General features: G+C 42.1%; 2 protein-coding genes across 2 annotated transcripts in view; one reads left to right on the top strand and one right to left on the bottom strand.

Annotated features, from left to right (window-relative positions):
* Positions 1-11850, top strand: part of pola1 (polymerase (DNA directed), alpha 1) — a 293912-nt gene extending 282062 nt beyond the window's left edge. Inside the window, exon 37 of the mRNA XM_078232528.1 lies at positions 10897-11850. Coding sequence (XP_078088654.1) covers positions 10897-11048 — 152 coding nt within the window. The 3' untranslated portion in view covers positions 11049-11850. The remainder of the gene's footprint in view (positions 1-10896) is intronic.
* Positions 11851-33256: 21406 nt separating this feature from the next.
* arxa (aristaless related homeobox a) lies at positions 33257-42596 on the bottom strand. Its single transcript, XM_078231992.1, has 5 exons — positions 42410-42596; positions 40464-41019; positions 39443-39488; positions 37624-37955; positions 33257-33962 (listed from the first exon to the last, which is right to left on the bottom strand). The coding sequence occupies exons 1-5, from the start codon at positions 42594-42596 to the stop codon at positions 33725-33727; spliced, it is 1359 nt and encodes a 452-aa protein (XP_078088118.1). The 3' UTR covers positions 33257-33724.
* Between the last annotated feature and the right edge of the window lie 29493 nt (positions 42597-72089).

The raw sequence follows: 72089 nt of genomic DNA, 5'->3' as shown, positions 1-72089 counted from the left end.
CAGCCCTGGAACACTTAGATAACAAAGACGCCTATGTCAGACTCCTATTTATTGACTACAGCTCAGCCTTCAACACCATTATTCCTACGAAACTCATCTCCAAACTCCGTGGCCTGGGGCTCGGCTCCTTCCTCTGCGACTGAATCCTAGACTTCCTAACCCACAGACCGCAATCAGTAAGGATAAGTAACAACACCTCCTCCTCGATCATCCTCAATGCCGGTGCCCCACAAGGCTGTGTCCTCAGCCCCCTACTTACACTCCTTATACACCTATGACTGTGTGGCCAAATTCCCCTCCAATTCGATTGCCAAGTTTGCTGATGATACCACAGTAGAGGGTCGGATCTCAAAGAATGCTGAGACGGAGCACAGAAATGAGAGAGAGAATCTGGTGAACTGGTGTGATGACAATAATCTCTCCCTCGATGTCAACAAAATGAAGGAGATAGTCATCAATTTGAGGAAGCAAGTGGAGGACATGTCCCTGTCTACATCAACAGGGATGAAGTAGAAATGGTCAAGAGCTTCAAGTTTTTACATGTCCAGATCACCATCAACTTGTCCTGGTCCCTCTGTGCCGATGCTATAGTTAAGAAAGTCCACCCAAACTTCTACTTTCTCAGGAGACTAAGGAAATTTGGCATGTTTGCTACGACTCTCAGCGACTTTTACAGATGCACCACAGAAAGCATTCTTTCTGGTTTTATCACAGTTTGGTATGACTCCTGCTCTGTCCAAGACTGCAATAAACTACAAAGGGTCGTGAACGAAGCCCAGTCCATCATTCAAACCAGCCTCCCAGCCATTGTCACTGTCTACACTTCCCGCTGCCTCAGAAAAACAGCCAGCAGAATCAAGGACCCCAAGCACCCGGACATTCTCTCTTCCACCTTCTGTCAGGAAAAAGATACAAAAGTCTGAGGTCACTCGCGTACCAGCCGACTCAAGAACAGCTTCTTCCCTGCTGCCATCAGACTTTTGAATGGATCCACCTCATATTAGGTTGATCCTTCTCTGCACTCTCTCCTTTCCTTCTCTATGAACGGTATGCTTTGTCTGTATAGCGCGCAAGAAACAATACTTTTCACTGCATGTTATTATGTGACAACAAATCAAATCAATCCTCTGCCGTTCCAGAAACAACAACCCGAGTTTGTTCAGCCTCTCCTTATAGCTCATACCCTCTAATCCAGGCAGCATCCTGGTTAACTTCTTCTGCACCCTCTCCAAAGTCTCTACATCCTTCCTTTAATGTGGCAAAATTCCCCGAAATCAAAGCGAAAAAGCAATTAAACTGTGTTTTAATGCATTTGTTTGTCAAACAAGTCAAACTGTGTCACAGCTGTAAAATATCAGATCAGTAGTTATATTGAAACGAACATTAGTGAGAAACCCTTTCATTCCTATTCGCACCATGCAATGTCTGGGAGCAATAGGAAAGTAGATATTTATCTTTGTTCAAATTCATTTGCCAATTCTACATCCATTCTGTAAGCTTATTTTAATGTGTTCCTGAAATCTATCTTTCCCTCTCTTTATTTTGCTTTTTGTGCATGATTTTACACTGGAATTAAATATTTTAACTTACATTTTCTGATTTCGACTTTGCATACCTCAGTAAGGATTTTTCAATCTGATTGGCTGAAGAAGCACACTGTTACTTGGCCTGTTCACACCGCCCCCAGATGCCCTGACACTTGTATAGCGCCCTAATTAAAAGAGAAATAGGAGCTGGAGTAGGCCATTTGACCCTTCAAGTCTGCTGTGAGACTCAACAAGATCATGGCTGATCTCTCTCAACCCCACCTTTCTGCACTGTTCCCTTATCCCTCAATTCCCTTCATACCCCAAAAAACTACCAATCTCTGGCTTCAAAATGCTCAGCAACTGAGCATGCACGGCTGTCTCGGGTGGAGATCCACAACCCTTTCAGTGAAGAAATTCCTCCTCATCTCAGTCCAGAACAGCCGACCCGTCTTCTGACACTGTGACCCAGTGTTCTAGATGCCCAAGTCGAGGGAAATTATTGTCAGATGCCGTGTGAAAGTCCCCAGAAGGTCTATGAGCAGCTGAAGCTTCATAAAGGAAAGCACCATTTGTTTGTCATTGACTGCAAAATGTAGACCAATGTGTTGGCTTGTAAGAGTTAATCATGAAAGATCTTAAATACACTGCACTGAATTTTAGTTCAATATGGTTGGGACGAGTTCTTGAGTTTAAATGCTTTCAAGTAGTGTCATGACAAGCAAGAAGATACTGAAAGCCTGGGTTTTAGGTGTTGATTGCACTATGATAGCTTTGTAGTGCAAGTATGCTTTATTTGTGATTCCATTAAATGGACACAATTGCTATGGTTACAGCTTGAACCTATTGGTTGTGAACATGAACAAAGTTATTCATTGTAACTTTTGTTGGTTCCAAGGAAAATAGTTCTGTTGTGTGGGACAGATGTTTCCAAAGATATTATTCAAAAGATAATGGTGACTATAGATGTGGTCCAAATTTAACCTTTGATCAATCGTTTATTGCATTGGTTTGTATTCACCTGAATATCAAACATTTTGGGGCAATCTCATTAAGGTGTTGTAGATTAAAGGAATTGATCAGCCCTATGTTGCGAAGTTCAGTACCAGGGTGGATAACCATTAAAATGAGGGCTGGATTGTTCAAGGGTAATGGCAGATTGCACTTCTTCACTTGGAAGGTGGTGAACATCTGGAACACATTTTTTTCCAAAAGCTGTTGGGGTGAGGTCAATTCAAAATTTCAAAAGCTGTGACAGTGTTTTGTTAGGCAAAGATATTGATGGTTACAAAACCAAGGCAGGTAGGTGGAGCTGAGATACGAATAAACAAAGAAGTTAACTAGCACTACTGTACTGTAGTGACACCTTGCTTGTGCACTCAAATTGATACAGATGCATGTAGATTACAGAAATGAAGGTTTGTCATTTTATATGAGTTTAACGTGAACATTATTTAAGTTATTGTCTGAATTATATTAAATGTTAAATATTTTAGTCCATTGTACTTGAGTTGTCACAGATAAACAAATAATCTAATTAATTGGATGGTTCAACAGGGTCCAGGGGCCGAATGGCCTACTCCATTTAGCTAATGTAACAGAATTTGTACACACTTCATAAGCAGCCCGAATAATTTCAGTAACCAACGCAGCGTCCTCTGCGGTTGAATTAGGGTATCATCTATTATCAGCAGGTTGCAAATCCACACAAGTCATTGCAACAGAACACAGATCGAAAGAACTTGCATTTATCGTTGCACCTTTCACTTCTTCGGGACTTCCTGAAGCATTTCACAATGATTGGATTATTTTTGAATTGCAGTCAGTACTGTTCTATTGGGAGACATAGCACCCCCCCCCCCCCCCCCCCCCACCCCAGATACGTCCAAGATCCTGCAAAGAACAGCTGAAAGAATGAGGACTAGATATTTTGTTTTTATTGGTGTTAATTAAGGGAAGCATGTTGGTCAGGACACCATGTGGTTGGTCAAGAAACCAGGAGAAAGCCCAAGTTCCACCTCATTGAAGTAAATGAAACTTCAGATTAGTGTCTATGCCAACAGATAATGGCCGGAATTCTCTGGTCATTCACGCCAGCAGGATTCCCTCGTCCCACTGGCGGCGCATCCCCTTCTGCGGGTTTCCTGCTGGCGTGTGGTGTACATCAATGGGAATTCCCATTGACAGCAGCAGGACCAGAGAATCCTGCCGCTAGCAAACAAGGCGCCACTCTCACTGGTGGGAAATACGTGTCTGGGAAGCCAGAGAATCTCGCCTAATACCTCTGATAGTGCAGCACTTCTGAGTACTGTACTGTAGTGACAGCCTTGCTTGTGCACTCAAATCGATACAGACGCATGTAGATTACATAAATGAAGGTTTGTCATTTTATATTAGTTTAACATGAACATTATTCAAGTTACTGTCTGAATTATATTAAAGTTAAATATTTTAGTCCATTGTACTTGAGTTGTCATAAAAACAAAGTGCTGGGAAAACTCGAGGTCTGGCAGCATCTGTGGAGAGAGAAACAGAGTTAACATTTATATATTTAACTGGTTGCGTGATTGCTTTAAGAGCAGTCATATGATTTGATGGTGATGTAATTGGGGTGTTTCATGAGCTCCTGCTTTTAGTTTCAGTTTCTACTCTGTACGGGCAATTCCTGCAGTAAATCTGTTGTTATTTTGAATCTACGTGTGAAAACCACATATTTTTCTTGTATAAAACCCGCAGCCCCTAAGATAGGTAGAACATTACATATATGAACTCTTTCTCAGAATTCTTTGTCGTCTTGTTTTTATTCCTCATTCCAGCATCTGTGGTATTTTTGCTTTTATTTTAGTACTTGGGTTGTTTCCTGGCATTGGCCATTACAATAAAGGTAATGGGGTAATTTTGCAGTAGCCAGTGGCTAAGCACGAGTAAATCAATAAAAGACTGGGTTCATTTGGCTGCCTTACCCTTTCAGGGATCTTGCTGATGGCAATGCATTTCAACATGGATGGAAATGGAGGCAGTTTACCAAAGTAAAGAATGCAGTTCCCTCAGCAATAAAATTCAGATCTTCATGTTAAGGATGAGTGTCTGTCAGAATCTGATTGTCAAAATGGTAGCACCTCAGTGATCTTGACAATCCGAAAGTACTTTAATCATTGGCCTCTTTTTTTTTTTCCTCTCTTTAATTTATTAATTCTCAGGAATAAGTATGTAGCTTAGCAATTAGATAATTTTGGAAAGCTTTTTAGAGATGGGACAGGCTTTCATTGTATTATTGGAAGGAAGGTCGGCCATCCTTCATTCACTTCAATTTTGTGCATATTTTATCCTGATATTGACAAGTAGATGATCGTACAAACAGGGTTTCCAGTTCTGTACTCAGTGTTCAGCAGCATTTTGGTAGAGAAGTTATTAACTGACATCTGTTTACGGTAGATGGAAGAACAATTTTAGAAAGTTCAAGTTGCTTTGCAAAATATGCACTCAACGTTTTGCATTTTCTTTATCCTGCTAACTCAATAGGAATATTACTTGAGTAGTGATTGAAGCGTTCATTCCATTACCTGCAGTGATATTTTTTCTTTGTACAAGATCATTAAGATTATCAGGAGGAGACAGCTATGCAATAAATCCAGAGTAACTGGTGCACAATTTAATAATTACATGCAGGCTGCAGTTGTGATGTTCAGTGACTAGAATCTACCATGTGGTAGATATTCATTTCTATTGACTGGTAGCTCTAGCTAAAAAAAATCTTTCATGGCAGCAACACTGGAATCACTTTCCTGGGACACTGGTATACTGATGTGCTTGCAATTTTATATGATTGTAATACTTGCTGATGAACAAGTGGAAAATTATAGCTTACAGGCCAAATAAAAAGTGTTTTGATTTTCTTTCTTAAAGAATTGATCTGAAAAGTCCAATAATACAATACCATGAGCTAGAATATACAATCACTGTTGGCTCTTGAGCCAATAAGCCTGTGCTGTTGGCCGCAATAGCACCACCTACAGGATATTATCGGTTTAATTCCTTTTCCAAATCAACGCAGGCCGTAGAATGTGCAGAAGATGCCCATTGCTACTGTACTGTTTCTGGGAACGGGAACTATCTACCAGTCTTATTTCCCCGGTCCGTTTTACTTTAATACTCCTTCTTTTCAAATACTCATGGATCATAGAATCCCTACAGTGCAGAAGGAGGCTATTCGGCCCATCCAGCCTGCACCAATAACAATCCCACCCAGGTCCTATCCCGGTAATTACCATGTAAATCCCCATGTATATACCTGCTAATTCCCCTGACAATAAGGGACAATTTAGCATGGCCAATCCACCTAACCTGCACATCTTTGGACTGTGGGTGGAAACCGGAGCACCCGGAGGAAACCCACGCCAACACGGGAAGAATGTTCAAACTGCACACAGACAGTGACCCAAGGTGGGAATCGAATCCAGATCCCTGGCGCTGTGAGGCAGCAGTGCTAACCACTGTGCCACCATGCCGCCCTAACAATGCATCCAATCCTCTGTTAAATTATGTTATAGTCTGTACTTGAATATCCACTTGTAGTAAAGCATAAACTCCAGTCTGCAAAATCTTTCACTTTTTGTTCTTTTACTGTTAATTCTCCATCTGTGTCCTCTTGTTACCAATTCAACAACCAGTGCAAACAGTCTCATTATTTATCCCCCGAAAACCTTTTGTAATTTAAAAAAATCTTAGATTTCCACTTTAACTTCTGCCTTGGCAAAAAGCCCCTCTTTGAACTTTATTAATAATCTGATCCCCTGTCTCATTTTTAACACCCTACCCATCATTCTAACATATTTCCAGCAATGAAACTTCATCAACCTGCCCAGCTGTGGTCTAACCCATGATTTGTATAAACTCAATGTACCTGAAGATGAAATCTAGAATTTCAAATGTTGATTTTAATGATCCTTTCTATCTGCATCCTGCTGCATTTTCTACCTGCACTTAAAGATCACCATCTCCCTAGATTTCTATTCCTCCATATTTAGGAATTTTACTGCTTATGGTACTCTTCCAATCACTGCTCTTCCCCATAACACATGACCATTACTCTGCCTTGATCTGTAACTGCCACCTATCTGCCCAGTCCATGAAACTAAACTGTCTATTTTTGGCATCACAGTAAAGGAGTTCTTGATTTGCCGCGTTGCTGAAGATGATACATAAATAGAGTCAATGACCAGTCAACATTTGTTGTCCCAAAATAAAACACCTTGCGACTATAGTTTGAGACCCAAAGTGCAATCCCAGACTTTAATGTGAATGTGGTACTTGACACCTGAGGATCCAAAGGCTGTTCTTTCGAATAATGCGGTCAGAGATTTGGCATCCCCCGAGAGCCTTAAGTTTCAGTCTCATCTGAAAGTCCGAAGTCCCTAATGCTATAAATTAGAGGATGGGCCATTAAATAAAAGAGGTTTATAACACAGAAGGAAGCCACCAGCCAATCTTGTCTGTTGTCTCTTTGCCAGAATAATTCATATCTTTTCCAATTGTTCCTTTCTATTATTGCAACAAAATATTTGATGCTCCAAAAGGATTCAATAAAAGCATTTCTTCGCAGCTACTTGCATTTATGTAGTATCTTCAATGTAGGAAAAAATAACCCAAGCTACTTCATTGGAACAAATCAAACAAAATTTGACACCAACCGAATATGGGAATATTAGGCCATATGATGGAAAGCTTGATCAATGAAGTAACTTTAATGATTGACTTAAAGATGGAGCGAGGGGGAGATTTAAGGTGGAAATTCCAGAGCCTTGGGCCTAGGCAGCTGAAGACACAGCCACAATCAAAGAGGTCATATTTGGCAGAGCACAGATATCTCAGAGTGTTACAAGGTTGTGAAGGGTGAAGCAAAGGAAACATCTGGAAACAAAGATGAGAGTTTTAAATTGTGGCAGTGGTGCAGTGGTATCGTCTCTAGACTAGCAATCCAAAGACCCAGGGTAATGCTCTGGGGACCTGGGTTCGAATCCCACCACGGCAGATAGTAAAATTTGAATTCAATTTTAAAAATCTGGAATTAGAAGTCTAAGGATGACTATGAAACCATTGTCGATTGTCAGAAAAGCTCACCTGGTTCATTAATGCCCTTTAAGGAAGGAAATCTGCAGTCCTTACCGGGTTTGGCCTACATGTGACTCCAGACCCGACTCCAGACCCACCTCCAGGCAACTAGGAATGGGCAATAAATGCCCATGTCTCATGAACAAATAAAAAAAAGAGGAGCCACTATAGGTCAGCTACCACAGGACAATGACCGAACTGAAGTTGGTGCAAGTTGGATTATGGACAGCAGAGTTTTGGATGAGCTCATGTTATAGAAGGTGGGAGACCTGCCAGGCAAGCATTGAAATAATCAAGTCTGAAGGTAACAAAAGTGCAGATGAGGGTTTCTGCAGCAGATGAGCTGTATGGAGACGGGTGACATTATGGAGATAGAAGTAGTTAGAACACAATACTGGACCAATCGTTAAGTTTTTTGCCCCCTCCTCTCTGAAGGCAAGATGAGAGTATGAGCATTAGTTGTTTTTTTTCCCTCCCTTAGCTTTGGAGCACTGAGGTCAATTGTAATTACCCAGGCTGAGGTACCATATGTTCTTTGTCATTTGATATCATAGATGGCAGTGCCATTTTCTGTCCTGCAAGAGGATGGGTGGTGAAAGAGGAGGTGAAGCAGGGTCATTGGATTTGAAGTGCCTGCAACAGAGCATATTTGAAATTGGAATCTCAAAACCAATTGACCTTTGATTGTCAGCTTTGATTATAAATAGACACCTGAACCAGGCTGGTCTGCAGTGCCAGGCACTATCAATGATTGACCAGCCAAACCTGGCTTCATAACCACACTGAGGCTTGCAGCAACAGCGAGGAGATGTCTCAATTCGAAGAAAGTTCAATTTATCATCTACTTTATTTCTATCATGATCTGGTTCCCAATTATATTGAACTGAAGCTCATGTATCCCATTAGTAGTCACAGTGAGGATGGTAGTGTGCTTGGCAAATGCCCCCTTCATTGTTATGCAGTTTGGTATCCATTACAGACTTACAGTTTTGTTGGACTCAGCTTGAGTTTGACCTGTCCTCCTTGCTCTAATATCATTTAGTTTAGTCTTGCTGACATCCATATCGCCTCTGATGCCTGAGCCTCTAGCCAAAATGATTTCTGGTAAAAATGTAAAACTTACCATACAAGTGTCTGGGACATATTTTATAATAGATATATTTTAAAAACACTCGGTAAATAAAAATACCAGAAAGAATGCTTTTAATTAATTCACAACAACTACATGTGAGGAATATTCAATAAGATATTTGAGCTGCCAGGGATGACTGCTTACAAGTCTCTGGTTATGGAGAACTCTGTCATAACCAAGATATTTCATCAAATTGATTCTTCAATACAGTACTTAACACTAGTTGGAGTTTTTTCTTGCAATTTTTAATGCCACGATTTTTTATTCATGTTTAACACTGTAGGTTACAATGTGTCACTTGTTTCAGTAATTTGAAAACAGCAATGTAAATCAACTAGATTATGCAACAGTTCCAATGTAAGACAAAAGACACGACTTGGAACATTGGTTATGACTTTGGGGATTTTACCATTTTACTTTTAAAGTGGATTATTGGCAGGTAGAATGTTCCGAACTCTTCCACAAATCCTACTTTCTGTTGATTTAAATGACTTAGAGTATTTAACGTCAAGTACATTCAAATGTTCTCACTTTGAATCTTTTGAATTCCTTCCCTCCCACTCCCCCACCCCACCACGCTTATCCTACACTAACTTTTCTCCTGTAAGCTGCAGTAATAAGCCATTTCTGATAGAAGATCCTACGTGTCTATAAAAGGCACCAAGATCTTTCCAACACTAATACAAATGATTGTCTGATGTATTGTCTATTGGATTAAAATAATCTCACAAGGGAAAACTACAGCTTGTCTTCAGCAATACTCTGTTACCCAACCAGCCTGGTGGGAAAAGTCAATATCCCATCAAAAGGGCAGGTAAACACCGTAGGGGAACTCATTCCACCTGGTTTCATTTCTCAAATGATTTCTGTTCTATCTCCAGTTTTAAATGAACTTTATTCTCCTACTGAGATTTGATGAGTCCATTGTAATGTTTTCTGTGTTGAAGAAAAAAAACTATTAAATCATTTTTTTGTTTGACCTACAAATTTCACAGTTTGTACTGCAATAGAACTAAGTATCTGTATAAATTGATAAAGCAAAGGGTACAGAATGTTCTATTAATGCTATAGTGGGCACAAGTCTGTCATATATCGTGTTTTGCAGAGTTGAAATTGTACTTTTGCAGTTTGGAGGAACTTAGGCAGAAGAAATCTTTTTGTGGTGTTACAAGAACAAATGTTGAAGATACAGGCCTGTCATTTTTCTGTTTCAGATTGTGGGTGTGCTGTAATTGGAATTCCACAATGCACACATTTATCATTAAAATTTACACTTTCATATTCTGACAAAAAAATGCAAGCATTTTAAATGCCAAGTGGGCTAATCTTTACAGTATAAATTTGGAAATATATCTAAAATAATTTTAACCATTTCAATTGTGTAGATGGGAACAAGGAAGGGCACTAGACTCAAACCAGTCTACCCATGTTTTTTCATAAATTAAAGTCATTTTAGCCAACTTCTTAACATATCATGCAATCCCTTTGTGAAGCTTTCAGTCCTACTCTGAACAGAAACTTTCCCAATTATCCATTATATCCATTTGCATGGTTTACGTCTTTTGCCATTTCTGGTCATTAGGCGACTGTTACCATTTCAGAGAGTAGAAATCTCCCTCTTCCCATCCAGTTTGCTAAATATTAACTTTAGTCTTCTAGCATTTGAACCCTTCTTCAAGCGACTCAATTATCTGTGAAATAATTGAGTCGCTTCATAATGAAATAAATTTTGAAGTCTCCTGGTTCGTAAAACAAAAGAATCCTTACCAGTGTTCAGCTTAAATCCCTTGCCCAACTAAAATTTCTGATACCTAGAATAATATCCATGCCGTGGTTAGGTGACCAGAAATGTATGCAGTACTGTCATGGATCTGACCAACAACTGTGGAAATTTATAATTTAGTTATAATGGATCCAGAATGTTCCCAGACATCTTATTTCATTGTTGCGTGTTTCTTTGCATTGGACCAGCATTTTTTTCTATCTGATGGTAGGTAACGTTTTTAAAAGTTGGATGTTGGGCATTGAGAGATCTTCAGTAAATATGGAATGAAATAGATTTTGAAATCTGAAAACAGTACTTTAAAATTTATTCCTGGATGTAATTTCTCTCTCTCCTTTTTCTAGATTTGGTGAAGAAACGCTTTGGTAAAGACCAGGATTACTGTCTTGTGTTTAAGAGCCTCAAGGGAGTTGCAGATGACGCACTGGCTTCCAGCAGCTACTCTGAGGTGAACCTCAGCAAACTCTTCCAGGCATTTAGTACAATCAATAAATGAAAGAGACTCTGTCACCTCTCTTTTATGTTTGCGACTGTATGGGCTATATTGTGGGTGGCAGAACAGGAGCAAAATGGTTATAATTAATGTTTTTTGGGATTTGTGAAGCTGTCTGGAGCGAGATCGCTCCTTGAATCTGGTGCACAACAATGTGAATAGTCTTGGAATTTGACCCAGGCTTCTCGGTGGAGGAAGTTAGGAGAACAAAGATATTAGGAAAGGGCTCAGCGCTGTTATTATGTGGACTCGTTCATGTTTTTGTTGTCATCTACTTTTCTATCAAAACATCAATTAAACCTATAAAGAGATGAAAGCAGTTTATTAGAAGCTGGCTGGGGAGGGAGGGTTAGGATTGATGGTAGTTTTTTTTTAAAAGAGTGATCTGTGGAGCCAGCGGACTCGGAAATGAGAATGGTTGGGATCACTGTGGAGTACCCTTACTGGAGAGTGGAACAATAGGTCTCATTTACCAAAATCTGAACAATCTATTGAAGTGACTGAAGTACATTGGATTGGAGAACTAACAGACAAACACAACCGGTTTATAAATAGGCAGCTGACAATGAATGAAATAAGTACAGCAACGTCTGGCCAAGTCACTTCAAACTTCAGTGCTCTCCAAGATTTCTATACATTCCTGGTATCTTTTTTTTAAAAAAGATGACATCTGTAATTTTTATATAAGAAAGCTTTTTACACATACATTATGAGCATGTTTTGAATAAAATTGACTCTACATTTATTTCTGAAACTGTTGTGCCATATGATTAATGTTTAAATAAATGACAATTATCTCTTGTTTAAAATTATTCTTGTCAAATTTATTCAAAGATTTTCCATTTGTAAATCTATGCATTTTTCCTGAATTCCATAAAGAGCAGCAAAGTTGTTGGTTCTCCTTCCGAGTCTGCACAAATCCTTTTGGCTGGCCACACAAATTCTTCCTATCTGAGTGATTATAAATTGCTTGCATTCTGTAATTTTTTGGAATGGTCCTATTGAAAGCTGTAAGGAAAAAGCTTTCCTTACAGTGAGGATGGTCAGAAAGGCTCTACCACAAACCATTGTTGACACGGAGTCCACTCTTAAAGAGAATTAAGTAGGTATGGGGGAAGAGAAAAAATACTAAAAAGGGACAAGAGGAAGCAGTAAAGCGGAATTTGACTAAGGTCATGTGGAAGAGAAAAAACAAAACAGACAAGTTTCAAATGTCCTTTTCATAGGATGTGAGCATCACTGACCGGCCAACATTAACAGATCTCAAGTTGGTGGTGTGTCATCTTTTTGAACCGCTACATTTTGTGTAGTGAAGGTGTTCCCATTGTATTGTTAGAGAGCTCTAGAGTTTTGACCCAGCAACGTTAAAAGAATAGCAATACATTCCTAATGCATTTAGGATGGTGTGTTCTTGGAGTTGGAAGTGTTTCCATGTTGCCATTATCTTCCCAGCTGCTAAAGGTGAAGGGTTGGGAGGTCGTATTGAATAAGGCTTTGTGAGTTGCTGCAGTGTTTCCTGTAGATTGGATCATGGCTGCAGTCGTGATCCAGTGATGGATGGTGTGCCAATCAAAGAAATGCTTTGTCCAGGATGGTGTTGAGTTTCTTGAGTGTTGTTGAAGCTTCACTCATCCTGGCATGTGAGGAGTATTCCATCGCACTCCTGCTCCTGTCCTGCAGATGGTGAAAAGGCTTTGAGGAGTCGGGAGGTGTGTTACTGACCTCATCTCGCAACCTCCTGACCTCTTGTAGTCACAGTATCTATGGGGCTTCTCCAGTTAAAATATTTGGTCCGTGGTGAACTCCAGGTGTTGATGGTGGGGAATTCCATGATGGTAATGTAATCAAACAACAAGGGCAGATGGTTGGCTATTTTCTTCTTGGAAATGTCATTGTCTGGCACTTCTGTAACACGAATGTTACTTGCAACTCACCTTTACACACCTGAATGTTGACTAGGTCTTTGATGCATGCAGGCACAGATTCTTTCAACATTTGCAACTCTTCAAATGTGCAGTCGTCCCTACTGTGACCTTATGATGGAGGGGAGGCTGAGGATGATAGGCCATAGAGCACAATCCTGAGGAACAAGGCTGAGATGATTGACCCCAACAATCACAGCCATATTCCTTTGTGACTGGTGGACATAATTCTTGCCAGTGGAGGGTTTCCCCTGATTCCCACTGACTTTGTTTATTAGGACTTCTACATGCCAGATTTGGTCAAATGCTCCTTTAGTGTTAAGGGTCATCACAGCCATCTTAACCCTGAATTCAGCTCCATGTTAGGACTAAGACAGTAATGAGGTCTGAAGCCAAGAGGCCTTGGAGGAATTCGTACTGAATGGGTTATTGATGAGTAAGTGCCACTTGATAGCAATGTTAGTGACACCTTCCATCACTCTGCTAATAATTGAGGGTAGTGATGGGTAATTTGAAATAATCTTACTTGCTGGAGACAGGATATACTGGGTGATTTCCCCACTTTGTCAGCTAGGTGCCTGCGCTGTAACTGCATTGGAACAACTTGTCCAGGGACATGGCTGTTCATCACTGCTCCTGGATATTGTCAGGGCCCACAGTCTTTCCTGTTATCCCGTACACTCAGCCGTTTCTTGATATCACACGGAGTGAATCAACTTGACTGAACTGATTTCTGTGATAGTGGAAACTTAGGAAGAGGGAGAAATCCATGCGGTACTTCTGGCTGAAGATGGTTTCATATGCTTCAACTTGTGTTTTGAGCTCATATGCTAGTCTCCACCATTGAGGGTGAACACGTTCATGGAGTCTGGTCCTCCCACTATTTGTTTATTTGTCCACCACCATTCATGACTGGATTTTTCCGGACTCCAGTGCTTTGATCTGGTCCTTTGGTTGTGGGGTCAATTTGTAGTCCTATCGCATGCTGCCTCTGTTGTTTAGCATGCATGTAGCCCTGGTATTGTAGCTTCACCAGGTTGGCATCTCTTTTTTAGGCACACCTGGTGCTACTTTGGGCATGTTCTTTTACGCACCTCATTGTGCCAGGGTTGATCCCCTGGCGTGATGGCAATGATAGAGCAAGGGATAAGCCAAATGGAGGTTGCAAATTGTGGTGCAGTGTATCTCTACTGCTTCTGGTGGATGATCGTGCTTTGTGCATGTCCAGTTTTGAGCTGCTATATCTGTTCTAAATCCATCCCATTTAGGTAGTAGTGCCACACAGCATGAAGGAGTGTGTCCTGAGTGTGGATATACTTTGCCTGCATGCGGACTCTGCAATACTCACTTCCTGTCAATAGAGTTATTGGGCTCTGTGCTCTAACATTGCATGACTCTATAGACAAGCCGCTGGCCACTATGAGATGGTGGGGATTGCCTTTAAAAAAAAATCAAATAATTAGTAGTAGTCACAGTAATTGTGTTAGTTTTCTGTGTGGATTTAAGTGACTCATGGTATTACATGCAAAGGTACCAATTTCACAAATGCATGTTACCAGCAGGGAGCCTCGCCCACATTTGGAAAATCAATCCAAATATATTTGAAATTTGCATAGTGGTAGAATTAACACACAATGAGCATATGCTTGAAAGTCAGAAGTTGAAATCAGTGATATTGCAGTAAAAGACCTCACTAATAGACTGTAATTAAACAACGTTATCTGCAAACTTGTTGTTTTATTAAGCAGTTGAAGTAAAATGATGAACGATGTTAAGCAGCGACAGTAGTGTAGCCTCTGAGTCCCTTTAGTCACCATGAATTTCAGCTGAGTATGTTGCCAATCAATAGGTTATTCAGGTTTTGATTTTTTTTGTTACCATATGAATTAAAGCATGAATTAAAAACTGAAATTAAAATCTGAAAGGTTGGATGTTGCATCTCAAAAAAAATGTCATTGTGACTTCAGAAGGAATTGTGGATCATCATTGAGAGTTTGAGGTCTAAAAGAGCTGTTTATAGAACAGCTTGTCATGTTGACTAAACATTGATTTTACTGTAGACTATGAAATATATTGGAAGCAACAAATTCTCTATTAGTAGCCTAATTAGAGGTTTATTGCAGATTGGTACAGGATGTGGTAATCTTGTTCAGAGCTTACTTTCCCGGTACCTAGTTGCAAGTGTTAGAATTCTAAGAAATGATTGCCATAATCAATCCTAAATTTGTTTTGCAAATCCCACAATCAGAATTAGTACATTTCTGCCTCGAAATCGTGAATCATTTAATTTCTTAACTAAAGGATGTCTTTTCATTCAAGCTTCATATGGAAGGGACACATTATACCTTTAAAGAGTTTTGTTTCTTTGTTCAATAATTTACATCAGCTAGTCTTGCCTGTTAGATAACCACATCTCCAAATCTGAGCAGCAGTCTTGATTTGCTCAAGCAAGCAGCAAAAGGTTCATTTTCATCAATTGTTTCTGAGCTCATTGGATCATAGACTGGCTACAGTACAGAAGGCCATCATTTGCCCCCTCATGTCCATTCTAGTTCTCTGCAAAATCAAATCAGTTAGTCCAACTCCACAACTCTTTCCCTGTAACCCCTTGGAATGATGGCGCAAAATAAATAGATAATTTTGTTTTAGTCGGACAATTACAAGTTCTTGATTAAAAACTAGTGCTGCAGGCTTTCTTAAGTACCTTTGGTTCCGCCATCTTCAACTCCTCTAGTGAACTTCATTGTACTTGAGGTCAGAGCTATGACTGTTTCATAATGAGTGTTCAGCGTTTTTCACAGTTCCACTGGCAATGAAGCAAATAAAAATAAAACCAGACTGACCACCCGGCATCAACCCAGCCATCGGAAACGACAAAGGTAGGTAGTGTCCAGTCACTCCTGCAAAGTCCACCTCACCATCATCTCTTGGGACTTGTGCCAAATTAGGGAGAGCTGTACCACAGGCAAGTTTCTACATTCGACATAGCTCTTGTGGCTAAAGGGATCAAGAGATTATGGGGGAGGGGAAGGTGGATCAGGGTATTGAATTTGATGATCAGCCATGATCATAATGAATGGTGGAGTAGGCTCAAAGGGCCGAATGGCCTACTCCTGCTTCTAGTTTCTATATTTCTATAAGTCAAGCAACAGTTTGACGTAGTCATACTCACCAAATCATACCTTACAGTCAATGTCCTTGACTCCTCCATCAGGACAGACACGCCAAAGGTGGCATCCCAGTGACCTACAGTCAGAAGGGCCTGGACCTGAGCGTGCTTAACATTGACTCCGGACTGCATAAAGTCTCATGGCACTGGATCAAACATGTACCTGCTGATTACCAGTCGTTGCCATTCCTCACTTGATGAATCAGTGCTCCTCCATGTCCAACACACTCAAAAGAAGCATTTGAGTGTAGCAATGGAGCGTAATGTATTCTGGGTGGGGAAATTTACTGTCCATCACCAAGGATGGCCTGGTAGAACCCCCATTACTGACCGAACTGGCTGAGTCTTGAAGGACATACCTGTTAGAATGGGACTGTGACAGAACCGAGAAGGGAAAGGCCTACCTTAGCAATCAACCTATCACAGATGCATCAGTCCATGAAAGAATGATAGGAGTGACCACCACACAGTCCTTGTGGAGGCAAAGTTAGGGCATCCTTCATCATACTGTGTGGCACCACCAGTGTGCTAAATAGAACAGATGCAGATTGAGCAGCTGAAAGCTGGGCTGCTGTGGGTAGCAGCAGAATAGTATTTTAACAACAATGTGTAATCTCAAGGCCTGCTATATCCCTCTTCCTACCATTAGCATCAAGCCAGGTGACTTGACAACTAAAGGATCAGATAAAAGCTCTGCAGTCCTGCCACATTCAAGCATAAATGGTGGTAGACAATTAAACATCTGATGGAGAACAAAGAGGCTCCACAAACATCCCCATCTTCAGTGGGGGCCAGAGCCCATGATCTCTGTGCAAAAGGTGAGGCTCAAGCCTTTACAACCATCTTCAGCCAGAAGGGCTGAGTAGATGGTCTATCCCAGCCTCCTCCTAATATTCCCAGGGTCACGGGTGAAAGGTTTTAGCCAATTCAATTCACTTTACTTGAGATCAAGAAATGGCTAAAGACATTGGGTACAGCACAGGATATGGGCTTTGACAACATCCCAGCTATAGCACTGAAGATTTATGCTCCAGAGTTAGCAGCTGCCCAGCCTATTTGTTCTAGTCCAGCTACATCATTAGCATCCAGCCAACAGTGTAGCACATTGCCCAGGTTATTTCCTGTCCACAAAAAGGAGGATATATCAAATCCAGCCAATTATTGCCTCATCAGTCTACTCTCAATCATCAACAAAGTGATGGATGTTGTCACTTCCAGAGAAGATGATAGCGGCACGTTGGCACAGAGGTTAGCACTGCTGCCTCTCAGTGCCAGGGACCCGGGTTCAATTCTGGCTTTGGGTGGCTGTCTGTGGAGTTTGCACGTTTTCCTCATGTCAACGTGGGTTTTCTCCCACACCCCAAAAGTAAAAGTTGTGTGGGTTAGGTTGATTGGCCATGCTAAATTGATCCTTAGTGTCAGGGGAATTAGCAGGGTAAATATGTGGGATTGCGAGGATAGGGTCTGTGTGGGATTGGTGTCGGTGCCGGTTCTAAATGGCAATAAGGTACTCGTCAATGGTTAGATCGGGTTCTGACAAGGCCACCCGGTTCCTACTCTCATTACAGCCCTAGTCCAACCATGGACAGAAGTGCTGAATTCAATAGGCGAGATGAGAATGACTGCCCTTGACATCAAGGCAGCATTTGACTGAGTGTGGCCTAGCAAGATTGAAGTTAATGGAAATTTTGGTGGGGGAGAAGCTTTTCACTTTCAGTCTTCACTGGTTGGGGCCATACTTAGCACAAAGGAAGATGGTTGTAGTAATGGAGACCAAATTCTCACTCCACAACATTACCTGAAGATACCGGGTACAGCAAAAGAATTTTGGCCCTGACAACATCCTAGCTGTAATACTGAGCAGTATCCTAGATCCAGTCATCTTAAGCTATTTCATTCTGAATGACCTTGTCTCCACCAAAACATCAGCATTGAGTGTGTTTGCAGATGATTGTTCAGTTCTATTCACAACTTCTCAGCTATTGAAGCTGTATGTCTCTATATGTAGTAAGACCTGAATAGCATTCTAGCTTCAGCATAAGTGTTAAGTAATATTATGACACACAAGTATCTGCAATGAGAGACAATCTAATCATCTCCCTTTGACCTTCAGGTGCATTACCATCATTGAATTACCCTCCATCAACATCCGAAGGGTTATCATTGACCAACCGCTAACTAGATCAGCCATATAAATATACAAGAGCAGGTCAGAGGCTGGGAGTTCAGCAGCAAATAATGCACCTCCTGAATCTTCAAAGACTATCCACCATCTAAAAGGCTCAAGCCAGGAGTTTGATGGAATCTTCTCATGTTAACTGCATGATTGCAGCTCTGATAACACTCAACACCTCATACACCTTCTGAACATTCAGTCCCTTCACCATCAGCATACAATTGTAGAAGTACATAAGACATAGTCAAGCTTACTTTCATAGCATCTTCCAGCCAGGCAACCTCAGTCATCAAAAAGGAGGTCTGCAAAGTATTTTCTTGTTCAAAATACTGGGGATCATATTCAGCAGGAAGTTACTTTCCTATCCCATTCTTAGCTTATCCAGCAGACGTGGTGCTAATATTTCAATCTCTACAGAAGTTGTGCGCCATTGGGCTTTCACAAACATCAGTGCATCGACTTCTGAATATGTCATTCAGGTAATTATGTTGCCTTCTATAATCCAGAGACCTGGCCTATTAAACCAAAGACATAGGGCTGGGTTTTACAGGGTGCCATATTCCCCAATCCCCCCACCCACCTGAAACCTCGCTTCTCCAAAGCAACATTAGCCAGGGAACAGCCTTACTTGTTTCAGAGTGGGACTTCTGTCCCCATCAGGGATGAAATCCCACCCCAGAGATTTTCTGGCCAATCAGATTAGCTAGCAGCACCAGGGTCGAGTTGTGAACAATACTGAGACAAAAGGCAGTCCCTGTGGAAGACTGATGGAGTTAAAGGTGAATCTGGGATTTTGGATGGGCCTGGCAGGCAGATCCCAGGAAAAGGGGTAGGGGAGTTGGATTTAAGAGGTCAACAGGGGATATGATTTTTTTTGTGGGGAGGGGGGGAAATCTAGTGGGCATAGATGACCCTCACAAAGGAGATATCCTTACTTGCTGCCCAACAACAGCCCACGCAGTGAAAGCTGCTGGGCAATGTGCCTTGTTTTGCTGCCGTAAATAGTGACAGAAGTGGAACGAGATCCTTAAGTGGTCACTGCTGGATAGGCCTAAGGTGGGCAGGCTGCCTTATTCCTTCCCTGCCCACCTTAATATGGGAGATAGGTTGGGTATGCATGGGAACCTCCCCCCACCTTCAAATACACCAGGAATTTAAACTCAGTTAAATAATAATTATGAAACTAGTATCAGTAATGGGATGACCAGTTTATCAACCCATCTGATTATTCAATGTCTTTGAGGGAAAGAAGTCTGCCTCCTTACCTAGCTTGACCTATTTGATTCCAGATTGACACCAATGTAGCTCGCTCGGGGTTGTGTCAAGGGCTATTAGGGATGGACAATAAATGCTGGCTATTTCCAACTGTAAGTGACTTCTTAATAATGGAAATAAAAGTTGATTCTCCTTTTCATAGCTGTACATGTGAACTTTACCCATCTCAGATATGCCATTCAGCTACCATTTCTTCCAAATATTGGTCTGAAGACCATAACAGAAATGGAAATCCACGCAATAAGATGTACAATTGCTTAGATCTTCCAGACTGATGGAATGGATCAAATCTGTACAATTAGCACAAGCTATTTCTGAAGATTTGAACAATTCAATCTACTGAGTAATCTCCGCAGTGTTCTCCCTTGTAACTATAAACATAAATCCAGCTTCTGAAGCTGATGAATAAATCAAACTATTATCTTATGGGAGTGTGTCCTAAGTCTCTCTTTCACCATCACAGTTAATGCATGCTTTTGTTGGTTGGAAAATTGATCCTGATAAAATAATAAAACTAATAAATAAACTAATAATAAAGCAATAAAACTAAGAAAATCTGAATACAGTTCAGCTGGGAAATTTAAATTCAGTTAATTAAATAATAATTAAAGATCCAGGACCAGTAATGATCTCTAATGCAGAATTTGTTCATCTTGATCTGAATAAATAGCATAAATGTCTTGTATAAGAAGTCAAGTATTAATGCTGTTGGTTCTGATTCATATCTGTGACACAAAGACATATTTAGTAGCAATTTAGAAATCTACTGTAATATTGCACTTACCGAGCGACTCATCTTCTGGTATTTTGATCTGGTTACTTTTTTTAACATTGTTTCCAGGTAGCTTCTTCCTAGATTCTTTGCGGCTAAGATACTTATGCAGTTTGCACAAGGTTACATTTATAATCCAGTATTTTGTGATTCTGGAGAATATGCTGGAGGATCAACAGAATTTTTCTATTCCAGGTGGTACGTTGTTCCTCTTGTATGGAATATAACTTTTGGTTAAAATTATGGTTAGAACTAACAATTTATTTTTTTGCTGTGTTTTCAGCAGAGACCCTTCAAAGCTCACCTGAGTTTCTCACTCGTGATCTCTTCTTTGCACTTCACTCCAAATTACATTAAACAACAGCCATGTCACACCTGATTGGCATTAGTGTTTTTATTGCTTATTTTGACTTATTCACTTTCTACATATGTGTGTTAAACTCTAACTAAGAGCTTACTCACTCAGGGGTCTTTGCTGATGCCTTCTGTAATAGCAAGTGATGAATCTGATATTCATTCTCTTTCCATGTGAAAGAATTTTTCATTTTCATTTCTTCCCCCTCCATACACACAAAGCACCATTGTTATGGGATCCATAGCACATTAACAAGCCACTAGGCCACACTGATTTATGCTAGTGTTTAATCCACATGGGCTTGTTAAATGAATTTAAATGTATTTATTTTTGTAATCTGTTTTATTAAGGTAGATAATTTGGTTACTGCCCATTATATATGAAAAATAAAATTATATAATTTATTTTATGAACCAATCCTTAAATAGTTGAGGTTGGTGTTGCACCCTAGAATATAAAAGGCCTTTTTCACTTTAATAGATGATTCATTCCCATAGAATAAACAAAATGACTCACTGGGGATTTGGTGTATGCATTCTTCCCTTCCTGCAAAAGAAATCACAATGATAATCCCAAATTGTGAAACGCTGGTAATTTAGAATGTTGAGAGAGTTTTTCTGTAGGAACAAGTTATCTTGAAACAATATATGAATGTAACTAGGTTCAAAATACTCGTAGGTGACTCACTCGGTAAAAGCAATGGTACCTGTAGCTTTCCAAATAACTGCTAAATATCTGTCTTTGTGTCACAAACAGCACCACCACCTACCTATATAGTAAGCTTCAATTTTTGAATGAATGCATCTTCCACGTAATGTGGAATTAGGGCCAGTGTTTTTTTATTCATTCATGGGATGTGGGTGTTGCTAGCTAGGACAGCATTTATTGCCCATCCCTGAGGACAATTAAGAGTCAACCACATTGCCGTGGATCTGGAGTCACATGTAGGCCACAAAAAAACTGAAAATGCTGGGGAAACTCAACAAGTCTGACAGCATCTGTGGAGAGAGAATAGAGCCAACGTTTTGAGTCTGGATGATCCTTCGTCAGAACCCTTACCTGGTCTGTATGCCAGACCAGGTAAGGACAACAGATTCCCTAAAGGCCTTTAGTGAACCCTTAGGATTTTTATGACAATCACAATGGTTTCATGATTATTATTATATTGAATTTTTAATCATTTTTTATTGAATTCAAATTTCACCATAGTTCAGTGACAGTACCATTCGGCCTCTGCCTCCACAGATTCCCTCAACTTCTTTGTGGAGTGGTGCTGTACTATATAAATGTGAAGACTCCAAGTTTGATTCTTGGTCGCTGAACCAATTGGGCTCTGCTGGTGTGCGACAATTGACTAATGAAACCCTGGGGTTAGAGACGGGTCAAATTAGTCAGGATTCATACTCCTGTTTGTTATCCTGACAGAGAGCTCTGTGTGACAGATGAACACATGGACTGCAGGCAACAGTGGATCCCAATGCATCCCAAAATATTGGTGTCTTTACCAAAGGAAAGAAGAAAATAAAATGGGGTTGGGGGAGAAACAAGTGTTCAAAGGAAATTCAAGAGGAATGTCAGTATCTGAAGATGTTTCTGATTTTTGTCTATCAAAATATCATCCACAGACCTTATGCAAACTAAAATAATTACCCACTCGAGCTTCTAAACAAGGAACATGAAAGTGAATAGCTCTACAGAAGCACAACCCAAGAACCAAAATTGCACAAGTGTTTACCAGCAAAAAAGGAACTCGGGGCCCAACAGGATGGACCTCCCCATTTAAACAATGAAATATATTCCCAATGCAAGTTGAAAAATGACAGTATTGTGTGGCATCAAACCTAACCTTCTTCTTCCATGCATTCATTTAAGGTGATTGACTACGTATCTCTAAGAAAGGTTAGGAAATAGCTCCTTACAGATTAGTTGAGCCTATGAGACAAGATGTGCCTACTGTACTCTGAAATAAAGAAAATATTGCAAATACTCATCAGGTCTGGCAGCACCTAGGGAGAGAGAAACAGAGTTAATGTTTCAGGCCAATGACCTTTCATTAGAACTGAAATATTATCAATCTGAAATGTTAACTGGATTTCTTTCTTCACAGATGTTGCTAGACCTGCTGAGTATTTCTAGCATGTTCTATTTTCACTTTGTTGTTCTTACTGACTTACCTTCCCTCCATTCATCCCAGCAGTTTTTAGCCTCTTGAGTCCTAATGGTTTAGAATTCTCTCTCCAAAATTTTGCGACCAGGCCATATCTCTTTCCTCCTTTAATTATCTGCTTATCCTTTTTTTCCACAGGGATGAGCTTTACACTTAAGGTGCTATATGAATGCACGTTGTTATTACAGCTCATGATGTAGCAGCAATTCATGAAATATTCCTAAGCTTTATCTCAGGGATTTCTTGAAAGATTAGCTGGTAATGATGCAAGCTAATGTTCAATACAAGCACTATTGCCCTGTAGGACAGTCTCTGAGATTTGTCACACTTTGTTTTACCATTCACAACATTGAGAACTTGGAGCTGTGTTGAGTATAATGATATAAGGCAGTAAGAGATTGCTAAAGTAAGGAGGGATGAATGTATAGAGTGAGTTGTAAACAAGAACAAGAATTTTGGAATGGGTCTCTTTTTAGAAAACAATAGCAGGCCAATGGGCAAATGAATAGCAGATGGAGTTTAATTTAGATGCGAGGTGATGCATTTTGGTAGATCGAACCGGGGCAGGACTTACTCAGTTAATGATAGGGTGTAGGGGAGAGTTATAGAGCAAAGAGATGTAGGAGTACAAGTTCATAGCTCATTGAAAGTGGAGTCACAAATGGACGGGGTGGTGAAGAAGGCATTCGACATGCTTGGTTTCATTGGTTAGAACATTGAATACAGGAGTTGGGACGTCTTATTGAAGTTGTACAAGACATTAGTAAGACCACACTTGGAATACTGTGTACAGTTCTGGTCACCCTATTACAGAAAGGATATTATTAAACTAGAAAGAGTGCAATAAAGATTTACTAGGATACTACTGGAACTTGATGGTTTGAGTTATAAAGGAGAGGCTGGATAGACTTGGACTTTTTGCCCTGGAGCATAGGAGACTTAGGGGTGATCTTATAGAGGTCTATAAAATAATGAGGGGCATAGATAAGGTCAACATCTTTTCCCAATGGTAGGGGAGTCTAAAACTTGAGGGCATAGATTTAAGGTGAGACGGGAGAGATACAAAAGGGTCCAGAGAGGCATTTCTTTCACACAGGCGGTTGTGTATGTCTGGAATAAGCTGTCTGAGGTAATAGTAGAGATGGGTACAATTTTGTCTTTTAAAAAGCATTTAGACAGTTACGTGGGTAAAATTGGTACAGAGGGATATGAGCCAAATGTGGGCAATTGGGACTAGCTTAGTGGTAAAAATTGGGTGGCATGGACAAGTTGGGCTGAAGGCATGGTGTAAACTTCTATGGCTGTAATAACAACGATACAAATTTTTCACCAACCCCTCCGGTTCTGCACCCATGCCAGCCTGACAGTGCCCCATCTGTGAAAATAATAAAAATCTGTAATGCTGACAAGATAGATTTCACTGGATGATAGCTTCAAGACTCAATTAGTGTATTATAGTGGTCATCCAAAATCTAAAGTCTTGTGTGATCATAGGCCCAAGTTTTTAGTGCAACACTACATACTTAATTTCTTCCATCTTACGTTCTAAGTTTTATTTATGGGCTGAAAGCCAACAGAAGAACTCTTTTAATAGTCAGCACATTAAGAAGAAGTCTGAAACTCCATACCAATCATTGTTCTAGAATAAAATCATAGAGTTCCTACAGTGCAGAAAGAGGCAATTCAGTCTGCACCAAAAAGCATTCCAATCAGGCCCTCTCCTCCGTTCTATCCCCGTAACCCCACACATTTACTATGGCCATCCACCTAACCTACATATCTTTGGATACTAAGGGGCAATTTAGCATGGCCATTCCACCTAACATGCACATCCTTGGACTGTGGGAGGAAACCAGAGCACCCAGACGAAACCCACACGGACAGAAGGAGAACGTACAAACTCCACACAGAAGGTCACCCAAGGCCAGAATCAAACCTGGGACCCTGGCGCTGAGAGGCAGCAATGCTAGTCATCATGCTGCCCATTACTTAGAACTACGACTTAGAAGTTGTGATTCTAAGCCATTCTATGGACCATATTGACTTACCAAAAGTACTATTGGTCTTTCCATTTTTATTTCGTAGATTGTTTCAGGAATGAAAGGAAATGGGGGGAGGATATTTGTTTTCAGAACAATGCTGACTTCTGTCTGGTTTTCAAGCATTTCAAGTGATTCACTATGAATATTAAAGCCCATGTTGTTTGCAACTGGGATTTATCAGTAATTCTGGACTTTCAGAGTATAGAAAGAAGAAATCTACTGATATATGCCTTGGATAGCATTCTTGCAAGGACTTCTAGTGAACCAACTGTTGTCTAATGGGGGTTAGAAGTTGTAATACTCCAGGTGTAAATGGAATGCAGCAACAGAAAATATTTAGGGAACAGTACTGAGGCTTAAAGCTACTTTGTTGCAATGGTATTTTTTAATATAAACATAAAACCTCAGACACTCGCGTTATTAATGGAAGATTTACCTATGAAAGTAAGTATCTTTGTGGTTGATTGCAATAAAGCAATCTCCTGAGCACGATAGTCATTAATTTGCAGCAATCTCAGTCATTTATTGTGGTAATGCTCCAGAATTGACTGAAATTCCATAATTTCCTGGATCTTTGTATAGCTCCCAAATAAAATAAATTGATCATTTTTTCCAATGTATACAGAATGTGGGTGCCTCAAGTAATTGAACAAATAACAGTTTTTTATTATTGATCTCTCCCAAGGGAAAGAGTGGTCGCCTGACATTTGAGATGAAGGGGGTAACATTCCCTGTCAGCATCTGAATAGCAATGTTGCCCAAGATACAATCGTGCTACAAAAACTTCTAGATGTATAACCTCAAACTTCCAAATGGCCTGAAACATCAAAACAGGAGGTGAAAATAAAATTACAAAAGATTTAAGAATGCTTCTTTCCCTTAGGTTTTAATCACTACATTTCCAGAAAAGATGTCTCGGAAGCATCTCAGTGGCAACAAGCATTGGGGGACTTGAAGCAGAAGCAGCAACACTTGGTATATGTTTCTGGTGCCCATTTGATAATGCCTTTAAGTCTGACTAAAATCTGCAGAAGTGCACAAAATTGACTTCAATCAGTTCCAATAATTAAATGGATCTTCTTTCATAATACTTTACCTTAGGAGTAAGGCCTTTGTGGTAGCTGCTCTGGCACTCACTTACCTGACATTGTGAGTTAAAATCACATTGTCGTTGCATTTCTTTGCTATCCTTTTCATGTGCTGAAGCTACTTTCCGCACAGTTCTTAATGAGAATTGGAACCAGATCTGACCTGCTTACATAATCACACTTCAATGCAAAACACTTGAGCCATGTATAGTGACAATCAGCAGAAACAAAAGTTTCTGAGCATTTTGAATTGTATTTAAAATGTAAACCATGAGGTGACATTCCTCTTAGAATATATTTTACTTTATTGAATATTGAATCAAGGTAAACCTGGTAGAACTTGTTACTAGTGCATTTTAAAACTCACTGCAAAATGCTTTGAAATAAATTTGGAACAGTAAGGATAGAATTTTCATGCTGGCAAGTAAAAAAATGGGTGAACTTGGTGAGAGAGGAACATTTTTACAGAGTAGGAAAGGAAGTTCATGTAGGCCAAATCCCTATGTGGTGATACTGTTCATATCAAAATATTTCAAAATCCCGAATGATTTTCCTCATTGACAGTCTGGCCTCAACAATTTGGCTACTTGTGTACCCCTTGTATCATGAAGATGTAATGATGAAATGATAGTGTACTATGACTACACCATGCTCGATTGGTAGCCAATTAAAGGGCTGAAACCATTTCCCTATACTTCAGATTCAACTCATTTTTGTTAAATTCACAATACAAAGTCTATTGCCACTATGTTGCAACTTCAGCCACTCCTGTACTCTGTTTTAACATCCTGAGTTAACTTGCCTGAAAACAGTACCCAAGTAATTTGATTTATTATTGTCACATGTATGAGTATACAGTGAAAAGTATTGTTTCTTTCACGCTATACAGACAGAGTATACTGTTCATAGAGAAGATGCAGAAGTGACAAATTGAATGGGTAATTAGTTGTTAGCACATTTTGCCAGAATATATTCACCTGAGGCTTGACTCCTAGAAATCATAGAAACTCTACAGTACAGAAAGAGGCCATTCGACCCATCAAGTCTGCACCGACCACAATCCCACCCAGGCCCTACCCCCATATCCCTACATATTTTACCCACTAATCTACGCATCTCAGGATACTAAGGGGCAATTTTAGCATGGCCAATCAACCTAACCCGCACATCTTTGAACTGTGGGAGGAAACCCACGCAGACACGAGGAGAATGTGCAAACTCCACACAGACAGTGACCCAAGCCGGGAATCGAACCCAGGTCCCTGGAGCTATGAAGCAGCAGTGCTAACCACTGTGCTACCGTGCCGCCCCATCAAGATGGAACAGACATCTTTTAAAATCCCTTACTTCCAATCACTGAGACTGCGTTTCTTTACATAACGCGGGTGCTTAATTTACTGGGACAATTGCTCTATCTTTCGCATGTATCACGTATATTATTCCAATATGCGAAATAATAACCTCACCGGAGCAATCCATGTATTAGTAATGTCACTTATTAAAACATAAACGCTGGGTTTAAACCAAGGATGCACATTTCTGTAACTATAGTGGCCCCTTTCCAGTAACTGACACCACTAAGTCTGGCATTCTGGTGAAAAGTCACAGACCTCAAATGTTTCTCCCTCCATCGATGCTGTCAGACCTGCTGAGTATTTCCAACATTTCCTGATCTTATTTTAAATCTGTGAAATAAATTGAGCGAAACGAAACCGGTTGATACCTGAATCGGAGTATTTAATAAAAATCGCTGAGCCGCAATGGAGAAAATGGGACTTAATTAACATCAAGTGAGACAAATCTGGCCACCCAGAAAATAGTGGAATGAGAGGCAGGCGGGCACTTTTTCATGCTAAACTCTCGCCAACTGAGGTCATCGCCTGTGAACCGCTCCTCGGCATTCAAGGCCAATTCTTCACTGCATGCCACAGCGCCCGGAAGAAGAGAACCAGACCAGTGCTCGACCACCAGTCAATGAAGTTAACACTTCCCATGTGTTAATCTCTTTTGATTATAACGGCATAACATAGAACCGGGCCGCTTCAATACATTACAACACTGTTGTTACATTGTGTAAAAGAACACCGGAGACGAATCCCAAGCACAGGGTCTTTAATGTCGTTCTGAAGGAAACCATATAACTTTCACCTTCATCCCTCACCAATTATGTACCAGGCACAACTGTAGAACGAATATATTAGCAGCTTCATTTGCAACGTCTTCTGTTTTACTATTGTCCGTGAACTCGCTTCACGTTGACAGTAATGATGAGTGAAATATGTACCTATGGGCCCTAATTGGATGTACTAAAACATTGAACAACTGCAACTTTTAGTAAGACCGCGCATCCAATTAGGCTCCTAAAAGCATCTCCGCAGTGAGCCCAATCTTAGACATTCCAATACAAGATGCGTTGTTCTTGAAAGCAAGTTGGTTGCATGGCCCTCGCCTGGGTTTACTGATTGTGTATGCTTTCTGCATTGTACCTAATAAGCCCAAAAATGAAAAGAAACTGCTCATGCTGAAAATGTGAAATAAAACAGCAAATCTGGGTGATATGCGGGCAGCATCTGCAAAGTGAGAAGATGGGTTAATGATTTCCCATGTGTTAATCTGCCTTTTCTCTCTCTCTCTCTCTCCCTCTGTGTATTTCCAACATTCTCTATTTGTATTATTTTACATAGAAAAAGATTAGCATAAATGATTCACAACCTGTGGAAGGAATGGCGGGGCACAGTTCGTAATCATGCGTTTACGCTCCGAAATCACACATAAATACTCGCAAGAATCAGTCGGAAATTTCTGAATTATGTCCAACTCGCAGTGTATTTCCAAGACTAGCTGCCGTAGGACATCGCTTTGTGTCATTTATCCCATTTCATGTGGGATAAATAGCTTTAAATCACAGCAGCCGTTTGAAAACACGTTTATTGGAATTTACCAGATTAACTCATCTCTCCGATTCAAATTTCAAGTCTGAATTCCTTCAGCAATAAAGCATTATAAAGTTGCGGGAGGCTGTTTTCAAACCTGGTTGAATACCAGTGGTTTTGCATTAATTTACTACTAAGCTAATAAGTAGGTTTGGTTTTGTTATGCTAAGCTTTATTGCTTTCTTTTATCGGAGTAGTGTTTTCAGCAAAGCGTAGACAAGGCATTCTTTGATGAGGGAATTAGTGCTCCATTATTCCCCTATTATTCATAGCACACTAGAATATGTAAGTACCTGAGGGTGTAAAAGGAGAACAGAGTCTATTGCAAAGTGTTCGGCTTGTTTCTTTGTACAGCTGAGTATGAGATGATAAACCGCTTAATACACCGCACTAATTGGATGAGAGCAAAGAGATGGGAATTAGTGGATCCAAAGGAGATCGTGCTACCAGTTTCCAATGCAGCTTTCTTCCGTCTTTCTTTCACAACTTCTACAGCCCCAAAGGCGGCAGAACCTCCCCCCACCCAACCTCTCTAAAAGACTGTGTGTTTTGTATAGAATTCTGCGCGGTAGCCGGCTCTGGGTTAAATGGAACACGCATACTAGATATTTGACATTTCGATAGACTATATACTCCAAAGTTAACCTGGGGTTTCAAATATATTTATTATGTTTCGTCTAATGGTAAAGATAGAAAGATGCAAAACAAGACAACACTTAAATGCGTTTCACTAAACATACATTATTTATACATGAAACCATTAATTCATTCAATATATTATGTTAAACTTTATTATGTATTTTAAGAGATCTGCGCATATAAAATTAACTTGTATCTGAATCATATATTCCTTTCCACATTAACCAATACAATTTCTACATGTTTACATATATACAACAGTATTTCTACCTATATACATGCATGCAAATGTACACATGTTTATATAGACGACTTGTCAGCCTCCTTGAAATATCTCCAAATGTGAAAGCTGCTTTTTGGGAACAGATGGTGGGAAGCTTGGCAGTGAATGGGGGGGGGGGGGGCGGTGGAGTTGAATTTGTGTGATCGTGCTGAAAACTGGCTGCCGTGCAATGCTGTGTTAAAGAGTTACTGGAGGCTGAAGGCAGCACAAAAACGCCGGGGAGGTTTGCTTAAGGTTGGGGGTCACAGTCGCCGTGTTTTGTAGCAAGAATTCCCAGATATTAGGGCCAAATTGGGTTGCTATTCATTAATAATGTTCACAATAAGATTAAATCATTCTGGAAAATCTCATAAAACCCTCTAAATACGCTTCACTGCCTCCTTCGAACGAAATCATTCAACACTTGGGGAGGTTTAGATGAGGAGAAATTGGTTTCTTTGCTAATGCCTTTTTTTTCAAAGACACTCAGAGTTTGTCATGCGTGACATGTCAAATGTTTAATATAGACTTGATGGGAGTCATCGGCCGTTAACATGTGATATTTATGGTGAATATTTAGCGAAGAATGGCTGCTTTACCAGCTGCGAAACATGAAAGAATACTCTGAGATCTACATGTTTGCACCATCGCTGTGAGGTGGGATTAGTTGTAAAGCGAAGCCAGTGAGAGGGAGATGCTTTCATTCGGTCAGAAGAACTTTAATCCACCAGGTAATTTCACGCAATTTGATTTAGTACTATAGAATGGAGTCAGATGAGGAAAAGAAGTGACTTTAAAAAGCGTCAATTAAATGAAATCATGGTATGGGGTCCCGGTATGATATTAACCACTTTACCAGGATGTGTGTCCAATGGCAAGGACAAGATGGGCCGAATGGCCTCCTTCTGTACTGGAACTTTTGTATGTCACTGCAAATTGGCATTGGAAACTTGCTACCTGGTCAAAAACTGTTAATGAACTGCAAGTGTCCTAGCAGAGAGTCTCTCTCCTGAGCCACACCAGAGTTGACCACCGTCTGAGGAGACGGAACGAAGGCCGCCAGTAAAACATAGTTACAATAAGTCAGCCCTATAGTCCTGTAGGTGAGTACTCGATGTGATGGCGATATTTTGAATCGGTAACAGATTTCCAAGATCTGTAGCACCTCCGTCACAAACTTTGCTCGCGTTGCAATCTTTACAACCTATTCTCATTTTCCCTTTTTGCCAAACAAACGGTCTCTGATCTGTCCAGCATACTACTTATATCCCAAATAGGAACAAATATTGCGGAGATTCATTTATCGTCCCACTATTTAAGAAACTGCAGAAACTATTTGAACCAGAGGGGATTTAATTTAGCCATACCATCTGTGAATATTTGGGTTGGAAGTTTACTGTTAAAAACTATGCCGGGGCGAGAGGCAGTGATAAAATGACCGGATTGGCACAAAATTCAGAGATTGAATATTGCCAGTTCAACGTCCAATTATATAGCTCCATCTACTTCTATAAAGACTGTTAGCTTAATGATTCTTGGTGTCAACATCACGAGTTCCCGTGCCCTCATTCTGGTTATTTCAGGTGGAAATTCTATACTCTTGTATTTCAGCCCCATACACTCGAAAATCAAACTTTCGTAGTGGATTTAAACTTGCGTTAACTTGAACTAAGTGGTGAAGTGGAATTGTGATATCTAGAATATGATGTTAGCATGTTTTAAATATCCGGGCAATGTGTCCTTGCGATGTACCGTTTCTAATATTATTTGAATTAGCGTGGGGACCTTCTCTAGCCAGGAAGCAGATTCACTGTGTAAACGGAACCCATCTAATCATCCACATCAGTGATCCACTGCCAGCTAAACCCTCAGGGGAGCTCGCTGTGTCCGCTGTTAATTGGACAAGTCGTTCGATAGGCAACCAACGCGGAAGGCGGCAAAACGGAGGCACCGTCACCAAGGCACGTCGTGGCGAAATCGTTCAACATCAACGTTTAGTAACCTCGGTGACTCGTTATCACACATACAGAAAGATATAGAACCAACCCTGACAAGGCGGCAGCTAATGAAGTGTGTGTTTGTGTGGGGAGGGGGGGATTAATGTTACAATTTCCAGGAGATATTTAACATGAGATATCAAAGACGTATTCAAATATGGATATGGAAGTAGAACTCCTCCTCTTGACTTCAACCCAGTCCCACTGAGTAAGGTTCATGCGGTTTATGGGAAAGCATATTTATTGGTCGTGTCAACAACAACGTAAGAGAGGGGTGGCAGCCTTCTGGCAATGTTCATTAAAGCAATAGTGTTGGAGGAATGCGCTAAAAGGCTTTAAGTCATGTTAACCCAATGTAGGGATTACTTGTTGCGAAAGTGCCAGTGTTCCCCTCAATTGTCCCAAATCGGAATCTGGGTCCAAAAGAACACTGAGTTCTATTTGAATGTTATGTTGTTATCATAGCTGTTTCTCCCTCTAAATTGACAAGAGAGATGTTTTAATTGCGTGGCAATGTTGTGCTTATTAACTATCACACTTTTAAATTAGCCAGCACATACAGCGTGGATTTGTGAATGAATGAATGAAACTAACTAGCCTTGAAACGGAATGGCTGGCGGGAAACACTTTCCTGCTGTAGAGCCTGTGTGTCACCAATACCGTCAGACAGCAAGCTGCCAGAGCCCGGGCACACACACTAAACCGGGCGGCTCAGAAATTCTTTCTCATCTCATTACGTCTATACTGGGCGGAAACAAAATTGGCACTTGGCGGAGAGTTACTTCAAGTTGTGATTTTGCGTTGACAGCATTGTACTGGTAAACCGTGAGGTTGTCTGCGGTGGGTAAACGTTCAACAATATTCTAAGCACCCGGGATGCAGAAGAAGCCGCTTTCTCCGATTAGCTTGTTAAGCAGAACATTTTATTTCAGAGTGTCTTCACTCTTCTAGCCCATGTCAAGAAGTTACAACAGTACATGTAATATAGCAAGTTGCTTTTTATAAGGTTTTCGAAACCTCTATAGTTAATAAGTTAAATAAAATGTTTCTCCATAAATAATTATTCTACGAACCTAATACATCCACAACACTATAAGAACGATCTGGTAATTCTAGAGAATGAACTTTCACAACACGCTGAGTGCAAATTTTCAATGTTTTTTAAAAAAAAATGTACAATTATTTTCCTTGGAAATTCTGAAGAACGACCATTATTATACAGAAATCAATCACAGTTTAGTGACATAAGCAGTCCACTCGGATTGGCAGTATTTTGTCCCTTTGGTTTAGTAGCGAACCGCTGGTTGGCTACACTCACGTGTATATATATTTATATATATATATAAATCCAGACGTAACCAACGTGTTTATGCCCATGTGTGCTGTACAACCGGTCCGCCGCACAAAGTGTACCTTACTCAGAAACAGTATCCCTTATATCGGGCCACCAAGACTGGAATTAGGAAACTATCATATCTACATCCGTGTGTTTTGAATACATTTCATCCTTTGTTTTTTTTTTCTCTTGCAGAACTGCCCTGATTAGATCCAACCCTAGTGTATTAAAGAAAGTTTCTCTCTGTGATCACCTCAGGTATATTCTTTATCAGGCTCGATTACTACAACTACCTACCTCCCCACCCCTCCCTCAGAAAGATGAAAGGTGTAGCAACATCAGAAATCTTACATGTAGACAGTGTCATTGTTCTTTTGTTTTGTTCTGATTTTTTCTCTAAGTGCGGCCTGTTGATGTGATGAAAGGGATACTGACTCTATCTATGGGCATGCACAGTCTGAGAACCCACGCGGAGTAACTGGTCCTCGCTCTCTCTGAATTTGGTCTTGACCAGCAACCTGTGTGGAGGAGCTCCTTGGTGCGTGTTCAGCACACTTCCTTGCCGGTGGAGGGTGCGGGGAGGATGTTGAGCTGTGTGAGTTGGGCGGCATGTTCCTTGGCTTTGAGTCTGAGTGCTGCGATACTGGACGCTCGTCTGTCTGCTGCTGCTACCACGGGGTCTGAGAGGGCGCCGGCCTGCACCCCCCCTTCTACCCCCGGGGCCGACTGTCTCAGCAGGGCAGGGCCAGAGGCGCCTGTCAGCGGAGCTACTGTCGAGAAGAGCCTGCAACAGACAAGGATTTTCCACATTACAATACGGGAAAGCGTTTTGAAAATCATGACTGGTCAGCTGGCTTGGTGACGGCTGGGAAATAGAAAGGCTGCATTGTCCAGGGGGAATATTGGCTTGCGCGATGCGTCAAGTAGCACAGAACTCACATCTTATCAGACTTGCACATTACAGGGTCTGACTATATCACTAATTATAATGTAGGAGAAAGCAGGATTTGGTTATAAATGTGGCAGATAATTTGTCTCAAATGTATCAGCTCATCGCTTGTAAGCTTTGGGTGAAATGAAGTTGGGCTATTTGCTAAGATTAATATTACAGGGATTGTGAATCACAATTGCACAGCAGAATTGCAACTACATTTTCGTGTTGTCTGAATTCCGGGAGTCAAGGTTGACAATCCGTCACAGTCCCAGCTCGACTTAAACGTTCTAGCTGCTAGATTGTAATAACCTTGGGCTTCAATGTAATTTACATCTCATTGCTACAGTAGCAACGACTCATTCCGGAGACAGAATTCAATGATTCCGATCATCCAGCTCCGTTTCTCTCTCCACAGATGCTGCCAGACCTGCTGAGCATTTCCAGCAAGTTTTCTTTCTATTTCCAGATTTCCAGCATCGCAGTATTAAGAGTTTAGGTAACTGTTTCTTCTCTTCTAGGGGTGCCCAAGTGCAATGATATCCATATGGAACTGTGTATTTAGCACAGCACCAGTGTGTCAGCACATGCTTGCATGTACCGAACCATCTTTCAGCCAGGCCACTGAAATGCTAGTGAACTGGCTGGCGTATCACAACTTTGGACCACACACTTCCTTAACTGATCACAAGTTGTTGTTGGGTTACTCTACGAATCAGTTAACAGCAACCAAGACCTCACCCATAAGGATTACGGAGGGAGCAATACACTGTGAAATGAGTCTAGCTTCTGCCTATGTAAATATACTGATATTGATTTCTCGTACTTGTGAGTGTTAAAAGGTACGCTTCATGTTCGTTCCCCCCGAAAGCGCACCAACCAATCATCTTGCCTTGTCCTGCTAGATGTTACAAAGGGGGAATTTTTGAATAGCTTATGTCACATTCTTCCACCTTGACCGAAATAATTAGTATTTATATTTCATATCTAAATGTTGTATTAAAACTAGATGAGGTACTTCAAGAATGAATCATTAAAAAGGCCTATTTAAAAAAAAACATGCAGAAATTGTCAAGTTACTTTGGTGATCATACCATCGTCAGCCCCTTCCCTTCAAACTTGTGTTTATTGTGACTTCCCTCAACTAGTGTACTTGGACATTGGACTTGGATGGGTAAAATATCGACGTATTTGGCTCATTACAGCTCTCCAGCATGGCAAAGGGCTTGGGGGTGATGAGGCTCCACAAGGCTTGGAATGAGGCAATACTATATGATTGTAAGCACAGACAATCAATCAAACATGTCAGTATGATTTGAGGTCCGCCATGTTTCTGCTGCAGCCAATGGGGTTTGGTGTGTCTCAATGCTGCAGTCACTAGGCTGATGTAGGACATTTTCAGAAGACTTGTGCAGCTCACCCTACCTGCTGGCGACGAGCTGCTGTTCACTTAGTAGAAGCTTAAACAAAGGTTTGCCCAACTCTGTGAACTGGAGGGCAGAAAGGAATTGGTAGAATCTCACTGAAGTTGTGTTGATTGCATGCCCCCGTGGGTGGGGAAGGGAATTGCCCCCCCCCCTTAACTCTTCTGTGGCAATTTGATAATCCAATACTCAAGCTAGCCAGGTCCACTGCTGACCATTGCTAAATGTTAATGATCCAACAACCGAACTTGCTTATTAACAACATCTTCAGGAGTTGACCTGTCACAATGGGTTGGGATTGTTTCCACTGGGATACTAGTAAGTAATATTGGAGTAAACTCCCATGCATTATAGGGTTGCCGAAGACTACTTTTCCTAAATTCTTTGGCTTGAAGTGAGAGAAAGGAGCCCTGAAGTGTAGAGAATGTTCACTCCATATTGGGCCTGAAAAGCTTAACCATGGTGATGGGTTTCTAAGCATGCCAGATTCCTAGCTGACCAAAAAAGTGACATTTGAGACTCCCAAATGATACGGTGTGGAATGGTGCTGCACCTGAGCAGTTGGCACGGGAGTATGGTGCAAGGTAGATTACATACACTAGAACTCTTATTGGAATAAACCGTGCAAACATTACTTATATGTCATGTTATGTAAGTGGTGGAATATTGGAAATCTTGGGTTGGTGTGCATAGCTATGAAATCACATTCCTCTTCATTCTCTACATTCCCCTGTCCCATACAAGCTACAGCGGAGTTGTGTGGGATTCCAAATGATTCGGCTGACACTAAATTATGCCACACTTTCCAAACACATATCACGTAGATTTCACCTTGACATTGCCAAATAATTTTCAGGTCAGGGTAAGCGACCAAATGGCAAACCTTGGAAGATAAAGAAAACATACGCAGTTGGAATGATGGAGTTGCTAAATCGCCTTGCTTCGTTCCCCCCCGCCCCCAACCCCCTGGTCAGTCTATTGTTATCCTTTGCCACTTTCAGTTTCACTTTGCAGAAATTACCAGCGAATAAACATTCCAGATTTCTGCATTTTGCTAGATCCGATCTAAGTGAACAACTCATTCAAAAGCCAGATGCAATGCCCATTAAGGTGGGTGACCAAAGTCACAATCTAAATGCTGTCTTGCACTGACCATGGATGAAGAAAAAAAACATTATAATGTTTTACAGCTGAAGTTGCGAGAAAGAGAATGTTGCTTGCAAATGTCGTGATGCCGAAGATTCTGTTCAAAGCCTGTCCTTAACTGTGCTAACTAACACACACAACCTGCACAGCAGCAGTGGGTTTGCAATAAAAATGTGGTCTGGTCCGGTCTATTCCTAACCTCCAGAGATACTGGCACATGAGGAATTCTCTGATTCTATGAGTTAGACGGCACTCCATGTGCCAGGGACTCGGCTGGAGTTCTGCACGCATTCCCTCGCACAGGTAGATCCGGGGCTCACAATACCACTCGCGGCTTCCTCGCCGCAGCCCTTGTCCCAGCATCGTACTTACTTTATTTTGGATATTTGAAAATGGGGCTTGACTTCTCTCTCTCTCTCTCGCATACATGGCTCGCAGTAGTTTGAGTAATTTCAGTGTTTTGTTATGAAATATTGATTATGTTGTTTAGTAAGCGATTGTTTAATGTGCTGTTTTGAGTGCTGGAGTTGCTATTAAATATGCAGCGGATTTGGAAGAATATTGGTCTATCGCGGGATTTGTTACATTTCATGTGAGATTAGTCATGACACTGATTGCTATGTTTTCCTATTATCTTACTGACTTTAAACATTTTAGGAGATGTTGCGGTTGCTATTCTAAAAAAAAAGTTTACCATTGACTCATTTTGAGATGAGCCTATTCTGTTTACTGTCGCATGTTCTTCCCCAATTGAGTTTTAGCTGCTGGATTGTGAAGGAATTGTGTTTTGTTTCTCTCTCTCTTGTTCACTGTGCCTGATGACTGAATGATTCTGGTTCACTTGTAACTTCTTGTTCTTGTGGCTGCTGCTGCTGCTGTTCCAGGAGCAGGATGGGGTGGGGGAGTGGTGGTGGGCGGGAGGGGCTTTACTTGAAGGCTCTTACCTGCCGAAGTGCGGAGTGATGAAAGGATGTCTGAACATGGCCGCTCCCAGGAAGGTGCCGAGGCCTAACGGGGCCCCGCTGGGGGGGAGAGCAGCGGTGCCTGGTGGAGGCGGGAGGCCGGGGAAGGCGGCAGCTGCGGCTGCTGCGGCGGCGGCGGCGGCTGACCAGGCGGACTCGAGGCTCGGGTGGTGCCCGAAGGGGCTGCCGTCCAGGTAATGTCCCAGCGGGTGCGCCGCTCCCAGGGGGCTGGCGAAGGGCAGGCCGCCCGGGTGGCTCTGAGCTCCGGCTTTCTCTCGCTTTCGCCATTTGGCTCTGCGGTTCTGAAACCAAACCTGCGAAAAAATAAACAGATCATATTAAGTTCAACAATTTGAAACAACTGAAAATAAAAGTACAGAGAACAGAGAACAGCAAATGTGAAATCACTTTGAGGTTACATCCAACAACACAAATGACACTGAAGTATCACCTTGCACACAAAATCATTCTAAAATTGAAGTCCAGCTCTGATTATAACGAAATACACTTTAAAACCCTTCCCTCCTTTAAAACTCGCGATTTCAGTACTGGCCTTTCATATAGAAATGTAACTAAAAGTGTATTAACATTCTGGAAGAATTAGATACATTTCTATGTAGCGTGAGGCGCAGATTCATTTTACACACTTGGAAAATAAATGCTCTTTTTGATTCGAACGGCAACCCACATTACTTGTACAGATTCCTGACTTTTCCCACAGAAATATCGAATACATTATGCAAACAAAAAGTGATGCGATCAAATATTGGATTAGAAAAAAAAGGAAGACATCAAACATCCCCGACGAGTTCTGATGTGTCCGGACAACATGAGACTGCCGATTTTAGTAATCCAGTTGCCGGAGTAAAAAGGAAACCGATTTTTTTTTTATATTCACAGTTTATCTCGTGATTATTAAATTGGCCTTAATTAATACATCGATTGTACTTAAACAAAGCGAAGTGAAATAAAACATGAAAATAACGCGGCACAATTAATTTTACTAGAATGTCTCCTAAGTTTTATTGAGTCCAAACGAGCTTTTGTAAAGAAGGAGAAGGGGGGGAGAAAAAGTTATTTAACTTTCCCACGACTGCCTGAGCGGAAAATAATCATTCCTGGCTGCCTGTCACATCGGGTATTTGACAATAGAACAATGTGTCAACAGAACGAGGGAGAATCTCATCATTAGCTCCTCTAATGCAAGAAGCTGTTGTGTATTAAATGAGCCATATGGAATTTATTAGGTCTTATCAGCGCTCGATTGTAACTGTAAAGTGATTTACTCGGCATTTACCTCCCAACATATGTTTTATGTTCCCTGTGCTCGCAATAAGGCACCAATCATGATGTTTATCGTCGCTTTGGTTATGAGAGCTTCGAGAGAAAATGCACTGTGGTGTGGGCCCTATCAACTTTAACAGCACTCCACTTCTGCCCCCCTTTCATCACATTCTCTGAAAGCGAAGGAAATTAAATCCTATGCTACTGTTTTAATGCTTTCGGTTGCCGCGGTGCAAAAGCATTCCCATTATTCATATTTGCGCAGTCACATCTGTAGAAAGTTTGACATAGATCAATATATTGTACCTGGCACAATCAGACAGGGCCAGGGTTGCATAGCCGGGACTGTCTGCCCGCACACTTCTCGACAATTATTAAGAAGGTCGGTATGAATTAATATAACGAGAAAAAAATAAGCCTACAACTTGATACGGAAACATCTAAGTAAACACATGTAACCAGTGGTGGAAGAACTAGCTTGGGAGCCATCTATCCGCACATAATAGTTGCAACTTACTTGTACTCGTGCTTCTGTTAAATCTAGTCGCATCGCTAGTTCCTCCCTGCACAAAACACAGAAAGAGGTGAAAATACAGTTAATACTCTACCGTGGATCGCAGTAGGTTTTTTTTGGAAAGCTAATATAGATATCAGCCGCGGGAAATATGGAGCTTTCTAAATGAGGATTAGACCCCACCTATTTACGGGCGCTCTTCAATCTTTCCTGTTTACATGGGGCCATCAAATAGGTTAGACCAAGTATGCAAACATCAAACAAGTCCAGCAGCTCACCCCCGACATTGCCGAAAATATAAGAATTGCTAAAACCAGCAGAATGTGTCATTATTTGATACAGGAAAAATCCATTTTCAATATCGATCGGAAACGGTTTTTAAATCTGGAAAGTGTACTGCATTGTTAATTTACTGAAAGGGACCAAAACTATGACATATGTTAATGATTGTCTTTCCCACTCTCGTCCATAGCTCACCTGCTAACATAAAATACCGTTTTAAAAGAAAATATTATGCCACACTGTTCCACTTTTACCGTGTCCTGGTGTGGCTTTGAACACAATTCGGTACACATCCGTTTACTTACAGTCACTGAACGGAATGTGGTGTCAGCAGATTTAGAAAGCTGATGTGCACACTGACTTTTGGGAGATGACAGTTTCACACACCGCAATTCTCCCCCAATGAGAAAGATCAAAGGGCTAATCTTTTGAAATCTATGGGATGAAGGCACTGCTGGACTGTCGGCTGGGCAGCGCTGTGTGGCGAGCGCCAAGTGTTGATGTGGACGGTCATTGCTTTGATAATGGGGACACGGGCGAGTGGGGGAGTGGAGAAAGTTATCGAGCCTCCCGGTGGATCGTGTGCCTGGTGTCCTTGTCGTTTGTCCATTTCGAAAAGGGCTTACGGAAAACGCCAGAGCAGCGAGTTAGAAACAATGAGGGACTGGGTGCTGTACCAATTACCTTTCCATCTGGAGTTTTTTTTCTGAGTTTAGTTGGAGTAGTTTAATTTGATACATACCTGGTGAAGACATCTGGGTAGTGTGTTTTCTGGAAAGCTCTCTCCAGTTCCTCCAGCTGGTAGCTGGTGAATGTAGTCCTATATCGCCGCTGTTTTCTTTTGAGCATGCCTTCTTCTGAGTCACTGCCGGCTGATAAACACAGGCTGTCCTCCCCATCTTTCACATCCACATCCGTCTGGGCCTCCTCTACAAGCTTAGAGGACAGGTCATCTCCAACCTCCTCTTTGGCGTCCCCCTCGAACGACTTGTCGATGGGCTCCGCCGAGCCTAACTCTGGGGACTGGGATAAGCTCGGCGCGCTCTCCCCCTGCGTTCTGCCCAGGCTGAAGTTTTCTTTGTAGGATTTACTGCGGCTGATGCTGACTTGAGGAGCTTGGCTGATCTTCAGGTCGGCGTTTCGGAATGGCTCGGAGGATCTGTCTCTTTCCAATTTCTCGTTGCCAATCTCGTTAAATCCCCGGGCGTCCAGGATTTTACCGCCCAGACCGTACAGTCTTCGGAGTTTCGGAGGGAGGTGGAGTTCAGAGTCAAAAGACATGTTTTCCTTGGGCGATCCTGTGGATATAAAAAAAAGCACAAGAATTCACACATCAGCCAGTTGGAGGGAAATTCTCAAATAAAATCACCCACTCACAAAGACTATTTACTCACTGGTTGTACTTTTCATTGAGTGAAATTCTACATAGTACAGGTAGCAATGAGCAGACTGTACGGGAACAGGCTGACACTGCCAGATTTACCCACCAGGAAAATTCTTAAACAAGAGCGGAATGTTGACAGAGACTTTCGCAAGTGCTGCACTTGCTGTCGTTTCAGAGGTAGCAAATAGTTTATATATAAAAACACTGTCTTAATTCAGAAGGGAGAGCAGATTACCAGAGCAGGCCGCGCGAATCGGCAGCAGCGGGACAGCAGGATAACTTCCTATCCTGTCTGCAGGATAATAAAGAAGCAACTGGCCCGTTCATTTTGGGAGATTGGCCTGTGTTGTTTGGCAGGGACACTTGGTTCACGCAATGATGGCAGTTCAAATACCCTGCATAGATGTACACTGGAGTAACTCACACAAACTCTGCAGAGAGCCGCATCACTCATCCCAGTTATCAGTTACAGAAGCAGTTATGGTGGAATATTCTCATTTAAAATTGCGAGTATCCCTGATGCCGGCAGAATTTAAACCATTTATCCCCATTTGCAGCTTTTGTTAAGTCATTTTTATATGCCTCTTTATCAGATAGAAGGGAGATTGAAAATTGACCGCCCTGCGCCATTTGCATTCTGTTAGAAACATTCTCAACTTCAATCTACTTTTTGAAAAAAAGCTTATTTTCGCTGAATCAATCAACCGTTAGTTTTATTTAAAATCAAACGATTAAAAAAAAAAATCCCACAGATCTCCCAAATGTTTAACGCAAGTGCTATTCAGAATACGCATCAGTTGGCATGTCAATAATAGCTGGAAGGAGAGAAGGCTGAAAGTTAGAATACGAGATTCCTTTTCCCAGCAATTTTCAGGGGAAAAGGCGCCATTGGATATCGGTGTGTTTATCGACAGCATACTTGCAAAGTAACCAATCGCAAACACGCCATCTCGATCAATCATTTACAATGAAATAACATCAAACAATTGTTCTACAGGAATCGATAACATATTCGACATTTACTGCACGCGTTAGGCATCCCCAGTCTGAACCAGAAAGTATCCCCACTCTTGCAAAATCACCGAATTGTTTGAGACATATTTTAAACAATGCTGGGCAGAGTTGCAAACCAGACACCGATGCTTTGCACACTGGAGTTGTAGGGTCAACACTTCCGTCTCTTGGTAGACAAGTGCCAAAATGTGTGGAGGTTTTGTTTTGCTTAAAAGTACACTGGGTGTTCGGTCCTATAATCCAGTGAAGTTTTCCACCCTGCCCCTTGGGGGAAAAAAAAGACTCTTTACCTTCACTGGCTGCGTCCGGCTCATTCCTGGCGGTGAGAAGCGGCAATGCTTGGGCTCCAATACATCGGATCTTGCAGGGGCTCCTCCTGCCCAGAATACTGTCGATGCAGTAAGAGGAGAGCAAAGTTGGAGATTTACTTTTGCACTCGGATCTGTCGCAAATCTCCTCCTTGTATTGAGTTGTCATGGTTGGAGCCTGAGTTGTGGCTTGCCGGCGGCTGCGATCCCCCCACTTGTACAGCAATCGCTCTTGCTCTGATCGAGGCCACTAATGACATTTGTATTGGCCTGTAATTGCTTTCCTCTCGATTCTCCAATACACGTGCTGAAACCCCTGTGATTGGCTCAGGGAGGTCTGGGGAGCCTCTCTTTTTTTTCACATTTCACCGACACGAAGTTTGGGCGAACAGGAAAACGCGATCTGGAGTCTGAAGGAATGAACCTCGCTCAAGAGATGGGATCCTCTCTCTCTCTCCCTCTCTGGAGAGAGATAGTGGGTTGTATAAAACGCTGTCCTAGCTCCCGGGCGGTGAGGCTGAACAGATGATGGGATGCAGCACGTAGCTCTCACAGGGTTCACCGGCTTTTCAATACTTCACTTTTGAAAAGTTGTGGTGTGTACCTTTGATTCCTATGGTAAGGAACGATACTCCGGAAACATCAATTAGATTAAGATCTTGTAGCCCAGGGTACGTTTCATATATATATATATACATGCATTCTAATAATCCGTTCCACTTTCTGCATCTTAACATTTATGAATTGTAATTTAAAGGGAGGTGCTGGTGTAATTTGGCTTCAGTGAGAGCTGGCACCAATATGATAAAAGGGATGTATTTCTGAATCTAATCTTGAACTAACGAATCATAACTCAAACGCCAATTGTGATCCATCATTTAAATATTGCTAATGAAGGAGCTGTAATTTGGGCCAATCCTGTTTAAAGTTTATATCATGTTGGTGTGAAGCGATATTTCCCCCTCTGTTGTCACAATGTCCAGGCCATTTTAATAGTGACATTTAGAAGGATTTCCGTCTGAATTCCACCCCCCCCCCCCCCCCGGTCCACACAGCCCAGCATGCCAAACAATCCGCAACAGGACTTTGTAACTACCCATCAAATTAAAGGATAGATTAACTTGTAACGTGATATATTAAACGTTCGTACTCGCGGCTAAATGTGTTTTACAATAATACAGATTGTCGTGAATTCCCCCCCCCCCCCCTAAAGATATGGATCTCGTCAGTGGAGGTGATATACCCTGTCAGGAATGTGATCTGGAGTGCACAGTTGATCAATGTTGGGGGTTATAATCATTCCATAAACTGATCCTGTAAAATGTCTTGATCAGAAATAGTAAGTTAGATGGAACAAGCACATTGCTCTGTGCTCGGAAGTCCATTCGGCTATTCGGTACAATCATTCACTTGATTATATTGCGTTTATCTTCATCGACTTGCTCCATGTAAATGGCGTATTGCAGATATTTTTTTTGCAGCGGAGAACTTCATGTTGTATGTATAATATGACTTCAGGACTGAAACGGCGCATTGCGCGACTTCCTGGGGGCAAAAGCCTGAAACGTTTTTGTTTTTTTCCAGCGCAGATCTCAATTTAATTACACAGTGGAAACAAGCAGCTCACTACACATCAACATTCTCGTCCCAAACAGCGTGCGCTTAAAGTTCCCTTCTCATTTGGGGCTTGTCCCTTTCGTGTCATTAAATGCCGTCAATTTGCAAAAAGAAACCCCTCAAAAATGCATGCAACTTTTGGAAACTAATATAGCTGCAAATAAATATCCCTGAACTCGGATTTCTCACTCGATTCTGGGCAGTTGCAGTTTGAGGCAAGCTCATCCGAAATGTGAGAGAGGTGGGAAATGGCACGGTCATCACTGAGAGAGGGAAAGCAAGACTGTGAAAAGGTATCTCTCCCTATCTCCCCGCACACGCTATTTAGCAGACAGCGGGTCCGCAAAACACATCAACAGCGGTGGGGTGAGGAAAAACTGCAATCTAGAAAATGCCTTGTAGGGTAGCTTCGCTTAACATTTACACATTTCCCAACGCCTGTGGGAGCTAAATCGCCAACATAAAAAGAAGGAAAATGTTATCATTAAAGGCAAATCTCAGCAAAACATTGTACCTTTCTCACAAAGGCGAGATACGTAGATTCTTATTTATTCAACTATTTTCAGAACTATTTAAAACGAAAACAACTCTGGAAATATTTGACTATTTAATTGTGGTACTAAGGATGTAAAGTGAACTGCTTTTGACCACAAGGATGAGGGGCTGCTTTTCTGGAACAAAATAACACGTAGAAAACAGAAACATTTTCACGTTCAGCTGTGGGGATGCAAATACAGAATAACTGGCAGCAAGGAAGCGAGGACATCTATCACTACCTGAAACAAATGCCACAAGGCTTTAGTATATGAACAGATTTCTTTCTCATTCTGTTTGTTGGACGAGGCTGTCTTTAAATTAGAGAGAGAGAGAGAGAGACCTGCGCTCGATCGGGACACGAGGAGAATGTGTGTTAGTTAACCCCACACACTGGAGCGGGCTGGGTGTCAACCCGCGAGCCCGGTCCCGGCAGATCCTATATTCCAATGAGTGCAACACTGTGAAGAAGGTTTAATATTCGTTTATTTGCAGGGGCGAGGGAGAGTTGAATATGCACACGGATTTGCCCGAGAAGTGGGAACATGATGCTGGCTCTGTGCTAGTCTCTGAGCTCTGATTGCTCCTTTCTGTAAACGAATAAAATTGACGTAAATGCACCGAGTCGGCGATTAAAAGTGCCAGATATGTTAATACAAAGTGCCGTTATTAACACTCATAATTAACTCCTCGCTTGTAATCGAATGTGTCAGTCTTACACAACACAAGTAAAGGCAGATACAAGCTAATGACGCTGGAACCAATGGGTGCTGATTGTTTGATTATTACCCCATATTGAAAATATTTTTAAAGAGCTAAATTCCTTCGAGAATAAGTGCGAGGAACATATGTTGTGGCTGGTAACCATTGCTGCTGGAATATTTAGTCAACAGTTCTTTGCCACCTCTACTTAGCTGTATGTTCAGCAGAGTATTTATCTTTGTGTGTTTGTATACAGTTAGCCGCCTCAAAGCTGTACTGTGAACGGGAAATCTCCCAAACGACTTTGGTTAGGTTCCCAACTCCCCCCCCCCCCCCCCTCTCCAAGCGCCCCTTTACCAAGACTCTAACCCCATTCCAATACAACTCCAAAGGGACGGTGCGAGAGATTTATTTATTTCTTTTAACTGTTCTAGCAATTGAGCTAACGAGAGAATAGTAGGATGGAAACCGTGTCACAATTATTCTATCACATGAAGCAAATGACAAACAAAGGAGAATTTGTTTATTCCGTTTTGATAATTAAACCGGTGGAGGTTAATATGAAACATAGACACAGACGGTCAGGAGCTAAACAGCAGAGGAAAGCAATGTTAAGGACAATTAATGAATTTGGAAAACAAGGCGGCGGAGTTACACAGAAACTAGAAGCAGGACTAGGCTGCGAGTTCTCACTAATATGTACTGAAATAATTATTAATAATGCCCAGGCGGTTGACTTTCCTAATCAGCTTCCCGGTTTTGTTTTATTTATCGATGGCGGCGTGACGATACATTGGATCTCGATTCACCTTTGCGCCAGATGTGTGATCTGGATCGGTCCTGGAATAAAAATATGTTAAAAAAAACTCAGCAAGAAACCCAGGGGTTCATTTACATGGCTGCTTGCGGCCTGTTTTTCAAACGCCTTATTATGCATCCGTAATCGATACATCTATTATGAGTGCACCCAAATGAGAGACTGTCCGTGTGAGCAAACAATCTAAAGTGTGGATGAACACAGGTACAGAGGAATTGTGAAAGGTGACATTTATAAATGCTCCCTGTGTCTAGGGTGACTGAGAGTTGGACAGGGGCCGTGTAACCATTGATTGATCCCCTGCCTTCAGCTAATACCTATTTATCATCACTGGCTAATATTTGAAATATCACCCCCCAACCCATTTCCCAAGGTCAATGCTCGCTCTAAAACACGAGTCTGCACCCATTTATAACATTCTACTATTATAGAACTCAGAATCTCAGGGACATGAACGTGATACGAGCGAAAAGTACAGGATATGTTTATTACTGTCCATTGGTATTGAGTAGAGTTTCTATTCAATTTCTCCAAGTGAAATTATATTCTCCACTCCCTTCGGTTCCTGTGGGTGCCTTTTGGCATTGAGACAGCTAAGCGTTTGTAATTGTTTCAATGAATGATGCCACTTCAGTCGTTTAGTAACATATGAATTTCGTACGGGGGTTTGAAAAAAGCCTAATTCTGCTCTACTCCACAAAAGCGTACAAGCTCAGTAACACGGTTTACAAGGCGAGCAGCTGATGTTCCAACTGATGTGTTTGTTGCTCAGGTACAGAGGCTGAAGGCCACTTTTTCAAACTTCCTAATCACGAAAGTCTGTGCTGAAATTTAAGCATCACTTAACGCATTACTTAACATACAACGGTACATTGGAAATAGAAATAATATTAAACTGTGCACCCCCACAGGCATCAAGCAAACACTGGAACCAGTAAAAAATGCAGCAGATCTTCATTTGCGATTGTTGTAATTATATATAGCTATATTATATATATTATATATATATATTATATTATATATAGCTATATTATGTTATATATAGCTATATATAGATATATATGTTTGCAATGATTATTTAAACTCTTAGTAGAAAACGGCAACATTGCACCCCCACCCTAGATTGTTCCCGCTGTCAGTACAGTTGATGCGTACAGATGGATACTCAGTGTATTGTCGAAACTACCATGAAATGTTGGACAGATTGCTGGCAGAAGTGGCCACACTCTGACAAAAATGAAAAAAAAAGTTAAAATGACAAAACTTGCGCTTCACATTTTAACTTACATAATAAATTATTTAAAACGGAAAGGGGGGAAATGCGAAAGGAGAGACATTTGCACCAACAATCACCGCTTTTTCCCTACATATGTATGTAGGTGCTGTGTTGTTGAATGTATATTATTAATGTAAGATAAAAATAGAAACGGAAAATAATTGCATTTCCTTAAAAAAAATACATCAGAAATTTGTCCTCAGTTTCGAAGCACATTTTCAATTTACTAATGCCCTCTGGAAGCGCTCAAAGCCTGCCACTGACTACAGAATATTCCTGCGACACCCTCTGAATGAGGATCTGGAAAAGGGAATTTGCGTTTCTCTCTTGCGGGAGATGCAACATGAAGAATAAAGTGATGAGGGAATAAGTAATTTCAGGGAAGCTGGAATCATGCCTTTCTCAATGGGATGGCTCCATCTGGTGGCAACGATAGTAATGGTCCAATTGATAAGGTACCGAAATTGCTGGATGGACATTTATTTATATCGAAACGGGAAAATGCTGGAAATACAATGCAATAAGCCACGAAGTAGTTTGTTGTGTGTGTGTGTTTGTGCTACTCTCTGTACTGACAGACTCGGAGAATGTAATTCCAACATTTTAATATTTTAAAATTTCATTAATAGATGAAAGCACAATGGCAATGGAAGTGAAACCACTATGGTTGGTTGGTCTTGTCAGACCATCTGAACAATACTGGGTACGATCGGCCCAACATAACGTGGCTCAGATGGTGTTGTCAATTACTTCAGAGAGTTTCAAATATTTTTGCTAATAAAAGTTTTGACAATGGCTTGCATAAAGCTGGTTTGGAGATGGTGGCCAAGTGGTATTATCACTAGATTATTAATCCAGAAACTCAGATAATGTTCTGGTACCTGGGTTCAAATCCTGCTCCAGCAGATGGTGGAATTTGAATTCAATAAAAAAAAATCTGGAATTAAGAATCTACTGATGACCAGGAAACCATTGTCGATTGTTGGAAAAATCCATCTGGTTCACTAATGTCCTTTAGGGAAGGAAATCTGCCGTCCTTGCCTGGTTTGGCCTACATGTGACTCCAGAGCCACAGTAATGTGGTTGACTCCCAACTGCCCTCTGAAATGGCCCAACCAGCTACTCAGTCCAAGGGCAACTTGGGATGGGCAATAAATGCTGGCCAGCCAGTGACGCCAATGAATGAATAAACAATGTTTAATTGAAGGAAATGTCTGCTTCTGCAAGGCTGGATTGGGTTGTGGAGCATAACAGAACAGACACAATGGATGGATTGAGGGAGCTGTGGTTAGGTAAATAAAAGCAAAATAGTACGGATGCTGGAATCTGAAACAAAAACAGAAAATGCTGGAAAATCTCAGCAGGTCTGACAGCATCTGTAGGGAGAGAATAGAGCCAATGTTTGACCCTTCATCATCTAGACTCAAAACTTTGGCTCTATTCTCTCCCCACATATGCTGTCAGACCTGCTGAGATTTTCCAGCATTTTCTGTTGCGGTTAGGTAGAGCTTGGCATCATCAGTACAGATGTAGAAATTGAGGATGATGTTGCTTAGGGGTGTCATGCAAATTAGAAATGGGCAGCACTGGACAACCATAGGTCTGGAGGGGGTGTGAGTTGTGGGGAGAGTAACAGATGAGGTAACTGTGCTGCGTTGGAAGAGAAGCCACTGTGGGTCATGTTCTGGTTCCAAGTTGATTGATAAAATGGAAGGAGCATGTATAATCCCGCTCAGCTGGACATGAGGAGAAGGTTTGGCAATAGGATGGTGTAGTTAACCATATCAAAAACTACAGGTAGATTGAGAAAGGTGAGCAGGGATCATTTACCATCGTCACAGTCACACAGGATGTCACTTGTGATGTTCCAGTGCTTTGGTAGCATCAGAAAACTAATGGTAGGGATTCAAACGTGAAGTTCCAGGAAAGATGGGCATTGATTTAGGAAGCAACAAACCATTCGTGGACTTTGAAGAGGAAAGGTAGTTTGGAGGTCAGGTGGTAATTTGAAAGAGCAGAGGGTCAATGGTGTGCATTTTTGGTGAGGGGGACGAAGATTGCAGTTTTAAAGGTGAGGAGGACAGTACCTGAGGGGAAAGAGCCATTAACAATATCAGTTAACATGTGGACCAGGAAGACTATTCGCTAGTCAGCTATTTGATGAGATTTGGGCTGTGGAAGCAGAAGATGGGTCTTAGAGACTGGACAAATTCAGAGAGGGCGAGAAGAGAGATAAGAAGGAAACAAGAGAAAGATCTCAGTTCTGGACAAGGCTGGGAGGATTCCTGGAGGATGTTTGGCCAGGTTGGTTAGGGTAAGGGAGGAAAGCAGCTGAATGGATGGTCTTAACCTCAATGGCAAAGATTTGCATGAACTCCTAACAGTTGTTGGAGGTGAAGGTGAAAGGAGCTGGGGAAATGAGTTTAAGAAGATGATTTGTAGTGGAGAGCAGATGCTAGAGTTCATTGTAATATCTGAAATAAAAGTTTAATGTAAAATCTCCATTGAATTATGCCTGAATTACTCAGAAAGAACAATGTCAATCAAAATCTGGTCTGTTAAAGTCATCTTCGATATCCTTATTGCCTCGTCAAGTGAGACTATACAAAATTGTGGTAATCAGTGAGGATTTGGTTGAGATTGCACAAACTTACTCCATGTTGGATGTTCACAGCCAGATGAGAGAGAAAATCTCCATGTGAACATTCTGGACCGGATTGGATCCAAGGTCCTCAAGTGAAGAATTAGACACTGAGACAGCTAATGCAATTCAAGTTCAGCAACCCTGGGACCAGTGCGAATAAAGTGTAGACTGACCCTGCCTCAGAGGATAATATTGCAGCAATGTTTTTGTCATTGAGTACAATTTGCGCTGAAACTGCCACAGGCATGGCAGGCTTGAATGTTAAGTATGTTAAATAATGGACTGGTTGCTAACTATATAATGCCACCATTAATTTGGAATGCTTTGAGGTCTTTGGAGACCAAAGTGGACATGAACTAGGGTTGATTCTATTAGGGAGAGGGAAATTAATATTTGTCTTATGAGGCTTCCCTGAAGTGTCCATTTCAAAATTACACTGAGCAATTGGAGCATTAACCTGCATAGGGTTTAGTTTCAGGTTCCTTGCACTCAGGTTGCTGCCCAGCACACTGCTTGGTTCTCAATGCACCAGAGATGGAGTAGGGCCTGTTGTCAGATAATATTAGGCATTATACATCAAAGTGCAAGAGGATTTCAGGTGCCACAATCTATATCATATATGTTGCGTGTTGTCCAGTTTCTATGAAATAACTATTTGGAAATATTATGGCCTTGAAAACAAAACAATCTAAGAGAAGGAACATTCGTCACTTGCGTGCACCATAGTGGCACAGTGATATTAAGCACTGCTGCCTCACAGTGCCAGGGACCTGGGTTCGATTCCCAGCTTGGGTCACTGCCTGTGCAGAGTTTGCACGTTCTCCTCACGCCTGCATGGGTTTCATTCGGGTTTTCCAGTTTCCTTCCACAGTCCAAAGGTGTGCTGGATAGGTGCATTGGTCATGCTAAATTCTCCCTCAGTGTACCCGAACAGGCACCAGAGTGTGGCGACTAGGGAATTTCCACAGTAACTTCATGCAGTGTGAATGTAAGCCTGCTTGTGATTAATAAATTTACTTTACAGTGCCAAATTATAATACTAGATATACTCCACTCCAACCAAAATGACAGTTTGAAGGTAGAATCAATTTCTGCTTGGATGTGCTGGTGACCTGTTATGCAATGTTGTGTGTCTGGATTCCACGATCTACATGTACTCATGTGCTGTGTATTTCTGTAGGCTGTGATGTTGCAAGGGGCTTGGGATTGTGAGAGGTGGAATTCACGCAGTTCAATAGCTCACACAGTTGCCCAAATACAAAAAAAAAGTTTATTTAAATGTCTTCAGATATTCAACAACACATAAAAAAAAGGAAATGAACATCTAGCTCTTCTCTGAGCCTAATGTTACACAGCCAGAGAGTGGTGAATTTGTGGAACTCTTTGCTGCAGAAGGCTATGGAGGCCAGGTCATTGAGTGTCTTTAAGACAGAGATAGAGATAGGGTCTTGATTAATAAGGGGGTCAAGGGTTATGGGGAAAACGCAGGAGAATGGGGATGAGAAAAATATCAGCCATGATTCAATGGCAGAGCAGACTTGATGGGCCGAGTGGCCTAATGTTGCTCCTATGTCTTATGGTCTTATGATGTATCACTACTTAAACCTGGATGGCTAACCCATTTCCCAGGGAAAACCCAACACAGTTATTAGCAGTAACTCCTTCAGGAGGCCATGATGTGGAAATGCCGCCGTTGGACTGGAGTAGGCACAGTAAGAAGTCTCACAACACCAGGTTAAAGTCCAACAATTTTATTTGGTAGCACGAGCTTTCGGAGCACTGCCCCTTCATCAAGTGAGTGAAGAGTTGGGTTCACAAACAGGGCATATATAGACACAGACTCAATTACAAGATAATGGTTGGAATGCGAGTCTAAACAGGTAATCCAGTCTTTACAGGTACAGACAATGTGAGTGGAGAGAGGATTAAGCACAGGTTAAAGAGGTGTGAATTGTCTTAAGTCAGGACAGTCAGTGAGATTTTGCAAGCCCAGGCAACTCGTGGGGGTTACAGGTAGTGTGACATGAACCCAGGGTCTCGGTTGAGGCTGTCTTCATGTGTGCGGAACTTGGTTATCAGTTTCTGCTCAGCGATTCTGCGTTGTCGTGTGTCTCGAAGGCCGCCTTGGAGAACACTTACCGGAAGATCAGAGGCTGAATGCCCGTGACCGCTGAAATGTTCCCCGAAAGGAAGGGAACACTCCTGCCTGGCGATTGTTGACTGGTTTCCATTCATCCGTTGTCGTAGCGTCTGGATGGTTTCCCCAATGTACCATGCCTCGGGACATCCTTTCCTGCAGCGTATCATCCAGACAACGTTGGCCGAGTCACAAGAGTATGTACCGTGTACCTGGTGGATGGCGTTCTCACGTGAGATGATGGCATCCGTGTCGATGATCCGGCACATCTTGCAGAGGTTGCTGTGGCAGGGTTGTGTGGTGTCGTGGTCACTGTTCTCCTAAAGGCTGGGCAGTCAACTTCAGCACTTCAGTAGTCAAGGCATTCGGCCTCTGATCTTCAGGTAAGCATTCTCCAAGGCGGCCTTCAAGACACACGACAACGCAGAATCGCCGAGCAGAAACTGATAGTCAAGTTCTGCACACATGAGGACGGCCTCAACCGGGATCTCGGGTTCCTATCACACTATCTGTAATCCCCACGAGTTGCCTGGGCCTGCAAATCTCACTAACTGTCCTGACTTGAGACAATTCACACTTCTTTAACCTGTGCTTAACCCTTTCTCCACTTGCATTGTCTGCACCTGTAAAGACTTGATTACCTGTTAAGACTCGCATTCCAACCATTATCTTGTAATTGAGTCTGTGTCTAAATATGCCCTGTTTGTGAACCCAACTCTTCACTCACCTGATGAAGGGGCGGCGCTCCAAAAGCTTGTGCTACCAAATGAACCTGTTGGACTTGTAACCTGGTGTTGTGAGACTTCTCACTGTTCCTTTAGGAAGGCAAGGCAGAGGGAAGGTCAAAACGAAGGTCAAGCGAAAAAGGTCAGATTACCAGTGTGGGTTCTCCTACAGGCCAAAATTCAATCCAAGTCAAGGTTTTTGTATAGTCTGAAGTCAGCAACAAACACACAGTTATGCACACAGCAAACTCTTCATTCTCCAAGGCACCTTCCTTGCCTTCATCAAGTTGGCTTCTCCTTTAACAGGACTCAGTGGGAGGGATATATAGTCCAGCAAGGCTACATAGCTGATCCCCATTGCACTGATTGCTGATGGGGTTTCCCATCAGTCTGCCATGTGACTTACAGGTTGACTTCCTGTGGCCATCTTGGTAGGGGGAAATTCTGTCAAGAAACTGGCGAATATTATGAGAAAAGTACTGTCCTCCAGCACACAGCCCCTGGTGACACCACAGTGTTTAATTCCATATGTTGTGTGACTATGTTTATGTGTGTATTAACCATGTTTGATTTTCCTTTGCCAGTTTTGCTTTGATCAAGTATGTTCAACTTGTATAGAACACTGGTTGGGCCTCAACTGGAGTATCGCATCCACTTCTGGATGCCGCCCTTTAGGAAGGATGTGAAGGCAATGGAGAGGGTGCAGAAAAGATTCACAAGAATGGAATGGAGAACTTCAGTTACATAGGTAGTTTGGAGAAGGTGAAACTGTATTCCCTGGACAATGTTAAGAGGAGATTTGTTAGGGGTATTCAAAATCACGAGGGCTCTGGACAGAATAGATAGGGAGAAATTGCTCCCATTGGTTATAGGATTGAGAATGAGAGGATACAGATTGAAGGTAACTGGCCAAAGAAGCAATGACAACACGAGGAGAAACATTTTCATACAATGAGAGGTTAGGATCTGGAATGCACTGCCTGAGAGTGGCAGAAGTAGGCTAAATCGAAGTACTCAAGGGAATTGGATTGTTATCTAAAAAAAAAGGATGTGCAGGGATGCAGGGGAAAGGCAGGGAGGTGGCACTAGGCAAATGTTCCTTCAGAAGGTCAGCACTGACACAATGGTCTGAGTGGCCACCTTCTGTGCTGTAACCACTCTGTGATTGTGTGAAGTTAGGCTTCTCAATGTACTCTGAATAAACCAATGCGTGTTGCTAAAACATAATTGACCAACTGTGAGTGACAAAGCATGTATGTATGTGCATTATATATGTGTGGGAATGTATTTTACCATTTCAGTGAATAACTTGGCACAAAATGTGGAATGCTGCAATGATTGTTGATATAATAGATAACAATATGATAAATATCAATATAATAGATATCAATATAATACAAAACAATATAATGGATATTAATATAATACATATCAATATAGTTGATATCAATTTAATAGTTATCAGGATAATAGATACCAACAAGTCACTGGTGTTATTTGAAATATTCTACTTTAAAAAAAATGAAATTAAATAAGCAAACCATATTTTAAATTAAAGGTGATAAAAGGTGCACAGAGAAAGCAGTTGAAATTCAAGGTAAGTTGTGGGTGTAAGTACTGGGGCTTTCCAACACATAACCAGTCACAGTATTACTATTGTAGCTTCAGTGATATCATTCAATTTCAGCACCTTTCAGTTCATTGCCTACCATTATCCATAAAAAAACATGGTTACAGAGCAAAGTAAATGACAATTTCTTTTTGACAAGTTTCTGGTTGTTTAAGTGTTAATATTTTGTATTATCATAGTTCACCTCGAGTGAATTCAAATGAAATTGAATTGAATTGAGTAGGCTAGACATATTATCTTGTTACAATAAGTATATTTTCACACACAGAAGTATGGTTTGAAGAAGCTGTTTCATTTCTTCAGTATGCTTGGTACATTTGTGACATATAGGAAGGTGGCTTGTTCATTTCTGCTTACTTATGTTTTTTTTGCCATGTTTCCACTTCACCTTTCGAACAAACAGGAAAACAATTGTCCTTATTTGAAGATTAAAATGCATTAATTGTCCGCAATTTAATTGGAACACTACAAATAATTAAATTCTCATTTTAACTCCCACTTTGAAGTTCTGAATTGAAGATTGTATTTTGCATCTATTGTAAGTAACAACAACACCCCCTTCTGGACATAATGCAGAAATAGAGAAGCACAGCCGACTCCCTGAATCATGAACTATGCCGCCAGCATATCATTTCTGAAAAAAAATCTGTGGCCCACATTTTCCGATCAGCAGCAATGCTGTGGTGATCAACTCTGATTGCAAAGATTGTTTTCCAGCCTGGTTTTCATGTCCCCAGCTGCAGGAGCAATGCTTCAGCGCACCCACCTACACAGAGGAATAGCAAGGAGAGCAGCAGAGAAGACAAACCCCCTTTTTACCACATCAACTATTGTATTCAATGTTTAAAGATCTCAAAGGTCTTCAATGGATTAGTGAAAGAATAAGAGGTTGAATGTAGTGGATAGGTGGGTGAGTGAGTGAGTGTATGAGTGGGTCAGTGTATGAGTGGGTCAGTGGTTCGGTGGGTGGTTGGTTGAGTGGATGTGATGGTGAGTGGGTGTGTCAATGTGTGAATGCGTGAGTGACTGAGTGGGTGAGTGGGTGAGTGGTAGTATGACTGGTTCGTTGGGTGAGTGAGTGGTTGAGTGACTATCTGAGTGAGTTAATGGTTGAGTGGATGGGTAGGTGAGTAGGTGAGTGGGAGTGTGACTGGATGGTTGGGTGAGTGAGTGATTGAATGACCGTCTGAGTGGAATGGTTGAGTGGGTGGGTAGGTGAGTAGATGAGTGGGAGTGGGAGTATGACTGGATGGGTGAGTGAGTGGTTGAGTGGGTGGTGAGTTAATGGTTCAGTGGGTGGAGTGGTTGAGTGGGGGTGAGTTAATGGTTGAGTGGATGGATAGGTGAGTGGGAGTGTGATTGGATTGGTGTGTGAGTGAATGGTTGAGTGGGTGGGTGAGTTAATGGTTGAGTGGGTGGGTGAGTGGGAGTGTGACTGGGTGGGTGGCTGGTTGGGTGAGTGGGTATGTGAATGGTTGAGTGAGTGAAGAGTGGGTGAGTGGCAGTGTGACTGGATGAGTGAATGGATGAGTGGGAGAGTGGGTGTGCGAGAACGTGTGTGTGTGAGTGGATGAGTGAAGGTTTGAGTGGGTAGGTGGGGGAGCGGGGGAGCGAATTGATGAGTGCATTGGTAAATGAGCAGGTGAGTTGATGGGTGAGTGAGTGAATGAGTGGGTGAGTGGCTGAATGGTTCAGTGGGTGGGGAGAGGGTTAGTGAAAGAACTAAGTGGGTGAGTGAATGGGTGAGGGGACAATGAACTGGTGGGTGGGTGATTAAATGAATCAGGGGATGTAATTGGTATAGTGGGCATTTTGGATGGGGGTGCATAAATGGAGGTCAGGGTTTGGGTAGTCAGGTCTGGGGTGTGGGCTGTCAGATCATGGGGCTTGGTTGGAAGTAGGAATGGTAGCTGGACCAGGGCTTGGGTAATGCCAGTGGGAAGTTGGTGATTGATAGTTGGGTTGGAGGAATGTGTAGTTGGATCAGTGGAGGATTGGTAGTCAGGTTAAACCAGAAGACCATAACATATAAGAGCGGAATTAGGCCATTTGCCCCTTCGAGTCTGCCCCGCCATTCAATCATGGCTGATAAGTTTCTCAACCCCATTCTCCTGCTTTTTCCCCGTAACCCTTGATCCCTTTACCAATCAAGAATCTACCTATCTCTGTCTTAAATGTACTCAATGAGCTGGCCTCCACAGCCTTCTGTGGCAATGGATTCCATAGATTCACCACCCTCTGGCTGAAGAAATTCCTCTTCATCTTTGTTCTAATGGATCATCCCTTTACTCTGATGCTGTGGCTTCAGATCTTAGTCTCTCCTACTAATGGAAACATCTTCCCCACATCTACTCTATCCAAACCTTTCATTATTCTGTAAGTTTCAATGAGATCCCCCTCATCCTTCCATACTCCATTGTGGATAGATTCAGAGTTCTCAGATGCACTTCATATGTCAAGCTCTTCATTCCCTGGATCATTCTTGTGAACCTCCTCTGGATCCTCTCCAAGGCCTTTCTTAGATATGGGCCCAAAATTACTCACAATATTCTAAATGTGGGTGAATCAAGTCAGTGAGGGCTTGGAAAAGTGGTTGGCCGAGACAGTGGTGGGTTGGGTTGGTGGGGGGTCAGGGTTGGTAATTGGGTCAGCAGGATGAGGTGGGTCAGTGGGGGTTTGGAGAGGTGGATAGCCTGGCCAAGTGGATTGGTTGGGTGGGGGGAGAAGGGGGGAGGTGGCAGGTTGAGTGGTAGTCAGGCCTGGGTTGTTGGGATGGGGGAGGGTGGGTTGGGAGATTGGACAAGCACGGTGGCACAGTGGTTAGCACTGCTGCCTCATCCTGTGTTTGCGTGGGTTTCCTCCCACAGTCCGAAAGACAGGCTGGTTGGGTGCATTGGCCATGCTAAATTCTCCCTCAGTATACCCGAACAGGTGCCGGAGTGTGGGGACAAGGGGATTTTCACAGTAACTTCATTGCAGTGTTAATGTAAGCCTACTTGTGACACTAATAAATAAACTTTTTTAAACTTTTAAACAGTAAGATTTGTTGGGATATTTTCCTGTTGGCGGATGGAGGTTTGTGTCGGCGGGTGGTTCAGGCAAAGGGGTGGTTAGTCAGGTTGAACGGGGTCAAGTCATTGAGGGGTGGATTGTCAGGTCAGTGAGGGTAGGATTTGGATAGTGGGGGTGGGTAGTCAGGTCAAGGGAGTGTGGCTCAGGTCAGAAGAGTAGGTGGTCAAGAGAAAGTGGATTGGGTCAGTGGAGCTGGGAAGTTGGGTTGTGGGGAATTGGTTGCGTCGATGGTGGTGGTTAGCTATGTTGGGAAAGTGGGTTGGGTTTGGGGGAGTTGGATGGTGGGGGAAATGGGTTGGGGTGGTGGGGAGTGGATCAGTGGGAGGTGGGTAGTCAGTGAGTGGGTTTGGCCATCGGAGTTTGATCAGTTGGGTCATGGGTCAGTGAGTTTTGTCAGTGAGGGGAGAGTAATCAGATTGGTGGCGGGGGGGCGGGGGGGCGGGGGGGGGGGGGGTGTTTGTAAGTAAGCTATCAAGCCAGTGGGATGAGGGATGGATAGTCGCTGTTAATCATTGAGTTACACCAGTGATTAAACTGCATAACAACTTTAGGGTAAGTATTTGGATAATGAGCATGTATCCAGCTCAATCAGCATCAGAAACATTCACAGAGAGTCCCAGGCAATGCAAATCAGCCCACTGAATGTTGAAACTTCCCAGGTAATTACAGCAACATGCATTAGGACTGCCAATGGGTCCTAAAGTGCAACTGTGGCAGATGCCTCAACATCCATCGCTTTTGGTGTCAGAAGGCTGAAGGAAATTTATATTTGAATAAATCTGGAACGTAAATATAAATATTAAGATTTGGGAGTGAATGATAAGGTTTGTAATTACCTGTGGTCATTGATCTGCATTGGCCCCTGGTTCAGCAACATGACTGTTTTGAAATTCTCATCCTTGTTTTCAAATCCCTTCATAACCTCACCCTACCCCATCTCTGTTACCTTCTTCAGGCCTATGCCCCTCCAAGATTCCAATACTGCCTTCTTGCGCATTAACCAATTTTCAGTGCTCCATTATTGCAGGCTGTGCCTTTGGCTACCTAGGCCATAAGCTTTGGAATTCCTTCCTTAAAACTTTCAGCCTCACTACCTCTCCCTTCTCCCTTAAGTTGTTTCTTTAGACCTGGCTCTTCGACCAAGCTTTTAGTGACATGTCCTAATAATTCTTTATGTGATTTGTGTCAAATTTTGTCCAAACTTGCTCCCGTGAAGCAACTTGAGACATTTTTACTGTGCTAAAAATGCTTTATAAATGCAACTTGTTGTTGCTGTGACCCTTTGTGCTGAATTAGCTAATCTCAGTTGGGCTGCCTTAGAGATAAGTATTTATTGGTTCAAAAATATAGTTTTAGCTTGATGACATGATTTGTCTAAAATAAGAGAACAAGATAAAAATGTTTTGACCTGCATTCATGAAACCTTCAAATGATAATTTACACATATTTAATGGATTAAGGATTTTTCTTTTAGAAGATTAGAAATGATTTTCAGCATTTGTGAGAACTAACTAACATTTGCATATGGCAGTTTTCTCTCTGCTGTTTTAATGGGATATAAAACTGTTTAATTTACTTGATTAACTCTTTTGTTCAAATAGAAGAGAAAATTGTCAAGTAAATGCTTTAAAATTCATCAACTAATACTGGTAATACTGGTAATAGTAATTTCTGAAGTATGTATCATAGAAACACAGAATGATTTGGCACAGAAGGAAGATGATTCAGTCCATCGTGCTTCCGCTAGTGCTTTGATAGAGCTATCTAATTAGTCCCATTTTGTTCCATCGCCCTGCAAATGTTTTCCATTCAAGCATTAATCTAACTCCCTTTTGAAAATTACTATTGAATCTGCTTTTTGTACCCTTATAGGCAACGCATTCCAGACCACAACCCACGTGTATAAAATGTTTCCTCTAGCTCATTTGTAGCTCCTCTATCACTGGAAACTGATTCTCCTTATTTACTCTGTCTAAGCTGTTCATGGTTTTGAACACCCCTGTCAGATCTCCTTTTAACTTTCCCAGTTTGCTTCAAGTATAACAAGCCCAGCTTCTCCAGGCTCTCCATACATCTGAAGTCCCTGATCCCTGGAGACCATTCTCGTAAACCTCTTCTGCACAGTTTCCAATGCCCTAATATCCTTCCTAAATGCGGTGTCCAGAATTGAATGCAATGGGCCCTATCTTACCATCTTGATTCTAAGTGCTGGGCAGACTTGAAACTGGGCGTGTTTCAGATCTGACTTTTGGACCCATTCGCAGGGGCCCCCATACGCAGTCAGACTGCAAAAATATCAGCGATTCTGAATCACGTTGTACAAATCTGTGGACGGGGCCTAACGCACCCGAAATCCTGCAGCTCTGATCGGCGTCTCCAACTGCGCATGCGCAGACAAAAAAATGATAGAATGCTGCTCCTTTGCCACATCCCTCCCGGACCAGATAATGCCTCCCCCTGGCCCCCACAGACATTGCGCTCCCCCCAACATTACTGACCTCCTTATCCCCCCACCCCCCCCCCCCCACCACCCAGACCGATTGCGGGCCCTTCCCTCTTCCCCCGCCACCAATCTCAGGCAGAGTGGCAGCGGACCCCTTTCACCTCCACTGATCTCAGGCGGACTGGTAGTGGACCCCCCCTTCCCCCCACTGATCTCAGGCATAGTGGCAGCGGACCTCCCTTTCCCTCCACTGATCTCAGGCAGAGTGCAGTGGACCCTCTTCCCCTCCACTAATCTCAGGCAGAATGGGAGTGGACCCTCCCTTTTCCTCCACTGATCTCAGGCAGGGTGGTAGCGGACCCCCTCCTCCCCCACACCGATGTCAAGCAGAGAGCCGTCGGATGCTTGGCACTTACCTCCTCACTAACTGGAGCAGCCGAATCGGACTTATAGGAGCATGTCTGTTTTGTGCCGATTCTGGATGGGTGAACCCTGTGGTAAAGGGGGAAGTGCCGGTAAAGTTGGGTGTGCAGCCCATTAAGTCAATTTAATGCATGCAAATGCATTTAAATGGGCGCCGCGCCCGTTTTTGGACCTAGGTAAAGGGGGAACCAGCGCAGAGGTGGGAGTGGATCACGCTATTCGCCTCACACCTGACTTTACCAAGTTTTTGCGCCCGAAAACAGGCGCAACGCGATGATAAAATCAGGCCCAATACTTCAGCTGAGAACTAACCAGTGTTTAATAAAGACTCAGTATAACCTCCATACTTTTGTTTTTATGGCTTTATTAATAAAGGTATGGATCCTGTGTGCTTTTTAACAGGCTCCTTAACTTGTCCTGTCAACTTCAAAGATTTATTTGCATGTACCTTCATCTCTCTCTGTTCTTGCACTCCCTTTAAAATTGTACCATGCAGTTTATATTCTGTCTCTTCATCCTTTCTACCAAAATATAAACTTTCTCTTTTTGTTTGTTAAATTTCATTTGCTATGTGTTTGCCTTCAACCATCTATCCTCCTGAAATCTGTTACTATTTTCCAGGTTGTTTGCTAAACTTCCAAGTTTTGGCTCTTCATCAAACTTTGAAATTATATCCTGTACACCCAAATCCAGATCATTAATATACAGTGGAGCCCCGTTGTAATGCGCCCCGATTTAGCGCAAAATCGGATATGATGCGATGAATTATTGGACCCTTTTTTTTACTATTTCCGGTTTAGTGATTTAGCGCGACACTCCGATTTAGCGCGACCCCGATAACATTCGCGATAACATTTTATGGACCCCAACTATCGTGTTACAACGGGGCTCCACTGTATATCGAAAACAGCAATTGTCTTAATACCAGCCCCTGCCAAACACTAATGTATACTTCCCCTCTGAAAAACCATTGTTCATTATTACTCTCTGATTCTTAGCCATGCTGCCAATGTCCCATTATTACATGGCATTTAATTTTGTTAACAAGTCTGTTATATGATACTTAATTAAATAAAAGATGATAAACCTCACTAGCTTCACCAATCCTCTCTGTTACTTCATCAAAAATCTCAATTAAGTTAGTCAAATACACTTTTCCTTTAACAAATCCATGGCTGTAGCCTTTTCCCAGCACCAATAGTATTGCCCTGGAATATTGACTCTAAATATTTCTCTACAATTGAGGTTACGTTGACTGGTCTGTAGTTATTAGGTTTACCCCTATCCCCTTTTTGAGAAGTGATGTAACATTTTTAATCCTGCAATCCTCAACCATCACTGCCATAAATAAGGAGGGTAGGAAGGCTAGGACCATTGCAATTTGCTCTCTTCCCTCAGTAACCTAGGATGTATCTTCTCTGGTTAGTCATGGCACGAATCAACTCTGGTTTCCCAGATTGCCTGGATCAACTACAGTTTGCCTGTTGCCACAACAGATCCATAGCAGACACTATCTCCCTGGCCCTGCACTCAACCCTGGCACACCTATGTAACAAAGACACCTATGTCAGGCTCCTATTTATTGACTACAGCTCAGCTTCAACACAATTATTCCTACAAAACTCATCTCCAAACTTCATGGCCTGGGTCTTGGCTCCTCTGTCTGGGATTGGATCCTGAACTTCCTAACTCATAGACCACAATCAGTAAGGGTAGGCAACAACACCTCCTCCATGATCATCCTCAACACCGGTGCCCCACAAGGCTGTGTTCTCAGCCCCCGACTATACTCCTTATACACCTATCTCTGTGTGGCCAAATTCCCCTCCAACTCGATTTTCAAGTCTGCTGATGACACCACCATAGTGAGTTGTATCTCAAACAATGATGAGATGGAGTACAGGAAAGAGATAGAGAATCTGGTGAACTGGTGTGACGACAATAATCTCTCTCTCTCAATGTCAACAAAACAAAATGAAGGAGATAGTCATCGACTTCAGGAAGCATTGTGGAGAACACGCCCCTGTCTACATCAATGGGGATGAGGTAGAAATGATTGAGAGCTTCAAGATTTTAGGTGTCCAGACCACCAACAACCTGTCCTGGTCCCCCATGCTGACACTATAGTTAAGAAAGCCCACCAACTTTCTCAAAAGACTAAGGAAATTTGGCATCTCCCCAATGACTCTCACCAGGTTTCACAAATGCACCATAGAAAGCATTTTTTCTGGTTGTATCACAGCTTGGTATGGCTCCTGCTCTGCCCAAGACCGCAAGGAACTACAAAGGGTAATGAACAAAGCCCAGTCCATCACTCAAACCAGCCTCCCACCCATTGACACTGCCTATACTTCCCGTTGCCTTGGAAAAGCAGCCAGCATAATTAAGGACCCCATGCACCCCGGACATTCTCTTTTCCATCTTCTTCCGTTGGGAAAAAGATACAAAAGTCTGAGGACACATACCAACTGACTCAAGAACAGCTTCTTCCCTGCTGCCATCAGACTTTTGAATGGACCTACCTCACATTAAGTTGATCGTTCTCTACACCCTAGCTATGGCTCTAACACAACATTCTGCACCCTCTCCTTTCCTTCTCTATGTATGGTATGCTTTATCTGTATAGTGCACAAGAAACAATACTTTTCACTGTATACCAATACATGTGACAATAATAAATCAAATCAAAAATCAAAATCTGGGCCAGATGACTTTTCTATTTTGATACTGCCAACCTCTTCTTTATCTATTTTTATCCTATTCAATATTGCTACTACCTCTTCCTTTTACTATGATATCAGCAGCATTCTCTTCTCCAATGAAGACAGATGCTAAGTGCTCATTTAGTACTACAATCAGACCCTTTGTCTTCACCGAATCATCTTTTTTGTCTCTAAGTGATTCCACTGTTCTTTTGACTCCCTTTACTCTTTATTGAATTATCCCCTTTCATGTTCACCACAAATCTATCCTCCTTTTTTAGATCCCTCCTATGTTATGAACCTTACAATTGTCAGAAGTCTCCATTCTCTGTTTCATTTTAATCTCTATCTCATTAGTTATCCAGCGAGTTCTAACTTTGCCCTTCCTTTTCTACTCAGAGGAATATGTCTTCTGCATCTAAACCATCTTCTCCTGAAGGCTTCACATTGTTCAATTACTGTTTTGCCGACCAATTTTTAATTTCAATCCAACTAGACAAGATCCCTTTTCATTGATTGAAATCAGCCCTCCTCCAGTTATTATTCCTTGTTGTTTTCCATAATTATTCTAAAGCAGGATGGGGGAGGGGGGTTGGGAGGGGGGGGGGGTGCGGTGGTGAAGAGGAGAGGGAGGGGAAATGGTGGCGGGTCAGTTAGCTCAGTTGACTAGATCTCTTATAATCACTGTTTCCCAAATTGTACCCCACAAAAACATACTCAACCCGCCTCGCTTCAGCTCCCAGGATTAGATCCAGCATCACTTTCATCCTCATTCAGGTTGGAAAACTGATCAAGGAAATTCTCTTGTTCACAATTCAGGAATCCCTCCCCATCTTTCCTCTTTACACGATGCTGGGACAATTGGAGTCCCCCATTGTCATTTTGTTGTAGTTCCTGCATCATTCTGTAATTTGCCAGCAAACTTGCTCCTCTATTTGATTCCTACAATTTGGTGGCCATCCAATTAGCATAATACCTCCTCGATTGTTTCTTAATTCTAACCAAAAAGGTTTCTGTCTTTGATTCCTCAACTACCTCAGCCCTTTCCAGTGCTATCATCATTTTAAAAAAATCAATACTGCCAACCAACTCCCCCACTCCCCTCCTTTGTTTCCTCACCTTGCTTTGTAATTTGTAACCAGGAGTATTAAATTCCTAATCCTCCCCTTCTTTAAACCAGGTCTCTGTATTGTTGCTATATTATAATCCCAAACAAGAAGTTGTACCGGCACCAAGCAACCTGATGCACTTGCATTCTAAACCTTTTTTGGAATGCCTCCCATTTCTCCCTCACTCACCTTTACTCATCCAGAATGTTTCTTTAGTGTGGTGCTCTTTGTCTTTTCACCATGCAGCTCGCTTCTCCTCTCTAATTTTTCATCGAGGTGCCGATCTCTCTACCAAGTTAGTTTAAAGCCCCTCACTCAATCACTGATGGACTGATGCCAGTAAAATTTGCACTAAATATAGTAATATAAGGATAATCAATTTCAAATCAAACAGTTGAAGAAAATTGTCTCCCTTTCATTTTCTTTTCTTTTTCCATGTTAGCCTGTTCCAAGCTTGATTCATTGCTCTTGAACAAATATGCAAAATATTGCAGATATTCAGGAAAACTGAAAAACCCCCCTCGCAATATTGGAAGCACGCAGAAGGTCAGGCAGTATCTGTGGAAAGAATGGACAAGTTAACATTTCATCGTGGACCTTTCATCAGCACTGGAAGGTATTACAGATGAACAGCATTGGTAAAGTTACAGATCAAAGGAAAAAGTCAGCAGACGAATGTAAACACATACGTGGAAAGATATCGAATGCCCTGTGAAGTACTTAAGTGAAAAACAGGATATAGCTGGAATTATATCAACATGAGAAAATGAGGCGATGTAATGAGTGCAATAAAAGGCACATACGAGACATGAATTATGTGAATAAGAGAAGCAGTGGGGGAGAGGCTGGTGGAAAGGGAAAACAAAAACCTGTCAAAGTGATTTAACCATCCTGAACTTATGAAAGGCACGACATATTCTTGCAAGTTCTTTCTGTTATGTACAATCCTTTGGAGACCCACAGAGTATTCAGAGAGTAATAGCTGGATATCGCTCTTGTGATGCTCTAGGTGTGTTGATGAAGGTAGGGCGGTTGATGTCATATACATGGATTTTAGTAAGGCGTTTGATAAGGTCCCCCATGGTCGGCTTATGATGAAAGTAAGGAGGTGTGGGATAGAGGGAAAGTTGGCCGATTGGATAGGTAACTGGCTGTCTGATCGAAGACAGAGGGTGGTGGTGGATGGAAAATTTTCGGACTGGAGGCAGGTTGCTAGCGGAGTGCCGCAGGGATCGGTGCTTGGTCCTCTGCTCTTTGTGATTTTTATTAATGACTTAGAGGAGGGGGCTGAAGGGTGGATCAGTAAATTTGCTGATGACACCAAGATTGGTGGAGTAGTGGATGAGGTGGAGGGCTGTTGTAGGCTGCAAAGAGACATAGATAGGATGCAAAGCTGGGCTGAAAAATGGCAAATGGAGTTTAACCCTGATAAATGTGAGGTGATTCATTTTGGTAGGACAAATTTAAATGTGGATTACAGGGTCAAAGGTAGGGTTCTGAAGACTGTGGAGGAACAGAGAGATCTTGGGGTCCATATCCACAGATCTCTAAAGGTTGCCACTCAAGTGGATAGAGCTGTGAAGAAGGCATATAGTGTGTTAGCTTTTATTAACAGGGGGTTGGAGTTTAAGAGCCGTGGGGTTATGCTGCAACTGTACAGGACCTTGGTGAGACCGCATTTGGAATATTGCGTGCAGTTCTGGTCACCTCACTATAAGAAGGATGTGGAAGCGCTGGAAAGAGTGCAGAGGAGATTTACCAGGATGCTGCCTGGTTTGGAGTGTCGGTCTTATGAGGAAAGGTTGAGGGAGCTGGGGCTGTTCTCTCTGGAGCGGAGGAGATTGAGGGGAGACTTAATAGAGGTTTATAAAATGATGAAGGGGATAGATCGAGTGAACGTTCAAAGACTATTTCCTCGGGTGGATGGAGCTATTACAAGGGGGCATAACTATAGGGTTCATGGTGGGAGATATAGGAAGGATATCAGAGGTAGGTTCTTCACGCAGAGAGTGGTTGGGGTGTGGAATGGACTGCCTGCAGTGATAGTGGAGTCAGACACTTTAGGAACATTTAAGCGGTTATTGGATAGGCACATGGAGCACACCAGGATGGTAGGGAGTGGGATAGCTTGATCTTGGTTTCAGATGAAGGTCGGCACAACATCGTGGGCCGAAGGGCCTGTTCTGTGCTGTACTGTTCTATGTTCTATGTTCTATTGTGAGCAATGTGATAAAATAGTTGTGTTCTTATTTGATATCTCAGAGCATCTTAAGGCTTCAGATCTTATCTTCAGCAATTTTTTATCAGGCTTCCAACTTAGTCTCAAGAGGCCATCGTGAACTATGAAAGTACATTGACAAATCTTGGATTTAATTTCTTCTGTGCTCTACTTTAAGACCTAGGCCAGAAACTTCAAGGTTTATTATGAAGTTAGCCGAGATGCTAAGTTTTACATTTGATTTTAGCATGGGTGAACATATGATGTTTCACTCCAGGTATGATTAAAGTGACCCACTTAAGTACTTCACAGGGCATTCGATATCTTTCCACGTATGTGTTTACATTCGTCTGCTGACTTTTTCCTTTGATCTGTAACTTTACAAATGCTGTTCATCTGTAATACTCCAGTGCTGATGAAAGGTCCACGATGAAATGTTAACTTGTCCATTCTTTCCACAGATACTGCCTGACCTTCTGCGTGTTTCCAATATTGTGGGTTTTTTTTTCAGTTTCCCAGTATCTGCAATATTTAGCATATTTGTCCAAGAGCAGAGAATCAAGCTTGGAACAGGGTAACATGGAAAAAAATTTGTTTAAGAACATTGTTAAAATATAACAAAAAGAATTAGCATAACTTTTACCAATTTCAAGATTTAAACATGACACAGTATAACTCCTAACAGCTAGCTACCTCTGCTGTTCCAAGCTAAACACCATCCCATAGATATGCACCCTTCTTCAGACTTGGCACAGAAACAAGAATGCTCATGTGATGCTGGATCTTCAGCTCTTTAACACCTGCTGTGAATTGGTCCTTTGAATGTTGGATCAATTCTCTGAGGCTCCCCAGTCTTGGAACTTTCAAAAAAACTCTGGAGAGAGAGACGTCAATTGTCTGAGGCTCCTCAGTCTTGGAACTTTCAAAAAACCTCTGGAGACAGAGAGACACTACCTTCTCCCATCAGCTTCTGGCAGCAACTGAAACTTGGAATGCTCTGTAAAACAAAATAGCTGTCTCCAGGCATATCACCTGACCTGTCAATCATCCTCAATCAAGCACCACTTAGTAATCCCAAGGGCCACTAAAAACCACAGGACCCTGCATTAGTTCAGATTGAAATCTGCATGATGCCCATTATATTGCTTCAGTAACAATTAGAGGACACCAGTTGCAGACGACACGGTGCTGACAAAATCCTGCAAAGGAACATGATTAAAATACATTTTTTAAAGGTACAGTACCATAACATCTATCTCATAAACATATTCAGAGAATAACCAGAGAAATTCTTACTCCTGTCATGGTCAGCAGAAGACAAGTTCGAACAAAAAAACACCCAAATATTTCAGGATCTTCAAAAACTCTGTGTAACAAGTGCTTATACTATATAAGCTGATTATTTAAATTTGTTTTTCTACTTTATGAATAAATTAGCTTGTGTAGCTTAAAGTCTGTGCCCTGCAGCTGGAGTGAATCTAGTTTTGATCATTCTTCTTATTCTTTCATGGGATATAGGCATTAATTGTCTATTCCGAATAGCCCTTGAGATGGTAATGGCAGATTGCCTTCTTGAACCACGGCACTTGGTGTAGGTACACTCAAGGAGCAGTTAGGGCAGGAGTTCCAGGATTTTGACCCAGCGACACTGAAGGAACAGTAATATATTTCTAATTCAGGATGGTGTACGGCTTGGAGGGGTATTTCCAGGTGGTTGTGTTCCTGGGCATTTGCTGCCCTGGTCTTTCTAGGTGGTAGAGGATGTGATTTTAGAAGGTGCCGTGTTGCCATCTTATAGATGATACACACTGTTGCTACCGTGCATCGGTAATGGAGGTAGAGGATGTTGGAGGTGGTGGATGGAGTGCCAATCATTTGGGCTGCTTTGTCCTGCATGGTGTTGAGCTTGTATGGCACAACTATTACTTGCCAATTATCAAACCAGGCCTAAATGATGTCCAAGGCTTGCCATATGCAGGCACAGAAGACTTCAGTATCTGAAGAGTTGCAAAAGGTGCTGAACATTGTGCAATCACAGCTAATATCTACACTTCTGACCTTATGACGGAGGGAAGCTGATTGAGCAAGCAGCTTAGCATGGTTTTGGGCAGGAAACCATTCTGAGGAACTCCTGCAGCAATATCCTGGAACTGAGACGAAGCTGATTTCAGCAGCAAAACAGGTCCGGTATGACTGGAGGGGCGGGGGGGGGGGGGGGGGGGGGGGCGGGCGGGGGGGGGGGAGGGTGGAGAAACCAGGCGCATTCTCATTTTTCATCTTCTGCCCGGTCGCCTTGCTGAAATTTGGGCGGGATGAGATCATAAGATTGCGCCCGTAGATTTATTATGTTTCACAGAAACAGTATCTAAAACATAAAAGTAGTGCCATGGAAGTATTATTCTCCCTTGCCTTAAGCAGTTCTTATTTTATAAAAAGAAGCTAATACACAAAAACGATTTATAATTGTTTTTTAAAAAATAATAATTTATGGGCTGTGGGAGTCGCTGGCTAGGCCAGCATTTATTGCTCATCCCTAATTCCTCTTGAGAAGTTGTTGGTGAGCTGTCTTTTAAATTGCCGCAGCCCATGTGCTGTAGGAACATCCACCGTGCTGTTAGGGAGGGAATTACAGGATTTTGACCCAGTGATAGTGAAGGAACGGCGAGATATTTCCAAGTCAGGATGGTGAATGAATTGGGGGAGAATTTCCAGGTGATGGTGTTCCCATGCATCTGCTCCCCTTGTCCTTCTAGATACTCGTGGTCCTGGATTTAGAATGTGCTGTCTAAGGAGCCTTGGTGAGTGGCTGCAGTGCATTTTGTAGAGGTACACACTGCTGCTACTGTGGTGGAGGGAGTGAATATTTGTGGGTGGGGTGCCAGTCAAGCAGGGTGTTTTGTCCTGGATAGTGTCGAGTGTTGTTAGAACCACACTTATTCAGGCAAGGGGAGAGTATTCCATCACATTCTTGATTTGTGCCCTGTAGACGACGGACAGGATTTGGGCTGTCAGGAGGTGAGTTACTTGCTGCAGGATTCCTAGCCTCTGGCATGCTCTTGTAGTCACTGTATTTACATAGCTAGTCCAGTTCAGCTTCTGATTAATGGTAACTTCCAGAATGTTGATAGTGGGGGAATTCAGCGATGGCAAAGCCGTTCAATGTAAAGGAGCAATGGTTCTCTCATGTTTGAGTTGGTAATTGCCTGGCACTTGTGTGGCGTGAATGTTCCTTACCACTTGTCAGCCCAAGTGTGGATATTGTCCAGGTCTTGCTGCATTTGTACATGGACTGCTTTGGCATCTGGGGTGTTGTGAATCATGCTGAACATTGTGCAGTCATCAGCGAACATCCCCACGACTGACTTCATGATGAAAGGAAGGTCATTGATGAAGCAGCTTAAGATGGTTTGACCTAGTGTACCACCCTGAGGAACTTGTGCAGTGATGTCCTGGGTCTGAGGTGATTGATCTCCAATAACCATACCATCTTCCTTTGTTTTACTGCAGCTGCACAGGGCCTTGGTGAGACCACGCCTGGAGCATTGTGTGCAGTTTTGGTCTGCTTAGCAAAGAAAGGATATACTTGCCATAGAGGGAGTGTAGCAAAGGTTCACCAGACTAACTCTGGGATGCAGGATAGTCGTATGTGGAACGATTAGATCAACTGGACCTGTATTCACTGGAATTTAGAAGAACGAGAGGGGATCTAATTGAAACATATAAAATTATGACAGGGCTGGACAGACTAGATGTAGAGATGACGGGCGGGATTTTACGGCCTCGCTTGTCCCCAAACCGTAAAATCCCACCTGAGATCAATGGACCTCCCCATTGTCCGCTGCTTGCTGCTCTGATTCCAGTGGCGGGCGGAATGGTAAGATTCCGGCTGATGTTTCCTCTGGTTGGGAGAGTCTAGAACAAGAGGTCCCAGTCTCAGGGTACAGGGTATGCTATTTGGGACTGAGATGAGGAGAAACATTTTCACTCAGTGAGTGGTGAACCTGTGGAATTCTCTACTACAGAAGATTGCGGAGGCCAAGTCACTGAATATATTTAAGAAGGAAACAGATAGATTTCTAGGCTCTAGAGCTGTTAAGGAGTATGTGTAGAGTACGAGTGTCTGGAATGAGATAGAGGATTAGCCGTGATCATATTGAATGACAGAGCAGGCTCGAGGGGTTGAGTGGTCTACTCCTGCTCCCATTTTCTTTGTTTATATTTTTCTGTGTTTGTACTAGGTATGACTCCAACCAGTTTCCCCCTTGATTTCTATTGACTCTGGTTTTGCTCGGGCTCCTTGACGCCATACTTAGTCAACTGCTGCCTTAATGTCAAGGACAGTCACTCTCACCTCACCTTGATTCAAAAGAAATGCATACAGCACAAATCTTACAGTGTACGATGAGAAAGACAAATGCAGAAACTAAAGATGCGTGGCAGGAGCAGCCGAAGATGCATCACTTTTAATCTGGTTTCCAGCTGGCAGTACAATTGATGCCTTTTTATTTTGAACAAGCTAATGCATTCCTGCTGCTAATGCTTTAAACCTCTCAGTGATGTGCCAGCAACAAATTGAAATCCCGCAATTTTGACTGTTTTCCATTTCCGGCGGCCTTGAAGATAAGAGAAAAGAAGGCAAATAGGACAGGGGTAAAGTGAAACATTTTATTTCGAACCAAAATGGTTTTAACTGCTTATTTTGGAAGGGTAAGATTAAAGTTTAAGCAAGTTGAGTAATGTGATTATTCTAATGTTGCCATTTCCTATTGCCCCACCATACATCAGCCGAAATTCTGAAAAAAACTGGTTTGAGTCAGGGAGTCAAGCATACTGTCCATCCAGCAGCAGGAGTGGTGAAGATTACTTGGTGTAAGTGGCTGAAAGGGAAAGGCATAACGTGTCATTACTTTTTAATTTTGTAGATTAGGGAGGTGGCTCACTTTTTAAACTTGTAATGGAAAAGGTGAACATTGGGTTGGTTTCCCAGTTGGGCGCTCCCACTGAGAACCTGTACACCAAACCAAAGTGCTCGGGAAGTCACAGGGCCCTGACCTTGATTTTCATAGAGTCGCTACTGTGCAGAAAGAGGTAATTCTGCCCATTGAGCCTGCACCAACAACAATCCTACCTGTGAGCCTGCTAATCTCCTTACACTAAAGGGCAATTTAGCATGGCCAATCCATCTAACCAGGACATCTTTGAACTGTGGGAGGAAACCGGAGCACAGGAAACCCAAACAGATATGGGGAGAACATACAAACTCTACACAGACAGACAGCCAAGGCCGGAAGAGAATCTGGATCCTTGGCGCTGTGACGCAGCAGTGCTAACCATTGTGCCACCGTGCCACCCTGAACAAACGAAGAGAAAAACCAGGACGTCTGGCCTGCAACTTCCTGACCAGCATGCTCCACAAGCAATAATCCTCACTGGGCCCACTCAGGAAATCAGTTCTTGTATTAGAGACTCCATTAGATTTTATTATGGCACTAACTATATAAAGTTAGAGACAAATAACACGTATAACAGGATGTTGATGCCAATGTCACTGTACATGGCAAAACATAAAGGACTGATTTTTTGTTTGGCTGAGCAGACTGACCAGATACAGGC

This window comes from Mustelus asterias, chromosome 17 (assembly GCF_964213995.1).
Source record: "Mustelus asterias chromosome 17, sMusAst1.hap1.1, whole genome shotgun sequence".
In the NCBI taxonomy this organism is placed as follows: Eukaryota; Metazoa; Chordata; class Chondrichthyes; order Carcharhiniformes; family Triakidae; genus Mustelus; species Mustelus asterias.
This window is presented reverse-complemented; position numbering and strand designations above follow the sequence as displayed.

Excerpts from the sequence above, each read along its gene's own strand:
- arxa (XM_078231992.1), bottom strand. The coding sequence starts at position 42,596 with ATGACAACTCAATACAAGGAGGAGATTTGCGACAGATCCGAGTGCAAA. Across the intron at positions 41,020-42,409 it reads GCCGGACGCAGCCAGTGAAG|GATCGCCCAAGGAAAACATG; the intron begins GTAAAGAGTCTT and ends TTATATCCACAG. Across the intron at positions 33,963-37,623 it reads ATCACTCCGCACTTCGGCAG|GCTCTTCTCGACAGTAGCTC; the intron begins GTAAGAGCCTTC and ends TGTCTGTTGCAG.